The 70,667-nt window shown below is 44.7% G+C and overlaps 5 protein-coding genes across 6 annotated transcripts in view; 2 read left to right on the top strand and 3 right to left on the bottom strand.

The window, feature by feature from the left end:
- cttnbp2 (cortactin binding protein 2) overlaps positions 1 to 7,336 on the bottom strand; it is a 44,728-nt gene extending 37,392 nt beyond the window's left edge. The window contains exons 1-2 of the mRNA XM_084477653.1: positions 7,092 to 7,336; positions 2,630 to 2,737 (exon numbers count right to left, since the gene is read on the bottom strand). Of these exons, the coding sequence (XP_084333779.1) occupies positions 2,630 to 2,737; positions 7,092 to 7,172 (189 nt within the window). The 5' untranslated portion in view covers positions 7,173 to 7,336. The remainder of the gene's footprint in view (positions 1 to 2,629; positions 2,738 to 7,091) is intronic.
- A 5,308-nt stretch (positions 7,337 to 12,644) lies between these two features.
- On the top strand, positions 12,645 to 16,471 carry LOC311357113 (apoptosis facilitator Bcl-2-like protein 14). 2 transcript variants are annotated; one of them, XM_084476996.1, is made up of 6 exons: positions 12,645 to 12,752; positions 12,978 to 13,164; positions 13,621 to 13,734; positions 14,821 to 14,879; positions 15,151 to 15,447; positions 15,863 to 16,462. In XM_084476996.1, exons 2-6 carry the CDS (start codon positions 12,981 to 12,983, stop codon positions 15,923 to 15,925), a joined length of 717 nt encoding a protein of 238 aa, XP_084333122.1. In that variant the 5' UTR covers positions 12,645 to 12,752; positions 12,978 to 12,980; the 3' UTR covers positions 15,926 to 16,462. The 2 variants fall into 2 exon arrangements, with proteins under 2 accessions (XP_084333122.1, XP_084333123.1); XM_084476997.1 differs by lacking the exon at positions 13,621 to 13,734 and having other exon boundaries at positions 15,863 to 16,471.
- Positions 16,472 to 16,569: 98 nt separating this feature from the next.
- tph2 (tryptophan hydroxylase 2 (tryptophan 5-monooxygenase)) lies at positions 16,570 to 22,933 on the bottom strand (the record flags this gene model as incomplete). The annotated part of the gene is made up of 11 exons (XM_084476995.1): positions 16,570 to 16,870; positions 17,429 to 17,562; positions 18,231 to 18,326; positions 18,502 to 18,628; positions 18,997 to 19,132; positions 19,553 to 19,749; positions 19,961 to 20,028; positions 20,506 to 20,606; positions 21,094 to 21,277; positions 22,034 to 22,168; positions 22,763 to 22,933. The coding sequence occupies 11 exons, from the start codon at positions 22,931 to 22,933 to the stop codon at positions 16,696 to 16,698; spliced, it is 1,524 nt and encodes a 507-aa protein (XP_084333121.1). The 3' UTR covers positions 16,570 to 16,695.
- Positions 22,934 to 25,206: 2,273 nt separating this feature from the next.
- Positions 25,207 to 35,863, bottom strand: tbc1d15 (TBC1 domain family, member 15). Its single transcript, XM_084476923.1, has 17 exons — positions 35,802 to 35,863; positions 35,122 to 35,223; positions 34,825 to 34,899; positions 34,365 to 34,506; positions 33,416 to 33,623; positions 32,458 to 32,560; positions 31,982 to 32,176; positions 31,048 to 31,176; positions 29,947 to 30,050; positions 29,640 to 29,734; positions 29,246 to 29,362; positions 28,960 to 29,060; positions 28,381 to 28,480; positions 28,092 to 28,189; positions 27,691 to 27,807; positions 27,109 to 27,195; positions 25,207 to 26,539 (listed from the first exon to the last, which is right to left on the bottom strand). The coding sequence occupies exons 1-17, from the start codon at positions 35,823 to 35,825 to the stop codon at positions 26,333 to 26,335; spliced, it is 2,004 nt and encodes a 667-aa protein (XP_084333049.1). The 5' UTR covers positions 35,826 to 35,863; the 3' UTR covers positions 25,207 to 26,332.
- Positions 35,864 to 36,400: 537 nt separating this feature from the next.
- On the top strand, positions 36,401 to 56,232 carry zfc3h1 (zinc finger C3H1-type containing). The gene is made up of 36 exons (XM_084477590.1): positions 36,401 to 37,096; positions 37,480 to 37,971; positions 38,341 to 38,516; positions 38,729 to 38,875; positions 38,979 to 39,336; positions 39,647 to 39,855; positions 40,006 to 40,129; positions 40,221 to 40,315; positions 40,547 to 40,723; positions 40,972 to 41,136; positions 41,734 to 41,871; positions 42,068 to 42,183; positions 42,342 to 42,491; positions 42,733 to 42,907; positions 43,223 to 43,351; positions 43,514 to 44,257; positions 44,465 to 44,574; positions 44,702 to 44,833; positions 44,947 to 45,068; positions 45,263 to 45,367; positions 46,122 to 46,250; positions 46,692 to 46,869; positions 47,579 to 47,765; positions 47,928 to 48,119; positions 49,453 to 49,690; positions 50,444 to 50,549; positions 50,811 to 51,009; positions 51,161 to 51,255; positions 51,542 to 51,649; positions 51,811 to 51,915; positions 52,309 to 52,474; positions 52,865 to 52,965; positions 53,394 to 53,495; positions 53,835 to 53,874; positions 54,601 to 54,663; positions 54,969 to 56,232. Exons 1-36 carry the CDS (start codon positions 36,544 to 36,546, stop codon positions 55,104 to 55,106), a joined length of 6,564 nt encoding a protein of 2,187 aa, XP_084333716.1. The 5' UTR covers positions 36,401 to 36,543; the 3' UTR covers positions 55,107 to 56,232.
- Positions 56,233 to 70,667: the final 14,435 nt, after the last annotated feature.

The raw sequence follows: 70,667 nt of genomic DNA, 5'->3' as shown, positions 1-70,667 counted from the left end.
TTGCTCGTCCAATGCGGTACATTGGTCAGGACCAGAATATTGAATATTGACATGTTCTCCGTAGGCCACCAACAGATTAACCACTGAGCTGAGAAATAATTTTCCAGGTTTCAATGGGTTATTTGCACTACTGAATAGGTAGTGATGGCTGACAAAACAGTGATCGTCGCCCAGGGTTATTGTACTGAAGGCCAGAGTTAAGAAACCATTTCAGAGCAAGATACTGAACCTAAGTGACAAAGAGTAGTGTACGGCTCGGTTCCCAATACAGCTGACCACATGATCTGTTGTGTTTCTACAACCTGCCGTTCTGTGAAAACCGATACGGTAGCTTAGCCAGCTTTAGCCACAACGCTAATTAATCAACGCCGATACCAAAGCCTCTTATTAATGCCCCAAAGGCCTCGCACAATCGTGGCACGCCAGGAGAGGCTGAGGCTTGGCGAAGCCATTGTGGGAGCAGTGAAACGGCACCAGGATTAAGCCTGGCGGCGGTATTGGCAGGGATCAGGCCTTGCCTTCAAAATGAGTTACAATTGATTTCCGTTTCTTTTACTACTGTTTTGACTAATATGTATCTCTTAATAGGTAAAGCCCTACTACTGCCATGGTAAGGGCATTCGCAGGTCAATAGGCCAAACACTAATAATGTGACTACGTGCATGTGTGCTTTGTGTTTGGTAAAGCCATTGAAGTCAAATTCTGAATTTGGCCCACAACTGTTAGCTGACAAAACGTTTCAGGTGAGGGAGTCCCACTGGCGTATTGCTAGAGAAGTGACGCAAGCGTGGTTTCCCCGCCATGTATATGCAGTCCCATTGAAGGTCTATAAGCAAGTTATCATCCTTCCCCCAGGATTCAGGGCTTGAAAAAGAAAATGTACAAGCGGGGTATAATAGGAGTAGCACAAGGCCTCGATGCTGAGTTAATAGAGGACATTGAATATGCATGCAGCTGGTGTCCACGTGAAGTCTCTTTTATCAGAGATTTTTTGAAAAAGAAAGATTGTTGGGGTTAATCCCTTCTCGTGCGCCATTCTTTGTCCAAAAGATTACCACCTCGCCCTCTCTCCATCTGGTTTTCGGTGGCTTTGTCTTTTTCGGTTTTCCTTCATATATCATCCATCTTTGCGCTTATTATTCTTTTTTTTAAACACATCATTTGTCTGAAAATATCGTCTGTTGAGCCTTATGTCTGACCAATAAAAAAAGGGCTATTGCATGTTTGCATGGAGTTGACGGCAGGTAGGAAGTCCACAAGAGAGAGGGGTGCGGAGAGGAGAGGGAGCACCAGACCCATCGCAGAGGAAATTGACTGAGACAGGGCAGAAGAGGATAAGAGACGGGTAGAAACTTGGCCAGGCACCGGAGTAGAACAGAGAGAGAGTGAGAGAGTAGTGGCCGGGGCAAGGACAAACATTGCCCTTGCGGAAAGGGGATTGCTAATTTCACCACAGGCAGTTGAAACAAGGTGAATTATTAATACAAAGGAAGGCACTGTGGTGCTCCAAAAGGACACCTGGTCCCAGCCCCGATGACATCACTGAGTCAACGCTCCGGTGCCCGCCTCAGTGGCCCCTGAAGAACAGCCCAGGAGATGGCATAAACGAAGGTTTAGAAGGGCAGCATCGAAATGGGAGCAGTGGCAAAATACGCTGTTAATCATGACCTGAATACAGCCCTGCCCCAGAGAGAGAGAGAGAGAGCGAGAGACGGAGAGATTGTATAAGAGCATGTTCAGAAATAGCACGTCATCCTTGCCCCTGTGGAGGACAAGCAACATCTGAAGCAAGTAAGCCAGAAGGAAAAGAGTAAGAGAGGCATGGGATGGACAGACGCACTTACATTTTGAACCTCCAGTTTGTATCGGTTAGAGTTGGGAAGGGAAGCAAATAAGCCGAGTGAAGATGAGCACACCTCAAACAATACCATTTCAGCGTCTCGTTGACTGGTACGTCACACCATTCTACAACAGCTTTGTCTGTTTGCCATGGTTTGTTTAATCAGTGACATGGAGAACATAATGGCAACCATGTGCAAAAGTGATCTAGTACAGTAGTAGTAAATATTGATATAGGCAACAAAAAGTGGATTTCCACCACAGGACCTTAAAGCCACTACGGAGGCCGGCTATTTTCTCAGTGGCTTGTCACTCTGTCGCCCAGCTGTGATTTAACAAAGGTAATCCGAGAGGCTGCTTATCTGAGGGGAAACTCAGGGTTCAGACACCGAGTGTTATCCCTCACATCCACCACTTAGCACCATTCTCCGTTTGGACAAAAACCCCATCTGTTCTCCGTCACCATGCTATACTTCATTTAAAACCAGGTCAAGATCCCCCTTTCTGGTACACACTACATTCTTAGTGGCCAGTCTACCTTTCACATATGCACAAAGGCTTTCTGCTTCGTATAGCCAGCACTATGGGGGAAAACATCCATGGATGAGTTGGCAAGAATTAGCGGGGAACACTGTGACACTTTCCATTTCAAATGGTTGTGTGCTTCTCCATTTTATACCAAGTATGTTTGCTGTATTTGTGAGACCACTAGATGAGTGCATGACAGAGCGAGATACAACGAGAGAGAGAGAGACACACACAGAGACAGAGACAGAGATGTCGGACTCACCCTTAGGGTCTCAATGACGAGGTCCCGCGCTTCCAGCTCTCCCTCCATGATGCTCAGCAAAGTCAGGAGCTCTGGTTTGCTCAGACTATCCATGTTGAACTCACATTTCTGAAAGAACACAAGACACGTTATAGCCGAGATAACATGATGGTATACGGGGGTGGTAAATAACGCACAACATCATTGTAAACAAAATGGCGGGTTACATTGTGGTAGACGACATTGAGGTAAACGGAAAAGGTCAACAGCAAGTCTGCAAAAGGAGGGGCCTACAGTATGGGATATAACAGTTCAGTTACTAAATCTAAAAACCTGTGATTTGCCACCATGTTAAGTCTGAATCTCAGTGTCCTTGGACATCTCAGCATTGCTCTAGCAAAATGGATCTAGTTGTAGTTGAGTATTCAACAAGACCCATCAAGAAAAGCAAATGTTCACCAAGCTTGGGTTAAGCACTAAATGATGCTTAACCCACACTGGATGGCTATACATGCAAATTGACTTTTGACTCAAATGTTTAATGCTCCTTTAACCCAAAGGTGAGACATAAGGAACATCTAAACCAAATGTGTGTAAACAATCCTCAGTTTCAAACAGAGGAAAAACTGGTCCCATTAAGTCCAACAATCAAAAACCATGCGGCAACGGGTCTCATTCTACCTTGAGGCTTATTTTCTCCAATTAGTCCACATTTAGCCAGGTCATTAGGCTCAGTTTTGGCTAGCAGAAGCTGCAGGGCAAGCCACTGCAGATGAGTAATTGGGATTGACCAGACCACTTTCCACAGCGCCATTTGTAAATTAAACGTTTTTTGCATCTGAGAAAAAAAATCTGTATCTCTTTCTCTAGTTTGCATTGTACATTGCAGGAAAGGCCAACTTCCATCAACACCATCTGATTTATAAATTAGGATCTATATTGCTAAACAAAACATAAAGGGTGCAGCTCGTTTTCAGGATTCCATCTTGCATCCTTTCTGTCACATTCCCAGACATTGCGACTGAAGCTAGTTGGTCGGCATTCCGAGAGCCAGTGTCGGAATGTCGTGTTCATAAACAGTAAACGCCATTGTGTTCGTTCAACGCATAGAGACGAGGAATATGGTGAAATTCTTACATGGACTGTTGAAAAAAGTTAAATGGGAGTGGGAGAAGGGACTGGAGGTTCACAGCATGTCCCAAAACCCCACACTAGTCAGATGTTAACAGTAGAGCTTGGTGACACATTCGTTTCTTGAGGCCATTCCTCAATACCATCTGCTGCAATAACTTGGAGACAGCCATCCTTATTCTTCTTGTGTAATATCTGGGACTGGGACGCCTGTCGGATAGATTGTTCAGTAAAACCTAGAAAGCAGCAATTCAACAAAAGGGAGAGGAGAGAAAATCTCTCTCTCTCTCTCTCTCTCTCTCTCTCTCTCTCTCTCTCTCTCTCTCTCTCTCTCTCTCTCTCTCTCTCTCTCTCTCTCTCTCTCTCTCTCTCTCTCTCTCTCTCTCTCTCTCTCTCTCTCTCTCTCTCTCTCTCTCTCTCTCTCTCTCTCTCTCTCTCTCTCTCATATATACGTCAACCTTCAACTGCAGATGATCAGTTGCCTGTACAGATGGACTTCTGATTTATGAACCCATAGGCTGATCCATCTTGAAGACTTCCATCTTTAAGGACCTCGCTGGAGCAACCCTGAGCCAAATGTGTCTTGTGGAGAGTGATCCATCGTAAGACCAGGAGAGAGTGGTTAATACAGTCCTGGGAGATGGGCTCCCTTAAATGGAGAGAGACTTCATGAAGATTAATTGTGGTTTTGTGATGTTTTTGTATGAATAGTGTGAAATTGAATAGGATCACATGTAAAAATGACTGACGATAAATCAAGCTACCCCCATGGGAAGATTTTTCAAGTAAAAATGTGAGTTAAGAATGCTTCATTTACAGTCCAATATCATTGAGATAAAACTCAAAATCAACGTACGTCAAATCTGAGAAACGAGTTTCAAGGACAGATTCATAGACTCAAGGCCGACCAATCGATTTTCACAGCCTGTTCCCAGAAACCATTTCACCGTATAGGCCTTACAGAGAAGCACAGCGGAGAATCTAGATTCTCAGTACCCAATCCCTTCTGTCCGGTCATGTGAACATGGCGTCAATGTGTGATAACGACACACAAGCCATACCAGACACACATAAACAGACGCTCAAAATATGGCAAAGCGATGAAGTTACAAAGTTACAAAAAAAAGGTAGGAAAAGGCTAGTCTCTATTCTCCTATGGGCTCCATTAGCCCCATATACACCACTTGGCAGAGTGTCCCACAACCCCAAATTAAATCACAAGGGCCAGGGCACCGCCTGCAGTCCTCCAACGCCCCTCCAGGTCAAAAGTGTTTTGACTGTATTTACTAGAAGGTATACAGCGAGTTGCTATATTTCTGTTAATAAAGACTGATTTACATTCAAGTGATGCTATTTTCAGACCAAAATTAACAGTTTGATATAAAACCAAAAAATCCACTGAATGACTTGTCATATTGCAATTTATCTTTTCAATATAATAATGAATTATACTTGAATGGTCACCAAATGACCTCCCCAGTACTGTTTAAATCCCAGGCTGTCTGGTTTGTGAAGGAGAGCCATGGAGAACTGAGCTACGCAGTGGGTATTGACCTTTAACCCATTGACCCCTCTAAGGGCGGACTAAGTTGAGAGGTCACCCAGTTATTTGGGCAAGAGATCGCCCTCCTCTCGACTCGCACATGTTCCCGTAGGAATCAATAGGAGGTGTTGCAAAGAGCAAAGAGCTTCATTAAGCAGTGACTGGCAAGGCATGGCTGGTGAAATGAGGAGCAGAAGGCCAAGAAGTAGCTTGTAGCTCGGTGGCTGCACAGCACCTGTTAGCATTAAAGCAAATCGCTAAACACAAACTCTGCCTGGCAGGGAAAGAGCACCGAGCGTGCTCAGTAGGACACTGAGCTGTCACAGTACTCCCCGCAATGCCCGCTGAGTCACTGAAATTAAGACCAATTTAGAAAGGTGTCCGGTGAAAAGACCACCCCCTCCGTTTTACCCTACTGCTCACACTACCCTCATCCAACCATACCCTGGCTCTGACTGCCCCTACCCCCACCCCATCAATCAATCAATATTGTCTCCCAACACAAACACACACACACCCTCTCCATAGGCTGGCCCATTGAATGTCTCAATCTATCGCGGCCCACCTCAAACCATCTCTGGAACTAAAATGTTACCCTGGTCTTTTCAGCTGAGCATACCTCGCCTGAACACCATATGTAGCCTGGTCTACTTTTCTAGATTTGGAAAACTTGACCAAATTAATGTTAATATGAGGCCTGCATTACGGGAATCAAGACACCGTGTGGTTCACTATGGTTAAGAGGCTAGCAGGGTGTTGCCAGTTTTGCACGGATAATTAAACTAGGCCCATTGCAATGGACATGGAAGGATTTGGCCTGTTCAAACCCCCCTACACCCCACTCCCGGCGGCGGGGCAACAGATTGATTAATTTGCCCAGAGGGGTGGCAAGCTGGTGTCCTCCTGGCACATATGTTGCAACCTGCAGAAATGTCTAGCATAACTAACTGTGTGTGAACAGAACAATCTCAATCCCGATTAGTGTTCACATAGTCCGCGTTTGCTGGATTCGATTGTGATCTACATGTCTGCTGGGCACAAAAAAACGAAGACGTTCTAATGGTAGCCTAACCATATTACACATTACAACCCGTTACACAGGACACATAACGAGGGTCATTGCAAAATACGGGACATAAACAGCCAGTCCATATTTCAGACTATTCTAGAGCCATATAATAGTAATGGGGCAAATATTCTATAATTTGATATTGTGAGGAAAACATACTCAATCCATACTCAATCCTAACCATCTTTGGTGATGGATTAGTCTTCCTATGTCTCTCTGAAGCAGATGGACACATCGAAACAAAAAGTAAATATATACACGTTTTATGATTAAAATATAAGCAGGTCGTCCGACGGCGGCCACCGCGGCGGTCCCGGGCTAACGCTTGTATTGATACGGGGGGCTACGCTTCGGCGGTCCGCCGACACACACAGCACAAGAACACATCCGATCTGAGAGATATCAGAGAACGGATTTAACAATAGGACCCCTAAAACAACCACCGGGTTACAGAAGCACCGCATGTCATCTTGGCTGGTTGTAAACCTCTGTTTCCCACATTTCCATATCGCCACACATTGTTCCTCCAGGATTATGTCGGCGGCTGCTCGTCGCCTCGCAAGCCGACGCGCTTCTGGGAAACAGATGCGCGCTATTAGCTCCTGTTCTCCTGGCGTATCTCTACATCAGGGTGATCTACAGCCCTGACAAGCGATTGTATTTTATTATCTCTCTCACGCATGCACAGTAGGCCTACACACACACACACACACGCACGGACACACACGACAATGTCTCACCGCGTCCACACTTCCCATCGCCGTGGTCGCCAGCGTTTGTATTGAAGGAGGTTGCTCCCCGCTTGCTCCCTCCGACGCCATCTTCGTACTGTCGCGGTCTGCTTGAGTGAGGACACCACACACGCAACATAGAACCGCGCATTCGGTGATGGTTAACTATTGCGCTGCTGAGAGCGAGTCACCCACGGCCGCGGTCGCCCATTACAAAGAGAAGGAGCTGATTGTAGACTACATGGAAGCCAGTAGAGCGGGCCTCACAGGTTGTTCTGGCTAAGAGATGTTGTTGGTGAGTAGGCGGGGTCCGAGGCGTATCCAGAGGCGTATCCAGAGGCGATCCCCCCACCTCCCACACACACACACACACACACACACACACACACACCCCCACCCCCAGTGCTCTCTCCCTAACCCAAAGGAGGTGTACAGCAACTGAGTGACAACGGCATTTGTCGAGACGAGCTGCCAGGGCCATAGCTCCATCCTATTTTTGTCTGTTACTCAGCCCACCTTTTAACCATCCCCCTGAAAACGAGCCTATTTATCGTGGCATTTACAAGCGGACATCTTCATACATGAATAGGCCTACATGTCTATAGTCAACAACTTTAAATCATATCCAGAAGGAAATAGTCCATTGTGATTACATATAACAACTAAGATAGCCTTCTATTTGCTTAATTTGTTTAGTGGAGTACTACAGAGAACCCAGCTCGCTCTCTCCCATGATGTATGTCATTAAGGATTAGTGGATACCAGGGCAATGGATATATTTAGTTGCTATTTGGGTTAACCATTGCTAGGACATAATCCACTATTGGCGATGACAGCAAAGCTATGTTTCCATATACGATTGAAACACATTCAACCCGGTCTGTGGTTTGAAACAGTGGTTAGCTTATTATGATGTTACCACTTTCAGAACAACACATGTTTATGGAGAAGACAGTCAGCAATTCTTCATTTTGATGGAAAAGGATCTACTACACACATAGGCCTGTCCTAACACAACCTAACGTTAGAGATGCTTTCGAATTGACACAGATTGGCCCAGAGATAGTCGGTTACAGATTCAAACTTGTTCCCCTGCAGCCCCCTGTGTTGTCATACAGGCTGACTCATTCTAATAATTATAAAGTGCCTGCATCAGTCATCGTTTTATAAATGTCGAGGTGCCGGCCCTTTTCGATTTTCAAATGACCTTAGGTGGAGATTTTCTACGAAGTAGGATCTACTATAAAGAAAATGAGTCCTACATTTTGTCAAGTAAAGAAAAACCCCTTGTGACATGAGAAGACTATTGTTTCACTGGGAAGGAGTGGTGTGCGTTTATACAGTGACCACTGGTTCAGAAAGCTACATGATCTAACTGAGCAGGGTTTAAGTGCATGTATCCGTGTAACGGTGTGATAATGCAAGAGCTTTAAACATTTTAAAACTCTGGTTGTTCATAAATACACTTACAAATAATCTGTAAAAATCTGGAAATTGCTTTGATTGCTTCGTTGGTGCTAAGCAAAGAGGCTCCATATAAACGATTGCAGCGGGGCTAATGACCGCCAGGGTTATAGCCAATAATCAATGTGACTATGAGTGTCTGCACAGAACCTGCTGAGAAGCAGTATACCACTGTTCTGGCCCACTCATCCAGATGAAATACAGTGCATCTGCCAAACTGAGCTAATCATGTCTGGTGTAATTGGACTGATCACTCAAAGAGGGAGGCCAAAGACTTAACAAAGAGGTCCTAGTCAGCAAGGATCTTGTAATCAGCCAGTGAAATGACATTAGGCCACTTGGTAGCAGTATGATGCATCACACCACATGGCGCATGTGAATGCTAAAAGCCTGGAGGCTCACATGATCTATCCTCAACTGCCTAACAGCTGAGCCATCTTATTAAGCGGATGTAAATCTGTTAACATCTTTTTTTTTTCTCGACTGGCGACTAAATCAACCGTCACAAGCCGGTCCTTCTCAGGGGGATTCCTGCCAGCTGATCTGCAGAATTTTTATTTTGCGGTGCTGAAACATCAGTGCAACCTCATTGTAATGATGTTTCAGCAACCGCTGGTGTGGCAAGGTTGCTAATGTAAATACTGGGTTCATGGCCAGTTCAAGATATAGTAGCTAACAGCACACAATGATGGTACTATTGGCCAGCTATAAAGGGGACTGCAGTTAAACCAGTCATCTCCCAGACATGGATAACCGAAGAGCGGGGGAGAAAGGTTTGTTCGTCCAGGATCTTACATGCAATCAATCCTTCGGCAGGCTCACATTGGCTCCCATTGACTTCGGCATTTTCTTTGGGTTGTGAAGAAAATGGAGGAGGAGGAGGAGGAGGGGTGGGGGGGGGGGGGGGTGGGGGGCAGCATTTCTCTTCCTGTCAGAGGAAGGGTCCAAGTCCGGCATCACTGGGTCCAGTGTTGTGGCCGGTGAAGCAGACTCGTTCAAGAAGAGAGAGAGAGAGAACATTACAAAGACACACCCGGGTGTCAGATCTCAGATTCTGGACCCAGCTTCAAGAGAAAGAACGCCTCAGGGCCGGGTAGACAGCGATTCTGGGAGAGGGAGAGGGAGAGAGAGTCTGAAACTGCCACACATTGCAGTCGGATAAGCCCCAAGGGGTTAGATATAGCTATCTATCTCTCTATGTATGTATCTATCTGTCTATCTATATCTATATCTATATAGATATAGATCTATATCTATCTATATCTATATAGATATAGATATATATATACCAGTATATAGATATACAGTATATATATACATATGTATTTATTTATCTATCTATCTATCTATCTGTTTATCTGTCTATCTGTCTGCCTGTATGTCTGTCTAGCTATCCATCGGTCTGTCTATGTTGATTTAGCTAAAGGCTGACAGTATTAAGTACCAATGTGCAGGTAGCATGTACTGTAGCTATACGATCACTCTTCATTATAATGTATAAGTGCAGCCCCAATTTCAACCATGGTTAAAGACAGACCCTTCTGCCTTCAGCAGCTGCTGTTGAAAAGCATCCAAGGTATTGTGTTTTCCCAATCTAAAGGACATCTCTCGAACGTTGCTCTATGTACTATGCATGCCTGCATTTTGCTTGTGTGTGTGTATGCAGGCATGTATGAGTTCATATGATTGTATGTGTGTGTGCATGTGCATGCGTGTGTGAGCGTGTGCATGCTTGCATTCCTACGTGCATGTGTGCCTGGGTAGTGGTGTGTGTGTGTTTATCACTCATTAACTTGGTAAATGGACTGCATTTGTATAGCGCATTTTTTGTAACCAGTGGCCACCCAAAGCGCTTTACAATATTGCCTGACATTCACCCATTCATACACACATTCACACACCGACGGCGGCGTCAGCCATGCAAGGCGACAGCCAGCTCGTCAGGAGCAGTTAGGGTTAAGTGCCTTGCTCAGGGACACCTCGACACTCAGCTAGGAGGAGCCGGGGATCGAACCAGCAACCTTGCGGTTACCAGCCAACCCGCTCTACCCCCTGAGCTAATGCCGCCCTTCACCAACTTCTCCCCTGTGTATTTCCCCTCGTCCCTGTCTGCGCCGGCCAGGAGAACCTTGAGTCTGGGATGACCCTGGTGCACAGAAAAGGAGAGAGGGAGGGAGAGAGAACAGCGCTCTCGTTCGGAAGCTGCATCTCCAACCTCCGCTTTCACAACATGAGTCATCCAGGAACTCGATGACTGAGCCGTTGTGCGGAGCTGCTTTCTCTTTCCAGCACATTCTGTCAGGAGCCATAGTACTACCCGTACTAGTAACACTTGAGTGGGCCACTCCACCACCGGTACATCGGATAGAGAAGTGGGCAAAATGACAATGCTAGAACCCAGTACCAGAGCATCAGCCATCACTATGACCACTGGAGTCTCCAGTGGTCCAGGAATATATACACGGTTCATATATAAATATAGTAATATGAAACGAAAAGAATGAACATGATGTAAGGTCAAAGGGCACATGGGTTCTTTACTAGGTACACATGTAAATAAAGTAATAAAAAACACAAAGAATGGAATACAATAGAATATCTACGGGAACATACAGACTTTACTTTCCCCAAGGGCACAACATTTTTGTCTGTTGCTGACGGTACAGGAAAGGAAAAAAAGCTAATATCTATAGCAAATGTCACACAAACTGGTGAGTAGTCTGAGACATTTCCATTCATTCTGTGTGAAGAGGATGTCACCTCTGAAGTGTTGACTCGTCCCAGGGATGACAGCGGGAGCCCGGCTAACAGTTCAGGCCGGTAGTCCAGTCCCCAGGTTGAAAGATGTGAATCGGATGACAGGGAGTTTTCTCGACATGCCTCTGTCAGAGAGGCTTGGCTGCCTCGGCGGGAACAATATGAAGAAAAGATATGGCTGTGTTTACAGCTGTAGTTACACTGGATGTGGTGTTCCTGAGGCGGACATCACTGCTTCCGCACACTCACTCAGCTGATCCAATGTGAATGCACAGTGGAATTGTAATGGATTCTCCATTCTAGGTCACAGTGCATGGCATTGTCCTGTGAAGGTGTGCGAAGGTGTTTTCCTTTAAGGTGACTGTAAACGATAATAATAATCTAATGATAATAATAATCCTCGGGGACAGACAGAGAGATATATGGAACAAAATGGGGACTCGGGGGGACTCTGGAGCACATCCGTCGGTTTTCTCCAGTTTGGTGTCTTTCTGCAAACTAAATCAAGTCACAATGGATTGCTTGTCTGGGTGCACAAGGAGTCCACAGCCAGAGAACACACACACACACACACACACACACACACACACGCACACACGCACACACGCACACACACACACACACACACACACACACACACACACACACACACACACAACACACACACACACACACACACACACACATTTCTATCTTTCTATCTAATATATTATCTATCTATTTGTAAGTCTATAATATATAATGCTTGCAAACAGATAGATCAACAGACAGACAAACAGACAGACAGACGGATGGATACATACATACCTACATACATTGATAGATAGATGGATAAATAGGTGGATAGTTAGGTAGGTAGGTAGAGAAAGAGAAAGAGTAATATTGCATTGTAATATTCATCGTGTCATTCTACTTGGATTTTCTAATACACGGGTGCCCTCTAGGGGAAAGGAAACGATACAACTATGAATACAACAATAATAGACTAAAATGAGTAAAGAAATAAAAATATAACGATATAAAGATTAAAATACAAATTAATTTTTTTTTAATGAATGAGTGATATGCCTACTGCAATAATTTATCAACTAATTAATTATGTTTGCATAACATCATTCTCAATAGGCGCATACATTCCCGTTTCCATCTGTATCTCTAATCTATGGTTTGGACAATAAATAAATTAAAATAAAACCACAACAGTCCAGTAGGTTTGAAAAGCTTCATGCAAGCAGAAATGCGCCCACTGGTAGGCCGACTGGCCCGGATATAGCTGTTGTTTGGCCCACGTGTCCGCGGCCGCGACACCAAACACACCGTACCACAATCGAAAGAGAAAGTTCAAGTCAAGTGAGTCAAAACAGTGAAGCGATCCAACACAACCGTTCACATGGATCCGCAGCATTTCCGCACTGCAGACATCAGGGACTAGTAGGCCTACAACTAAAAGTGAGTCGTTTGAAGAACATATTTTCTGCATAATGATTGCTATTATAGTTTTGCTATCTTTAATGACTTAAATAAGTAAATAGGCCTACCAATAAGTCTACTTTAACTGAGTGTGTTCCGTAAGCAATGATATAACAAAAGTAGGTAGCCTACAAATGTTAAAGGAAACATACTTTTCTATTCTCTTCTATTCAACTATTTCCGTTATAACCTTGCAATATGAAGATTATGGATACAAGCAGAGATGCCATGGAGGAAGAGGAGAAGAGTGACGAGTTTCTGCTGCTTGAAAAATACTGCACTCGGCGGGGGAAGCGCTATCGGTCTGGCGTTCCCTTACCTTTCACTCAAGGCCTAGGACCTAGCCGGCATTCAAAAGGCACGGGCTTTAAACAATCATCAATTGAATCAGGTAGGCCTTAAACTTTTGTGTGTGTGTGTGTGTGTGTGTGTGTGTGTGTGTGTGTGTGTGTGTGTGTGTGTGTGTGTGTGTGTGTGAGTGAGAGAATGAATTTGCAGATAGACGCACTGGATAAGTACGAAGGCCAAGGGAAATCCCCCCTTTATATTGCGTCGGCAAAATCCATGTTTTTCATTGCAGACGTTGAAGGCTTCTGTTCAAATGTGATTTTTTCTCCTTTTGATAATTGCCACAATTTGTTTTACTATACCGTTGATGCCTGTCAACCAGCATGGTTGTTTTTGAACCTCTGTTCTGGAAAACATGAATAAACCTGCTCATCCCAGTCCTGTTTGATACAATTGTAAATCATTGTAAAATCGATATATATTGAAGAGATGCATGAAAATAGTAGTTGCTAGCAGGAAATCCTGATGTGCTGAATTTTTTTGATGTGTTTGTCTTCAGGGTTTTCTTTAATGAATGTGGTGGGAAGTCTGGCTGATATTGCTGACTCAGTGGTGCCAATTGAAGAAGGTGATCTGAAGATTGAAGCAGACTCTAGTTCAGAGAACCAACAAGGTGTGTGTGTGTGTGTGTGTGTGTGTGTGTGTGTGTGTGTGTGTGTGTGTGTGTGTGTGTGTGTGTGTGTGTGTGTGTGTCTTAATGATGTCTCACACAGTTAAAGGAAAACTTCTGGATTTTTCAACCTGGAGCCTATTTTCCAATTTTTCAGATTGGTCCAATATTCAAATAGAGTCAACGCATGTCCCCTCCAAGTGCTTGCTTTTGTCACTATGACTGGCTCAGATTATGTAGTATCATTATGGAAAGGATCCCGACAGATAGTTAGGTATTCACAGTGTATCTGTGGATAACTATCTGTGAGCCCTTTAACCGGCTCTACAGGTCTGTTGTGGTGCGAAGTGGGAGAACTCGGCCATATGCATGTTCTTTGGTGCCAATAATCAATGTCCAATACCTCCAATGTCTTTGAGTGCTGTGATCCATTTATTGATGTTGTCGGTGCATGATCACCGTAGTACATATTCAAGTTGGTTTGATGTCCATTTCAGGTAACTTAATTCATTTTCAATAGGTTTCCGTACAGAGCAAACAAATGTCGCTGACACCTTGCTTTCCCCATATTACACACACCTGGCCATGCCAGGTGACCACCCAGTGCACAAACACAAAACTGCATGTCACCAAATAAATAAAAAACAAAAGTAGCATAATGGCTCCAACACTATTTAGGATTCTTATTATTGTTTATCCAGATTTATAACACCTATAGTTCAGCCCCTGATTGCACAAAAGCAGGTCTCCAAAAAGTTTGGTGTCGATATCTCATTGCATGGAGTAATTCCTCATAAGCGCAATGCACCAATTTGTGTAATTTGTGTGAGGGCCCAAATTCACACATAACGGCATCTTCAATCAAACCTCCAATCTGACTCCTCTGGCTGCTCTGCTGGAGGTCGCAGAGGTCACAAAGTGTCGGAGAAATGATATGGACCTGAAGTGAACGGACAGCTGTCTGCTGAAACATTGCTTTCTCCTCCATGTTCGTTTCAATCTGGACTTATTATTTGTTATTATTTGTTACTTATTACTGTATTTATTATCAAGCTATATATCATAACAACATTTCTTTGTCTCTTGCAGATTTGGTGGAGAAACTCGTGGTGTTGCTGAAAAAAGAAGGAGATGACATAAATGAGAAGGTGAGTGTGTTTTTTATATGTATATCTTTGTGCTAAATTGTCTGTTCTCACATGCAAGGTAGGGTTACCTTTATAATCCCAGAGGGGCTATTTGTTGCACAGCCAGCAGTAATACAAACATCATCAAGAATCGACACACAAACAACTTACACAAACAAAATGCCGTGATGTTATTCAAAAGACCAATAGCAGCACCCCTTCTCTCTTCTCCTCAACTCCTCGCCTCTCCTTCTCTTCTCACCGCTCCTCTGCTCTCTCTGTCCTGCTGCAGATCAAGGAGAACAAAGTGCTGCAGCAGCAGCTCCAGGGAGCCCTCAGCTACTCCCTGTTTGAGAGGTTGATGGCCGCACTGCAGGGGGGCCGCCCGGTGGGCTCGGCTGCACCGGGCGCCTCCTCTGCCCCCTCGGCCTCTGAAACGAGGCTGCGGAAGGAGCAGATCGCCTGGGTCTTTGAGGTGACGCACAGGCTGTCGGCCATCGACCAGATCCCTAAGAGGCGAGCGCTGAACTTCGGCAGTCACTTCCTCCGCCAGCACCACTCTGAATGGGTGCAGCAACACGGAGGCTGGGTGAGTTGGAGGGATGGGAGTGGTGATTGGGGAGAGAGGGAGTATTTGCAGGATCAATACAATTTCAGGGTTTGTATGATAAGTACTTGATACATTCTGACCGGCTAGGATTCTAACTAGCAGGTTAAAGTGATAGACATTTACAGAGGGGTATATCCGCTACTCACCTACCGAATATCTTGTCAGGGAAATGTCAAAAATGGCCTAGCTTGGCCAAGTGGGTGTATGGTAATAATGGTCACCAGCCAGGAGGAAAAACAGACTCCTCCCATTAAATTGGCTTGAAGGAATGAACATCATTCTTCGATGTTAATGCTCACCATGATAACCCTTAAGAACATAATTAGGAGTCAATCTATCTAAGATTACATACAGGTGAACCGGTTGTCATCGTCTCCCTTTCTCTCCTGTTTAGGAAAAAGTGTTTACGGTTAAAGGAGCATGTGGCCCCAACTGGACATCAACAGACCTGTCCTGAGAGCAACAATGTTCTCTGTTCCTACTCAATCTTTATAACAACATGACCTTTTGTAATTGTAGAGGGCACTCTTTTAGACTAGTTTTAGACTTTTTAGTCTAAACAAGAATCTTTTAGTTTATTCGTTTTTAGAAAAATTGTACCCACATTGTTTTGCATCAATGTTGTGCATTGTATTAATTTACATTTTGTATTACAAATAATAAACATCAGTACTTTCTAGCGATTTATCAATTAATATGCTCTTTTGAATGTAATAGGCCTTCATCACAGAAGTGTGATGGGCAGGGTGAAAAAAAGGGGCAGCTCATTACATTCCCTATTACAGTGCCCATAATAAACATCATGAGATACATCTATTATCACACCTCTAGTAAAAGTATTTTGGGCCTCGTTCCAGCCCCAAAGTAACTGTCATTGTGTAGTCAATTTGTGATATTGCATGAAAAAGTACCAAGCATGGAACATAGATTTGGTTTATTATTGAACTTAAATAGAAATGACAGATAGCAAGCAACAGCAACAAGTCCAAGCTACAGAATTGTGGTATTATACTGTCTACTGATGAATGTGATTATTACGATTACCCATTACACATTTCTTAACATGTATGCAGTTTACTACTGTGTATCCTGGTCATGTCTTAACATAGAATAGATTAAAGCTCAAGCTAAACCTTTTTCTGGAGATTTGTTTCAGGAGAAGCAGTGTGTGGGGTCAATACATACAAAGCTAGACAGGGGGCAGCAGAGAGCCGAACACCTACGAGCTCAAATGCCCAAGTAGGTGTTCATTTTGCCCAGAGCATCACACACGGTGGTGAGGTCACTGCGGAGGTCCTGGACCACGTCCTCAATGCTCCGGGTGTCTTTGAGCAGGTCGATGCTCTGGGTGTAAGGGTTGTAGTACACCGAGAAAGGCCTTTTAATAGTCTTGGCAAATTCCCTGTGGAAGCCGAGAATATATGAGCAATCCCAGAGGAACGCAAGTACGTGTATATATATATATTTAAAAAATCGTAACCAAAAGAACCTCAGAAGGGTATAACACTATGGGCTAGTCAATAATTTAGGAGATCATGAGATCCAAATGAGATCCAAATGAGATGTAGAAAATAACTAAACAACCAACTTCATACAATTATAAAGAGCTCAGAAAATATAAATGATATTGAAACTAACAGAGAGCTAGGGCCTACAAACAGAAGTATTTTATTTGTACCTCTATTGGCAAAAACAGAAATCTTATAATCTTTAGAATATTCTATAAAATGTCCATACAATTCGCTACACTATTACACTATTATTTATTATTTGTTTAAGGGAGTTAGAATGGAGTTTGCTGGCGAATCAGCCCCTTTATCCTACAGCATTATTCGTATCCGTTGCCTACTTACCGTCATAAGTGACGTTAAATGTTATAACATCAGCAATCAAGGCGTAGCTGATGTAATGTCCCTGGATATCATAACCCTAACAAAGATATACCAAGCGGCTTGGTTACCTCATCTTCTCCTTGGCCTCCTCAAAGCTCTCGGAGACAAAGTAGACCTCCTGGAAGGTGGTGATCAGGCACTCCTGGTTGCAGGTGGTACGCGGGTCAAACATCTTCACACGGGCCTGGTCAGACAGAGCATGCTGCCGGAAACAAGATGGACCCCACATAGTGTTAGTTCCTCATCTGAAATAGCTCTTTTTATAGTTGTGGTGTACTTGTAGTGTAGTATTCTAATCATGGTGTGAAGTACACTGTATCTTATTTTTATTTAATCAAATTAGAATCTGAGAAAACTCCAAATATCATGGCAACTTGCTTCAATACATTTTTGTGACAAAATGTATCAAAAAGATTAGTTTACCCAGCTTCTTAGCGTAGTCTCAAGTTACAAAAAGGCCTGCTAACATTTAGCAGGCATTTTATCACTCAGTTGACCCAGTTTCGTAGTATCAAGTCTCAATTCACATATTTCACTGCACATATTTCACGGCGGGACAGTGTGGACCTAAGACACACATTCACATATATGCATGTCTTGCACTGTTCTGTAGCCTTCCTCCATATTATGACCAAGTATGATGACCCAAGAGATTAGGACTGAAGCTTATAAGACATACAACATAAAAGTGTATTATTAACTTCCCCATTGTTATGCTCATGTTAATTCCCACGAAAGCTTTCAGTTAAATAAATTGTAACAAAGACAATGTGTTTGTGATTGTTTGTTTATCATTGTGATTGACTATGAAGTTACATTGAACAGAGTCGACTGTACTTCCTGTGTGTCCGCAAGCGTACTGGTGCTCACCCTCAGTTCTCCTATAGAAGAGAGTAACCCGGCGCCATATGCTCTCAGCTGTCCATCCTGCTTGCACAGGCCAAACTCAATGGTGAAGAAATAACACTGTGGAGGCAAACCCATCACACCATGTCAGCCCTTTGCATCGGTATGTTTTTTTTTTAATGTATTGTCCAGTTTAAAACAAAGGCTTTGGAACAACCTCCCTAAGAGCGTTACTTTACAGTAAAGACAAGTACTAGTGTTTGGTTAGTCTTGGGTCATTGGGTGTCAGACTCACCGTGGCCAGTTTCTGTACATCCTCATCAGAGGCTCCGAGGGACGCCAGTCCGATCTCCTGAGAGAACTGGGCGAACTTCGGATCGGCCAGGAGTGGCACGTGGCCCAGAAGCTCGTGACACGTGTCCCTGTTAACCGCACAGGGGATTGGTTCTAACGAGACACTCGACATGACACAAGAAGCCTTCATAGGAATGACGAAAAGGTTGCATAAACCATGTTTACATTCAATTCAATTTTGACCTTTTCAAATCAACATTTCCATCGTCAATTGAGTTTGACGTATTTCAACACTTGGTGGATCAGTTCACTTTTTAGCCATGCCCTGTTCTACAGCACCACACCAATTCACTGCATTTCTTTTGGCAAGCCAGTGTTTAAACACATAGTCATATTTCTGGTTGATCCCATGCAGGGATGGCTCCCAGAGGCCAATAGTAAGTGCGACACAGGCCTAAGAGTGATAATAGAAACATGGTGGTAGTGGAGCACCTACGGTTCAGGTGTGTAGAGAGGATCCACACTGTGGCGGACATACTGGGTGCAGTTAAACACTCGATAGGCCAGACCTGCCAAGAAATCTCTGGGCGAGAGGTAGCCAGCTACGGGACGCACAGTGAAGCCAGACCTCTCTGTAACACATAGAGCAACACAAATCATCCATTGGCATACACACAGCATTCGCTGTCTGTATGTCTCTCTACTTGATCCACACAGGGACATACACTAATCAGCCAATGTGTTTCATTGTTTTTTAAATCAGTGGTGTGTCAAACTCATTTAGAAGTAAGGGCCGGGGAGTGGCATAAAATAACATGGAGGGGCCCCAGACCAAAACAACCACTCACCACCTTTGCAGAGCAATATGCAGAACGTATCATTCGCAAAATGTGCTTATTCTGTGCAAAATATTGACAGTCTCACATCTAGATTTGATGGATCAACTTCCAGATGTGGCCCATTGACTGTTGAATTGCCCATGGCCCTGCACCCAACACTCAGACAGACATCCTAGACAGTCTAGGATCCCTTCATGTTAATGTAGACCATACCTCTCAGAAAAACAGAAACGTCTTCCAACTGCGGTATATTGTCCTCTCTGTAACCACAGAACTTGGTGAGGAGGGGGAGGTTTTTGAGGTATTCCCGACAGGCATGGGTGGGGTATAGTTTGCCGAGTTCCCTGAAGACGACGCCCCAAGTTTTGATCTCTTCTTGGGTGTATTCGACGCGAGGGATAGGCTGTCCGCTAGGGGGAGCCAAAGAAGTACATTATTAACAACATACTAATTAAAAGGACACCGATACTACAACTAGGCCTACAGATATTTTGGTAATCATCAATATAATCATCTATGAAAAACAATGCCTTGATTAAGCCAAGATTATTTTTATAGAAATATACATGTGACGAAAACAAAATGGATCTATGAGACAGCATATGCAGTTAAAAATCTTACGATTTATAATCCATCGCCACCTCCACAAAGTATTTTCTCCGCTGGCGATACACATTGTCCTTGAAGCCCTTGAGAGTAGACAGAAAAACTGTAAAGGAGTGGGGATGCAATAGGCTACAAGATATGAGCTATTGTACATATTTTCACTGATTAATTGACTGATGAGGTTTTCAGCTGCGCTGATCTACGGGGAGTGACTGTTTTTCGTAGGCGGAATCCGGAAGAAGTCCGGCCTCAAGCGCTAGGATTGGACAGGCAGCCTGTCAGGCAAACTAGCACGCTGACTCTTAACCCTAACCCTAACTGTAATCCTACCCCTACCCCTAACCCTAACCATAACCCTATCAGAGAAATGCGTTTGACTAACGTTAGTTTAATATACATTATAATTTAAGTTACCAACCTGCGGTCACGTCACGGATTTTAGACTTTTTGGATTGGATCAGGGATTTAAACCAACGTGATTGGATAATCTCTGGCTATCCCCTCATTAATATTCATGATTCTTCCGGATTCCGCCTACGACTAAAACCTTGTTTTCTTACTGGATGATCGGCATCCAGTTCGGACCCGTACATCAGCACTCTCTTCGAGCATTGATCCAGGTCGCAGATCTTCATTGGAAACCATGGAACATCCTCGTCGTCTAGAAGTAGAGGTGGGGCGGGAAATATGGTAATGTGACCAGCAGCCAAATGCAAACAGGTAGGCCTATAATTTATTTTTAATTCATAAGTAGAAATATAATTCCCGTTATTTAACGAATTTAGTATCTCTTAGGCAAATATACAGAGGCATTATCACACAGGTGTCGCTCATAATAACACTAATCATGGGTCTGCTCCTTTGATGTAGCAGGGCACATAGTCCATAGTCAACGTGTGTTATCTCCACTCCTTTAGTCTACTACCCCAGAGCCCTGGTACATAAAAGGAGCAGACCCATAATTAGCCTTGCCCTACGACGGGGCCTCTGTTTAAAGGGTATTTTGCAGGGCTTCTCAACCCTTGCTAGCCATTGAGGCCTTCCTATGTCCAAAGGAGTTATCCTTCCCATCCCACCCGCTGTCAAGAACCACTTCCCCCCCATCGTGTAAGCCAGGCACCCGGCAGTGTATCTGGATAGGGGCCTACCCGCCTCGGTGGACCAGAGGTGGGCGGGTGTGTTGTAGGAGAGGATGTTGACGTGGTCCTTGAGGTGCTGCAGGAGGTCGTTGAACTCCTTCTTACTGCAGCTGCAGTCGGCATAGATCTCCACCTCGTGGGCCAGGCGCTTGGACTTACGGGACTCAATGTGGTTCAGATTGACATGCTTCTCCTGTGCAGGGGGAGGGAGGGGAGAGGAGGGAGGAGGAGATGGGAGGAGGGCCCCGGGTAGGAGGAGGAGATGGGAGTACACAAGGACGGGGAGAGAGAGAGGGGGGAGATGGATGGGGGGCCGGGGGAGGAGGAGATGGGAGTACAGAGGGATGGAGAGAGAGAGAGGAGAGAGGGGGAGATAGGAGGGGGACCGGGGGAGGAGGAGATAGGAGTACAGAGGGATGGAGAGAGAGAGGAGAGAGGGGGAGATAGGAGGGGGACCGGGGGAGGAGGAGGAGATTGGAGCACGCAAGGATGGGGAGAGAGAGGAGAGAGGAGAGAGAGAGGAGAAAGTAGACCGTGGGAGGGGAGAGAAGGGGAGGGGGTGCAGGGGTAAGATACAAGGTGGAGAAAAGGATGCGCGGAGGAGAAAGCATTGGAGGAGAGGTGGGGAGATGAGAGGAATATAATGGGAGCAGGAGGAGGAGGAGAGATAAGATAAGAAAAGAAGATAACACAAGAAAGGAAATTAAAAAACAGGCGATGACATGACACAAGTAGAACAACAACAGGTAAAACAAAGGGAAAAAAAAAAAAAGGTTGTGAATGCATAGTGAGGAACCAGGAAATGAGAGGAAAAGTCAACAACAGAGAACAGGTTTGCCCCAGATGAGAACGAACACCCAGGGAGAATGTGGTGCTCACGGAGAAATCCAATATGGATCTGTGAGCAGCTCTGTGCCCAGTGGGGAGTCTCTCGCACACACACACCTACCTGGAAGATGCGCAGAGCTTTGACCAGGCAGCCCACCTCGTCCTTCAGGGAGAACACCACGGCCGTCTTGCCAGACTCTTCTGCGTTCTCCTTCTCTGGGTGCTCATTGATGGGGCAGAAGGAGGACCGCCGGGACTAGACACAGTACAACATTCCCACTGTCAGCTGGAAGCCATCCCAATCCTGCCCAGTATTTTAAGTCAACTTAATTAAGCTGGAGGAGCACAATCAACGAAGATCAACCCTTTGGACTTCCTGACATTGCTGATATTGTCCATTTCTGTGAGTGTGTGGAGTAAAACCAAGACAGGTGTCCATTTAAAACAAATTAAATTGAATAGTACATTAGATTGTATTTTCATAATATATTATCATCTATTATGATCAATTCATAATAAATAATACATCTATAAAAAAAAAAAACACAATTTAGTTAAAATGATCATTGCTCGCAATCAAAAATATACCAAACAAATTCTGCATTCAAAACAATGAGGTTCAGGTAATGAGTCAGGTAATGTAGCCGATGCAGTCAGGTAATGTACCCAATGCTTACCCTCCTCAGGACCAGTTCACACTACATTAGGATTAAGCAGCCTCTCTCCACGAGAGACCGGTCTGAAATGTCATGCAACAAAAAGCAACCACAAAAGTCCCATGAACCCCCAAACCAAATGGGCTCGCCCTGTGCTGTCCTGTGCAGGAGGAAGAAGAGGGTACGTCTCTCACCATCTGGCCGCCTGTGTGGCGTTGCGGCAGGCCCTGGCCGTGCTGGTCAAACATGGCAGAGTCCAGCGACATCCCCCGGCGGGACCAGTACTTGCTGGAGAACATCATCATGGCCGGCTGCATCTTGGGTACTGGCTCCAGGACGTCCCTCTTCACATGGGACGAGGCCATGGGGTACCAGTGGGTGTACGAGTACCAGGGCTCCAGCCTCACTGTCACCGTGGCCTCAAAATGACCACTGGGGGGGTACAGGGCTCTGGTTGTGTGTGTGTGTGTGTGTGTGTGTGTGTGTGTGTGTGTGTGTACACTCTCTGTTAAGATAACCAACCGCTCAGCCGCCCCAGGTCTGCTTATATAGTGTGACGGGAGGATGGGAGGGACTTCATGGTGTGTGTGTGTGTGTGTGTGTGTGTGTGGCATATCGGATTGTTTTTAATGCAGCTCTTTCTTGTTTGTTGATGTGGAATCCCGACTGGCATAGACAGGAGGCTAACTTCATCGGTAGTCTACTCACACACTACACTGACGTCTTCCTACAACATCAACAACAACATGTGCTTGAAAATACAACAAAAAATAATCTCAAGCAAGTGGGATTTGAGACCAATTGGAGCAGAACTGACTTTTTCCTTTTCACCGGTTGCATAGATTGCTCAGATACATTAATTATACTGCCAATTTGATTTATTTATCTCCGGTATTGTTTTTGCCTTCTCTTTTTTCTGTTGTACCACAGCGTTGATGGCGTTGGACAATATTTAAACACGCCTCATTCAGAACCTTTTACAAGGTTTGACACACAGAGCTGAATGAACGAGCCAGCACTCATCCGTCATACAAAACAGGTCCTACTTTAATTAAAACACACACACACACACACACACACACACACACACACACACACACACACACACACACACACACACACACACAGAGATAGTACTGCACATTATGCTATCGAGCGTACGCTGAGGCAATTTCCTGCCGAACAGGAAATGAAAGGGTAAGGAGATGGAAGAGCAGTGTGCGGCCTGCTTTGTTCCAATGGAGGCTTTATGAGCAGATCGGAGGTAGATACCTGGTCCGTTAGCCAGCCCCCTGTTCCCCCTGTTTATACGCAAGAGGCGTCTCCGAATGTCTTCCATCAAAGGACACGGGCAGCACTGCAGAGTGTCAGCATAGACCTGCACTGACGCACACGGCTGCTGTCCGTCAGCCGAGGTTGAAAGTGGAGGCAAAATGCCACGTACAATCTGGCACAACCTGCATCTGAAAGGGGAAACGCAGAGTTAATCTTCAATCGCCAGAGAAAATCTGGTAAAAAGTAAGGAAAATAAATTATGGACACACCCTCATAGTCTCAACAAGGTCCTCGTGACATTTTGTTGGAATTATAAATACATTCATGCAGCTTGTTGTAGAAAAAAACTGAAATCCTTCCTTCATTTAGTAAAATATTGGTGAATTGTGTACACTCACTGTGTGTTAATGCATTAAAGTATTGAGGATTGATGAGGAAGTTTGAAAAAAAGAAAGCAAACTGTTTCATCTGGTTGTTTAATAATCTGCTGTAACCATATACTGCCCTGTTTTAATGTGCTTATAATGGGGTTTATATGTTTGTTTTTCTGTTGGGTGGTAAATGAATTTCCCCCTGGGGGATCAATAAAGTTGATCCGTCCATCCATCCACGATTACTGTCCTTGTAACTCTTTGAACAATGTTGTCAATGTGTCTCACAATAGGCCCCTCCCTCTGCTTCTTATTAAAAGCAGACATGGATTATATTTGAATGATTCTATTCTGAAATGTACTGAAAGGTGCCACCAAGAGGGGATGTCATCATACTTGGGAAACTAATATCACATAGTTGCCGTAGAGATTTGTTTTATTAGTTGAGATTATAAGGCTGTAAAGAAAATGTATGCTCCATGTGGATTGCTTGTCACTCACCTTAACCTCTGTTCAATGGCAAGTCAGAGCCCAAGCCTACAGGAACTTTAAAGAACTCAACCACCATGTTTTCCTTAGAACAACCCACCAAACAGAACCATTTGTTACAGGCAGGTGCATCCCATGTCTCTAGCCATCCTTGGCCAAGGCCACTTCAGTAGTGATTGTTGGCATTTATGTTTCACTTTTGTAGAAACGGCAATTTCAAGTTCACTGCATTTTTGTTGTTTGAGGTTATAAGTGGTGCCATTCACCTGTCCTTTAAATGTAGGCCTGCACTGCAGTCCTTTGAAACCATCACCCTGATGAAGAGCAACAGCAATAAACCTGACCAGTGTGTGCAGTGTAAGGACATTAATACACTTTTGATTGAAAGTTAAGGATTTTGTTGTGCTTCCATTGCCAAATAATAAGCATGAGAGTAATACGTCATGTTCTGCAGGATCACAAATGATTCACAAGGAGTAAAATACCATACCCTGAAGTAGTTGTTTGTTTGTTTATTGCCCCATAGTGTCATGTCCAGGCCATGAGATTTAAAGACACATCATTTTCAAAGCTGGTCAACCAGACTCACTCCATCCTGCTGGCAAAGCAAAGTGAAATCAATTTAAAATCAATCAGTTGTCAAGTTGTCAATCATCAAACTGATCATCCTTCCAAAACCATCTATGCATGTTACATTTATAGAAAAATCAATATCTAATAATATTTTTCAAATTTTGAAAGCAAGTTCTAGAGAAATTGGCTAATTGCAAAATAAGTCCATAAAAGAGGTGTTAGTTTAATGTAGTAGATATTGAGGCGCACGACTTCCGATATATCAAGCAGCAGATTTCTCAGGGTACAAATGGGCGATTCAGAGTTAGAATAAAAAATAAACCCTAAATAAAGAACTGGCATTCAAACTTTGGAGGCAGAGAGGACCACTGCTGGTCCAGAGTAATGTAAAGGCTGATAGTGGGGGTCACGGGCAGGGGTCATTCAATTTAAACATACGGTAACACTACATACAGCAGGAGAAACTCCGAGGAAACTTGACCGTTCCTCGTTAATACTGAATCCAACTGTTATACAAGCTGTCTAATACATTGGGTGAATATCTTGATACACTGTACGTCACAGTTTCAAACAGAAGATGGGCTCAATTCAAAAATAAAAAAACAGCAATACACCAGCTGCCAAATTGGATGCCAAAAAAGAATACCAAAAATCCTACACTCAGCGTTTAGATTATTGATGTAAAAAAATGATTAGTTCATTGTTTAATCACCGAAGCATGATTGAGCGTGGGGAAGTAATACATTTTAGCAGCACAACTCTAAGTCACCAAAGAATCTCAGCCGACCTTTAGAAAACGTAGTTACCATCAGGAATGACTACTTCAATGAAAAGACAATATGGTACAAGAAATTACAAAAATAAGGTTCTTAATAATCTTAAATCCTTTTTTGTTTGTTTTTTTACATTCCATCCATCTCTCATCATCATCAAGGCTCCTGATCCCAAGGCGACGGCTGGAGTGGCGTTCCTATTCCGGGACAGCCAGCTTGACCCTGTCGGGAAGGTTTCCCCAGTGGACGGCCCCAGTCTCTGAGGTTCAGGTCTCTCCGTTCACTATGACACAAAGGACACTTTGCAGCCATTCTGAGAGCTCTCTCTCAAGTGTCCGTGGCCGTTGGAGAAGGCTTGCCCCCGGTGGGTGGGGCTTGGCGAGGGGGAGTGGCTCCTCTCTGCCGGCTCCGTGCCCTCTGACCTGGGGGCGTTTGTGGCGTCTTCGTCCGTGTTGCATCCCATGATGTCGCTGACTGAATGGGGCAGATCCTGTGGAGGATGTACGACAAGAAAAACAACATCAAATATGAGGTGTAGTGTGTGATTCAATGAGTTCAACCGAGTAATGACCTCCATCACTGCACAACACATAATAATCCCTTCCATAGGTGGTCATAGGGAAATTAAGTACAATAAGAATTCCAATTCGGTTTACAGCATTAGCATTAGGGATCGACCGATATGGATTTTGCAGGGCCGATGCCGATACCAATTTTTTTTCATCAGCTTTAGCCGATGACTGATACGGGCTGCCGATTTTCTGGAGCCCATATTTGGACACAATACTGCTTTTGCTCCCTCAATTTCATAAAAATCATAAAAATGACACAATGATGATAACAAATGTTACAAGTCTCAATTTAAAAAAGGAACATTTACTGTTCACTGTGTTTGTAAATCATGCCGGGGGGGGAAAAATAAAAAATAAAAGAAATACGGTGAACGTGTATCGGCACAAAAATATCAGCCCGATATTTCAGCCAGCTGATATATCGGTCGATCACTAATTAGCATTATTTGATTTGCAGCATGGTTTGTGTACTACAAAGTGAACTCACCTTACAGCCCTTGATCTGCAAGCAGATGGCCTCTGCTTTACGGAGGATCTCCTCTATGTCCAGCTTCATGGAGAGTTCATTAACATGCTGTTCGAGAGGCAGGGAGATCGACAAGTTCAGGGAAACCTTCATCATAATAACCATGACTCCAACATCATGGTGGTACTCAGTCTCAAGAATGCCTTGCTTCCTAGGGCTAAAACAATTAGTCGTTTTATCGTTTAGGTGATCTGCAAAAATGTAATCAAATCTAGATTTGAAAATTGATTAATCGTTTAAGTCATTTATCAAGTACAAATAAAAAAATGTGCTGCTTAATGTTGCAGTTCAATTTAAATATTTGGTTCATGGATCGTTATAAAATACATTCCTGTTTTTCTCTGAGGATTTTTTGTTACTGATGGCTGTTGGCTTTTTTTCTCTTTTGTTCCTAGTTATGAATTTAATTTTCTATTGTTCTTTTTCTGCATTTGTTTTCAAATAACTAACATTTGAACAAATGTCATCTAACATAATTTAGATCTATTTAGATACATACTAAAACTAAAAACAGAGACACAATGCAACACAATGTTTTTTCACCTTGAGGATTTCATTGAAGCCATAGTTCTCCTCCATGATCTTCTGTTTCTCTGAGTCTAGGATGGCACAGCAGACCAGCAGGTGGAGGTTCTGGCAGGGCAGGCCCGTCCACATGACCTGGGGAAAGAGGTGGGGCAGCTGATCACACTGAAACACATTGTGCATCACAAGAGCGGTCAGTGGCACAGCTTTGTGCGAATGGGCTAGTCTTCATAAACCCATCGTAAACCAATAACATATAAAAAAATAATAACTATATTTTAGACCCAAACCACCTCATCTGTGTTCAGCACCACCCCTAGAATTTGTCTCTTTAAAATCACAGTGACAATCTGTTAATGGCTCAGGGGTGTGGGGTTGAGGCCAGAAGAGGGGGCTCTGTCTGAGGATGACGAACGTACCTCCCAAAGTCGAAGGACGTCCGGGAAGCTCAGCTCCCGCTTAAAACGGATCAGTAACCAGCGGAAACAGAAATACAGGAATCCTGAGTCCTGGGACTCTGAAAATACAAAACAAAAGAGGACCGGTGAGAAACGAGACACATATCTTCTTGCTGCCAGTGGAGGCACGCTCAGAGCTGCACTGTTCTGAGAGAGCTCTGGGCTGCTAGCAATGTGCGTCACAACGCAGCCGTTTTGTGTGTACAGCAGGAGGTGAGGGGCTGTGTGTGCGTCGGGATGTTTGGTGTACCCAGGTAGTTCCAGAAGTTCAGATCCAGCAGTCTCAGCAGAGAACTGAGCTGGACCAGCTGGGTCTTCATGCCCTGCATCTGCTCCTCAAAGTTCTGGTGCTGCACACGCCAACACACACACACACACATAAAGTCATAATGAGATGTTAATAGTGACTTCAAACGTCATGTATCATCCAGTTCAACCATGTGATTAAAGGTGCTGTAGGTAAGATATTATTTGAATGTAATGAAATACATGGCACAGCCATCCTTCAGCTATTGGTGAGGGAAATGAGCTGTGAATATATCGAAAATATCCGTTTCGATGTTGACTGTATGAGCCGATTTTGACCACTCTGGCTAATTTCTGACCAATCAGAGAGAGCTCTTGCGTGATTGGTTCGGGGAATCCAGCCTTTCTGTTTATCACAGTTGTGTGAAATTCAACACTTCCCAATGGCAGGATATCACCGGGAGGGAGGGTATGATTATTTATTTATTTTTTGTTTCAAAATCATTCTCTATTCTTCTCCCTCTCTTTACAACTCTCAAATCGTACCTACAGCAGCTTTAAGCTAGATGAAGAGACCCTTTACCATCTGGTCCATGAAGGAAACAAAGCACCAGAAGGCCTCCACCTCGTTCTCCATCACAAAGAGGAGCGGAGAGAGAAGGTCGCTCATCCCCTGGACATAACCTGCGCAAACACACACACACACACAACAACTTAATCGGATGCTTCCTACACCATGGGACCTATGCTGACCTGGTGAGATATATTCTCTTATTCACTTTGAGTTTATTACTTTTAGCTGAGCATTGCAGTTTGTATAGTGTACATTTCAGTAGAATATACATCTTGTCGAGGTCTCATCCACTCACCCAGGTCAAAGTCGTACATGCAATAGGTCATGAGGATGTCATGGAGCAGGACGAGGCCTGGGTTATCGATGCCCTCATAGAACCGGTTGGTCCTATCCGTTCGGTTCACGTCCTTCTCTGAGAACAGAGGAAGAGTGGAATGGAACACTTATTTCCACACTATGATGCATTGCCATCAGTTTCATCTAACGGAGATGGTCGGGCACATATGGGTTCTTTACGCAAAAGAGCTGTAATGGCGAAACATCTACAATTACTGTAAATTGATGGCTTTACACCAAGTTGAAAACAGACAAAATCCCTCCTGCCATAATAAGTGTGACACACTACAAGGGGTGATGAGGTGTCTCTAACCTGGTGAAGGTTAAGCACACGCAGCAAGACTCAGACTTACCGACGAGACTCCTGTTGTCTCTGAGTTTCGAGTTTCTCCTCTCCTGCTCCTCGCTCACAGACTTCCACTGCAGCTTCATCCTAAAGTACTCATCCCTTTAAGACACAGGTGACAGAAGAGTTTATAAACACAGGAGCCGGGGCATAATACAATTGGAAGACTGGATTCATTCCCTGTAATGACATGGTTAAATGCAGGAGGGAAACAGTACTGCTTTAGCTTTGTAACAGTATGTTGGTAACCGAACAGCCAAACAGGGAGAGCTTATGCAACCCAGTCCAGAATGTGTAGAAAAGAAGAAGCATACGTCTTATCTCTCGTCACGGCTTTCCTCTCCTCCAGGGTGCTGTCCCAGGGAAAATATCCCAGCAGAAACTTCCAGACCTCCTTCCTCAACATGTGACACAGACCCTGTTCCATCACACAAAAACATTGGATTTAATGGGGCGGTTCTCGATACCGTCTCCTGTTCGGAAATACAACTAGCAACCCAGAAATCAATGTATTTGGCAATCATTGCAGTCAGTTCTGCATCGCAAAAACAGTTATGAGTTGTCTAGCATTGGAAGTTGAATTCCAAATGATCATCCAAAATACATCATTGTCTGTTAAGAGGTGATAACAATGAACGCTGTTCTTAAGTTTTATTTTAATAATAAATAAATAAATAAATTAAAGATGTTGCCATCGTTATATGTCTGCCCTCATATCAATTAAATTAACCTTTTAATTTATAGACAGTAACAGCCAAAGTTCTCAGTTATAAGAGCATCATAAAATTATTGTTCCAAGACAACCTCCATCAAATAAAAAAAAACAATCTAACTATCTTTTTACGTTTCGTTGCTATCTTAGTTATGTCCAAACGTTCATAGCTATAGAAGATTCCATTTAGCCTAGTGTGACAAAAGCAGCACTAGCCAGTTTTGGGGATATAATGTAGTCGCCATGGCAACATTGTGAAAATTAAACAACTTCCCAGACTTTAATTTCCTTGTTAAGTTCTAAAAAAAAAGGGTGACTGCTATAAATATTTTTTTTATGCTGGCATTTTAAGTCTATCTTAAATATAGCTTGTTTATACGATGCAAGATAAGCAGTAGTTTTAGTCGTTTACTCGTGATGACTGGGTCAGGAGAAATGTCCAGTTTCTGGGCAGGGGGTGAAGGTTGGAATCGCGAGACCACTCAGAAATATATATTCAAGATATATTTCTTGCCATGGCAATTGCAATTGATTTCCACATATGGACACAGCCTCACATTATGAAAATAACTAAAGTAGATAGTAATAAGTAAGGTAATAAGTAGATTACCGACCACAGAATGTGAATTTGCGAGATCCGGATGATCTCAAGAGGCTCTGTGATTGTAATAAAATAATAATAATGGTAATATACTCAACATGCCCCTTTGAAGATGACTTGCTTGAGATGAGGGATGTTTATTATCCTTCCCTCTGCGTCCTGGTGCTCCGCCCACTGCTCTGCAGACAGTGGCTCCCCCCGCTGGACTTCTGGCCTCACTCCAAGGTCAATCTGAACCAGCCAAACAGAGGTACAGGTTCGATTTCTTAAACATGACATTGTGTGGAAGAAACTGAGTCACAACATAACATCAATTAAATATCTTCGAATAAATAAACATCGGTGGGAGCAGTAAATAGGGAAGTAATGACTGAATGTTGAGGGGCTGTAAATGCGTACTCTAGTCAATGTGTACTAATAAAGGATATACAACAAGTGAAAAGGAAATCCTTTGGCGTTGCATGCATTGTTCTTGAGAGACTGTATAAAATAACTTGTTCACCAACATTACTGGCTGGCCAGGGGAGGATTTTCCAAGGCGTTCATTGGGTTTTGTAATAATGCAAGTCTCCACTTCAAAACTGAAAGTGAAAGGAGGTTGGTTGTTTATTAAAATAAGTGTGAAAGTCTGTTGTTTTTAGAAAGATAGAAAGATATTACAGTGGTCTGATGTGGGGAACTAAAAACACGCTCACTGGCATTAGACCCAGTGTGTCTAGCGGTGTATACCCACCCAGGAGACCATAACTTGATACTTCTCATGTTGGACATTTAATCGCACATAGACTGTATGAAATAGTTAAATATTGACTTTCTATATTGGCACACCATGGGGAACAGAAAGGTTTTATAGGTCTTAAATGCCTGCAGTCAAATGCTGCTTTTGTATTACTTCGGTGCAATTGATAGTGAGGTCAAACGTTCAATTTGTACCAATTGGAAACTCAAATCTTTGATCGTCCAACTCTGTGTGGGCTCTGTGTGGCTGTTGCAAGAGCAGCAACAGAAGGTAGAGTCACCAGAGACCCAGACTCACCCTGGTGATGACCTCGAAGCCGGGCTCCTCCTGGTGGTTGATCTCCAGCCCTGGGATGACCTCCCCTAGGAGGTCAGCCACCTCCTCGGGGGGCCGCCGCTGCTGCTCCTCGGCGCCGCGGAAGGCGTCATACAGGTAGTTGGTGACCTTGGAGAAGCCGCCCAGCGTCGTCACATACGGGTCCTTCTTCAGCTTCTAACAAATGGTAAAGGGACACGGTCACGTTGATAGTGACCTCAAATGAACCCACGGGTCAGTGTCAGAATCGAACGGCAGCAGTCAGGGCACTGCCTGAATAAGTTTTATACTTTGAGATGAAGGGAAAAAGGGAATTAAAGAAATAGTGAAACTATAGTTAATTTTTTTCTTAACCCTTCTTAACACATTAAGCTGTAACTAAATTGAGACACGTCAAAAAGAACAACATGAGATTATTATAATGTATGCTATTTGTCTTTTGTCAATATTCTGTTTACATGGACAAGGCCAAAGTTGTTGTCATCCAGAAGGTTCTCGAAGGACTGGGACAGGGTTTTGTTGACAGTGCTGACCAGCAGACAGCTCTCATCTTCTGGAGACCTTCGAACACACATAAAAAAGGACTCACGTCACACCCTTTCAGACCTGATACAGCCCCAGTCAAGAGATGCAGGGAAGTCGACTGTTTTCTTCAGTGTAGTGTGATAGGGTTTGCAACATTGTAGGGCTGTCAGGAGGATGACTGCCCCAAAAAAATCTGCCCTTAATTCAATGGTGAGTAGCGCCATGTGATAACACGTTGTTATTCTGCGGAAAACTCCTAACAAGAAAGTTATCGGAAAATATTTATATAGTATTTAAAGGATTTGAAAGCCACTAATTAAGTACATATTACTTTGGACACACACACAAACACTGTCGGGGTTAAAAACGTTCATGAAAGGGCAAACAAGGCGGGAAGAGGTAACAGCGTGACGTGACATCACAACCTGCCTGGAAACTGCTCCTGAGGATGCCTGTCACTCAAAACAGACGACTATTATGAACGGGCTTTGATAAGAACTTTAATAAAAACCCACTATCTGGGCCAAGATAGGGAAGCACATTGCCTGGGCTGACCAGGATGTTATCTAACCTGATGTTTTGTTCATGGTAGGATGAGTGGTTACCAGGCCACACATCAGAAGGCAGGACACATAACTGAACACCAATTGCCCCAAAGGACTTGTGCATAAGAATGTATAATGGGATTATTTTTGTACTTTTTTTTTACTGTACAATTTCAAATCATTACACGTAAATAATGTAACCAGGGTTGATAACGCCACTTGAAAATTAACTGAGAGGTTCCAGAGTATTACGCATTTTTGAATCCGTCTGACAATGTCTGGCTACTGCCAACTCTCTACTTGCAGTGACAAGCTGTGATTTATGGTTCTGCAACGTTCTACTCACTCGCTTAGCATGGCACATCTGCGGAGGCTGTCCAGGAACTCGGTGATGCCGCCTTGGTGGAAGTAGAGAATAGGCAGGGAGACGGAGGCCTCCTTTAGCTTGAAGAAAAGGGAGGACCAGTTGTCCACTTTGACTGTGATGGTACGCAGGTCACTGATGCTGAAGGTGAAGGCCCAACGGTTCCTCTCGTGGCTGTGGTTCAGGGCACCTGAGGGTGATGTAGGCCAGAGGAGGATTGGACTCATGACATTCTCAGAACATTCTAGAAGACTGTTGGAACACCTCTGATGGTGGAAGAAACTATCTGCACAATGAATATTATCCGTATTAATGTTATTTAATGTTATTTACATTCTTGAACAATGAATGCGAGCCTGTTTGGGCTCTGTTGGGAAACATTCTTGATAATATCAATTCAGAGGACCTACAACTGTATTTACAAGGGCTGCATGATTAAGACAAAAATAATTATTGCGATAATTCTGCCCAATATTGAGATTGTCATACTTCATTGTGATGAACAGATTATCAATTAAATTTGCTAACCTGTCAACTTCACACTGTTTCGTGTCATATATTAAGTGGTAGTGATTACAAAAAACTTGCATGGACACAGAAGATTCTATCACCCTTAATTGCAATTCCTGTGATCCGTTAGAGCACTTATTGCTGAGTTATAATGGTTTACAAATTGATTTTAATCGGACAGGCGTACAAAATCTGATTCTGATCTGATCTGATCTTTTTTAATAATTGCAATGGCCAAAAATGTAGTAATTATGCAGCACTACCTATATATCATAGCTTATAAAGGATTTGAAAATTCAGCTAGTTTCAAGTAATTATCATTCATTCCTGATTTGAAAAACAAACATACTAACTAACAAGCAACTGCCTGCCGGAGGGAGACAGGAGTTAAAAAGGATAGCCACATGGATGAAATACCCACCATCTCCATTGGAGAAGGTCTTCTTCTTAAAGGAGATAGCGTTCACCATATCCCACTCTGTCTCATAGCTATGCTGAGTCTCCAGCCCTTGGTGGGGCCTCTCCTCTGCACTCTGGCCCCATTCCATGACAGAACTGGAATCCTGGAATGCAAATGTATGGGTTTGTCATGTGGTTTACTATGCTCCCACTATATTAGCTGGCAGAGGTGAATGTATCTGGTAATTGTTGTGGTAAATGTTGATTCAGGTTAAAAATACATTATTTTACAGGCTTGTAATTTTACATCCAATCATATCTCCCTTTGTGCATCTCTGTTAAATTAGCAAAACAAATACATATTTTGGATTTGGACTACTTACATTGTGAATAACTGTAGAGGCAATGGAACGTTTAGAATAATAGTGTAAACTAATATTTAATTCTCAATGATTGTAATGGAGTATGTCAAGAGAGCAAACCTTGCCAGCACATAGCATGTTTGATGGGTCGACAGAGTCCTCCAAAGGTCTGTATTCAACAAGGACCTCCCCATCCTGGATAACACGGGAGAGGATTTTTAACAGATGGAAAACAGCTTCACAACATTCCTGGAAACTGTGGCACACGAGCTAGCAGAGGTCAACTATTTTAAATAAAAATGACACTGGAAAATGTCAAGTATTTAAATGATCGTATCACAGTTATCGTTGGCAATGTTTACCACCAGCACCTTGAGTCGATATTTGTGCTCGGTTACAGGATTTGGAAAACAATACCTTGTCAACGACTCGAATGGACCCAGAAACGAGCAGATCTTGTTCAATGCAGTCATCATTACTGTTTGAATGTATGAAAACTCCATCCTGTTCAAATAAAACCTGATACAAAGTAAAAAAAATAGTGTTAGCAACCGTTGGATAATCTAAGAATGCAATATGGTTTTAATACCACATGTCATAGTGGAAAGGTAAAAACCAACACTAGTAATATATATATATATGTAAAATAAAATTTCTAAAAGTCATCGCTCAGTTGTAAGCACTTGGCTTTCCTGTTGCTTTTATTTTCGGTTAGCTGTTGCTAAAGTTAGCTAAAGACAAATTATACTGTCTATGCATTTTACATGTATGGAAAAAGTCGTTGTACGTTGGGATCATAACCCCATCCCTTCACACCCATCACGCTGGAGACGCGGGCACGCCACGGACCCCGATCACCACAACACTGTGTGCTATCGTGGCGTTCAGCAGGACGGAATGCTGTAACGCTAGCAGCCGACGTTGCTGCTCGCTATTGGCTAACCTCCGCTATTACAGCGTATGAGGCTAATGTGGACGTATAGACAAGTACGACGGAGCTGATTTTGAACACGAACTCGCAATTTGCGAAGTTACAACTTGGCCACGGGCATTATACGGAATGCCAGTCGATTTAACCGTTTAACATTGTTCACTACCTTCTGGGAAGTATCCGCCGCCATGTCGCCTACCGTCGATGACGACAACCACTCACGTGCCTGTCAACTACCAAAACAACAGTGACACCTCAGCTTCCGTGTTGGGGAACGCGCAGGCCCAGTGAATGATGACGTGTGTGCCACAAGGTGAATCTTATTTTTATTTTTATTTTTTTGTCATTTAGTCTGGGTGTTTGATTTATTTATTTTTTTGATTTATTCCAAAATATGTCTGTTAATATACTGACAGTAAAGAGAAATACCCAAAACCTCAAAACAGGGCCTCTTTCAACTTCCTGATTAAGGAACATATTTTATATACAATAAAAACCAAACATATATAATATAATATATAAATATGTTATATTTTCGTTATAGCAGTTTGTTCTAATAATTATATTCACCTCTAAAAAAGTGACGTATATACTGAAATAATATACATTTAAATTAAATTTATATGAGAAACAACTCGTCTTTAGAAAGAATGTGTGCGCATTTAGACTTGTATAACGTATACAGTGACGTGCCCTTACTTTCAGTATTGAGCAACTATCGCGATGCTAGAACGAGGTAAGCCCAGAGGGAGAACGAGGGGGGTAGCTAAAGCAAGCTAGCGTTCCGTCACAAGTGGTATAGTTGACTAGATTTGCGTTCATTTGATTCCGATAAGCCCCATATCATAATAACGACCAGGCTCGCCGATGACAGGACATATCTAGGAACAGTTGTATTTCGTTAGAAAATGGCTTCAAGCAATCGTTCTCCGAGGGAAGAAGGGGAGCTCGAAGACGGAGAGATCTGTGATGATGACACCGAGGAAAATATGCCTGCTGAGCTGGGCGGCGGTAGGCCAAGCGTTGATTCTTCTAGGAGGCAAAACCACCAACATTCACATAATTTGTTGCCTCTAATGGGCCTGGCACACCCGCCACACCCGCCACCAGAGTTTCGACATTTAATGCCATTCGACTTCGGACCTCATTTGCTCGGGCCCTTCCCCCCGAGCCACCGACAGCAATGTGGGCCTAGTGGGCCTGATCGACCTCCCCCACCGGGGCTTGGTCCACCGCACATTGACGTGAACCAACGATCAGGCTTCTGGGAACGAAGTCACAACGCCTTGGGGAGGTATAAGCACAGGGCTGTTCCGCCTGGGGGACGCGACGACTGGAGCAGAGGAATCTGGGGAGAAGGCGGTGGAGCAGGTCGCGGTACGGCTAATCTGAGACCCCCATCTGAACGTTACGGACCTGGAGAGCTCCACCTCAACAAGAACGAATCTCCTCCTAGAAAACGTATCCTTTTCATAACATATGTGTGAAGGGGACTCTGCATTTTGAACTTAAAATGCCTTGTCTTACTACTTGAGATAATCTATAAAGGGCATTAATGGTTGGTTAGCTACTAGGGTGAAAGTCTGGTGGTCCCATCAATGGTTGGTTAGCTACTAGGGTGAAAGTAGGTCTGGTGGTCCCAGCACGAGCAGGGTTTTAGACAGGGTCAAGGTATCCCGATCAAGGTTTTATTTATATGTAACCTATTTTTACTTTCTCCAACTTTAAAAACGTTAGACCAACATTTTTAGAAATGTATTTAGAAATGTTAAACGCAAGATATGTATATTATATAAACACAAACTCAAGAGTCTTCATGTTCCTTGACGACTTTGTTGACACAGTAAAGCCGCCTGGGCGGATTCAGGTGAGAAAACCAGGGCACAGTGTTGCGAAATCCGAAAACGTGATGGACGAGAGCTTTGAGGATCTGCTATCAAAGTATAAGCAGATCCAGCTGGAGCTAGAATGCATCCGGAAGCAGGAATCCAAGGCCCTAGAACCCAGCGACTCACCCTCCAGAGACCAGCCGCCACCAGAGACTCTTGCCAATGTTACAGTACAAAGAACCGAAGCAGAACCCGCCAGTATTCAGAGTCACAGTGCCACCGAGGAGGCGTCCGACCCACAGAGGACTGAGAAGAAAGTATTCCAGGCTTTCAATCTCAAGCCCTTGCGCCAAAAGCTGCTCACTCCTCTCGAATTGGACGCACTGAAGAAGAAGCTAGAAGAGGAAAACGGTGTTGGACAGGAGGTGGAACAGGGGCAAGCTCAGCAGACAGTTGTGAAGGACGGCCAGGAGGGCGACGTGGTTCCAGTCCCTGCTTGTCTCAGAGGTTTGTTACCATCTCACCACACAGGTGTCCTGTTGTCTGTTGATCACAGTAGCTGTTTATCTGAACATGTTGACCTTGACTGGCTGACGACTTGCCACAGAAAATGTATATATAGGTTCTTCTCGAAAGATTCATTGGGCTCTAGTTAAATTAGACTTTGAAATAGCAGGATACGATTAGTCTTTTATCTCCAAATTGGGAAATCATGGAGCCATTGTGATGCCTTTACCCCGGTAGGCCTAACATCTCTGCAAATGCTTTTATACAAGATGTCTTTAAAGTTAAGAGATTTAGCAGCTACTAGATAAAGCCGAACGACTGAGTGATTAATCAACAGGTAAGGTCATTGAATTTGATTTGTCCTCGTAGGAAATGGAGAAGGCCCCAATCATGCAGAAGCAATGCTTCCTGGAGAAGACCTTATTGTGCTGGATGAATGTTTCGGCTGTGCAGAGGAAGAGGAGCACGGAGACCCGGAAAATAATCCAAACTTCAGCAGAGAGTTATCCACGTCCAGTGAAGACTCAGTAACTTCACCTGATAAGGTACATGGTGTTATAACTTATATATTAATATTAAACATATATAAATGCAGCTTACAGATGCAAAGATAAGTAATCATGTCTCTAATTGTATAATGTTCAATAGTTTTGAGTCATTTGATGTTGAAAATCAAAGAATGTTAATGTTAATGAATATGTAATAAAGTCGACTCGTCCAATTGTAACTAACGACCGCTGCCGATTGTGTCCCACAGCCCGGTCTTCCCAGGAGGGTGGAGGAGGAGGAGCTGTCTGAAATGCAGCTCAGGCTCCTGGCGTTGCAGTCGGCCAGTAAGAAATGGCACCAGAAAGAGCAGCAGGTCATGAAGGAGAGCAAGGAGCGCATCACAAAGGCATCTCAGGTAGCGATGATGATGGGATAATAATTGGGATTGTAATAGTCATTACATACTCCCAGCAGCCATAATAGTAATTAACGTTATTTGGTGACATTTCCACTTGCAGGACAAGAATTTAGGCGTGATCCCGGGGAATGCCACCCTTGGAAGGCCCAGAGTCACTACTAGGTCTGCCTCCACCGCAGCAGCAGCGGAGAGGGCCAGGACGAGGGTCATGCCCCTGGAAAGGGCCAGGGAGAGGGCCCGGTCTGTAGCAAGGACCGCTGCCACCAGGCCTGCAGTTAGGACCCCTGGCAGGCCTGCTGCCAAGCCCGGGCTCAGGCCTCCTGCTAGACTCATGGACAGGGACCGGGGCAGAGCGAATCTCGCAGAGAGAGAGCGAGCCAAGCCTGTCTCCAAGTTGGCCGCAGAGAGAAGCAGAACCCCAGGCAAGGCTCCCTTGGCCAAGAAGATGATCAGCCCAGGTGGGTCCTGACCTCTCCTTACCTCCTGTAAAAAAACAAAAACAAAAAATCAAAAATCACAAAAAACAAAAATCGCCCTTCTATCACCGTCATATTACAGTCAAGATTATTATTTTTTTTTATTGTATTAGTAATATATTGGAATAGATTATGCAGATTTGTATAAATTCTGCCTATTCATTTGAATGGATTCTGTCCAAGTCAGACTTTCCATCTATCGGACTTCCCTTCCCATTCCATTAATTTTGTGATTTCCGACATTGGGTCCGACCGCACATAACCACAGCTGACCACCATGCCTCTCTCCCAGGTTCGTCGGCCAAGCAGGCGGCCCGCAAGCAGCAGCTGCGCACGTGGAAGCTGCAGCAGCAGAGCGAGGAGGAGAAGCGGCGGCTGGAGGACGAGGAGCGCAGCAAGCGCGAGGAGGAGATCCGCAAGATCCGCGACCTGTCCAACCAGGACGAGCAGTACAACCGCTTCATGAAGCTGGTCGGGGGCAAGGCCCAGGACCGCAGTAAAGTAAGACCGACTGATGACTTACCACCATATACAGTAATGTAAACTGTATGAAGGGCCGCTACAATGACGGCCTCTGTATGCCGTTGTAGTAAAGTGTGAAAAATGGCATGCAACCCTGTACTAAGATGGAGCTCTGCCTTGTTTGTTCAGTCGAAAGACAGGGAACACAGGAAGTCGATGAGCAAGCAAGGCCTGGATTCCTCGGGTAACCTCTACCAGTACGACAACTATGACGAGGTGGCCATGGATACAGACAGCGAGACTGGATCGCCAGGTGAGTTATTTTGAAGTCCCAAGTGTATGGTCCAATTCTGACGTAGTGTCCGGGTGCAGTCCTATAATGTTTTCTACATGTCTCTCGACAGCCTCTTCGCCGGCGCACAATCACCTGTCCACGGAGTATCTCACTTCCCTGTCTTACTTGCCCTGCTACCCCGCAGACTCGGCCCACTTCGGAATGGTACGACCCCAATGCTCATAATGGTTCAGTCTGCTTTTGTCAGGGCCTTCCATCTCCAAAAGGACTGTGATAATGTTTATTTCCATTTATTCTAAGGCCTTCTCATGGAACTAACTGATTATAGTACATCAAATGGAAGCTACCGAACAGTCTCCAAACCACTAGGTGGAGTGTGAACCAGTTGTGATGCTACTGGCTCTTCATGCTTTTCCTTTCTCCGATTCTATGTAGAACTTGGTGCAGCAGTTCCTCCCCCACATGCTTCCCGGTGTTCCTCCCCCGCCTCCCCCTCCGGAGGAGTCGCTGCCGCCCAAACCTCCGTTTGCGGATGAGGAGGAAGAGGAGGAGATGCTGCTCCGGGAGACGTGTTTGATGTCCATGGCCAACAAGAGGGTCCCTGCGCCGGGGGTATGACGCTCTCTCTGTCTCTGTTAGATATGTGAGGTTGTCTGTGTTTGCTTTCCCCCTCACACCCTCAACTCTGCAAGGCAGCAGCTCTCTTACCAGCTTTAGTTATAGGTGACTTGATCAAAGACGCTGCATATGCCATTGGAACCAAATCAGCCATTTTGAAGTATTTTACCCCTAGATCACACCTCCAAATGTCTAATGTCTCCCTGTACTATTTCTCTCTCTCTCTCTCTCGCTCTATACAGGAGGAGAGCCCCGAAAGCGACCCTCCTTCTCCTAAAGCTCCGGTCCCTGTTGGACTCCAGCTACCATCCAGGGGCAACCTGAGCATGGTCAACCAGAATACTGTGCCCCAAGCACGGGCGCCCAAGTTCAGCAGAGGCCACCACGTCCCCAGGCCCCCTCTTGTGGTATGACATTCTGATGGAATTATGAAAAATGAAAACCAAATTAATTCAAACAAAACTGGTTTTATTTTGTATCGAGACAAATTAATAGTGTTATTTGTAGGATCAATCAGCCGATCAATCGATTAGTATAGACAGAAATAAATTGTTTGATATCGATTAATATTGTAAGTCATTAATCAAGTACAAGTAACAAAGATTTGCTGCTTATTGTTTCAGTTTATTTCCAATATTTGCTTCATTGGTTATTACAAAAGTAATACGTCAGATAAAGCCATCCCATTTAAGACATCACTTTAGACTCGCATTTGTGTGAACTAGATATTATTCATGACATTTGAAAGACAAACTGAGCAATCAAGGAATCTGAAAAAGTATTGTTTGATTAATCAACAACTAAAATAAGTTGCTGCCCTTGTTATTTGTAATATTTTATTATTTTATACATTCAGAAGGGGAGAGCAGAATAAAAACACTGGGAAAAAAACTGACACTACATGGCAAGAGTCAAAGCCCTGTGTTCCTCTAGTGTGACGGGTAACCAGTGCGTTTGCTTCTGTCATGTCTGCTCACTGGTGCGTACTTGTCCCCTCTCTTCAGCTCCCCAGACACAGGCCGGTGGTGGTGCAGCTCCACGACTCAGACGACAGCGAATCTGAACCGGAAGCCTGCAGCTCCACGCTGTCCTCCTTTGGGTGCCTGGACCTGATGATCAAGGAGGCCAGGAGGACTGTTGAGGTGGGTGGCATTGTCCATCATCAATTTCAACCTATGTGGAGAATCACAGTGTAGGGTCAGGGTGGTTGAGTTTTTGATTTGATTGGCAAATTAGTATTTCTAAAGGTTTTGTTTTTGAATGGAAAGTGCCCGCCCGCTCCACTCTAAGTTGAGCTTCAGTCATAGTGATTTGTGGACGTCCTCTGTCATCTTCTAGGCGGCGAAGCCAAAAGCGGCGACCTCAGAGAAGGAGAACAACCCACTCAAAACTCCTGAGGCCCTGCCAGAGGCAAAGAAGACGGAGTACCGGAAGCTGAGGGAGGAGATTGCAAGGTATGGTGTTCTCATCTAGTACTGCAGTAGGCACTCCCACTCTTCCCCCTGGCAGAGCGTGAGTGTTGGTGTATGAAGCTGACGTGTGTGTGTGTGTGTGTGTGTGTGTGTGTGTGTGTGTGTGTGTGTGTGTGTGTGTGTGTGGTTCTGGTCCCCAGCCGGGAGAAGCAGCGGCTGCTCAAGGAACCGAGCCACAGCCCCATCGGATCAGCGTCCCCGGCGGCCTCTGACACCGAGATGGACACGTCCTCCAGGGCTTCGGCTGAGCTGCACCTCTCAGCCGCAGAGAAGAAGCTAACCAAACACAGGTGCGGCCCTGTGCTCCTGATTTCTGCGAGTGTTAAATCTTCAGAATAAATGGAAAATGCAGCAATTTTGCAGCAAGAACATATGGAGGTTATTCCTGTGGCAAAATAGTATTTCTCCCTACCCGTGTTCAGGGGAGAGAAAAAAAAAGAGCATAAAATTAAAAAAAAATTATAAATGACCAAACAAAAATCTCCTTGCTCCAGTTAGAAAAACAGGCATGATTTGTGTCGTCCCTCCCAGAGCCATCATGCAGAAAGACGAGGCCATCTTGAGACAGTTGCTCCAACAGGAGCTGAAGAAACGGGAGTCTCTGGCTGCTGCCGAGGGCAAAGTGGCCAAGCTGAGGGAACAGCTGCTCGCCTCGGAGAAGATTGTCAGCGCCAACCTCACTCTGCTCAAGAAGCTCCAGGAACAGGTGGGGGAAGCCTCTCAATGCACAACACAAAAATAAGTGTTTGCACAGCCAAAAGTGCAACCTTGGTTTGGTGCATGGATACGATCCTCTGTCCCATGTCCCTCGGTGGTTCCACGCTATAACTTCAAGCACTGCATTACATTCCTCCGTCATCTTTTTATAATGAACCCAGAACGAGATCCCAATAAAACGGCATGCTCTAGCTTTTCCCCCGTACCTATCCACTATGCTCTGCCTTTCCTCACGGCTGTGCTACCGTCCTTCACCGTGGTGATGTTGCATTTGCTCAACGCGTGACCTTTCCGACCTCTGTAGGTGCAGCGTGTGGAACACCGCGTGGCCATAAAGAAAGACCAGGCGGGGAAACTGGAGAAAGAGTTGTCTCAAGCCCAGATGGCTGCCGGGAGAGGGATTAAGAGGAGGCTGGAACCCAACCACTCAACGGTAAACCTCACCCACTTGTTATACAATCGTGACAGGGTGGTCTTACAATGTCTGCATTGGTTTGGAGATTGAGTACATGTGTGATCACAGGATGTGATTGGACTGTTTTGTATTTCTAGTGAACATTCAAGTAAAACTTCTCATGTCATTCGTGCTCCTCAGTCCGGGAAGCTGTCCCGTCTGGACGGCACCCCGCACGGCGCCGGCCGCCATTTCGCCGAGCTCATCGCCCAGAAGCAGCGGCTGCAGCAGCTGGAGTCGGAGTACGCCCAGAAGATCCAGAAGCTGAAGGAGACCCAGGCCCTACACAACCGGGCCAGCCTGGCTGAAGCCACGCGGGCCCCCACCCCTCCGCAGCCCCAGAGCCAGCCTCTACCGCCGTCGATACCACAGCCACAGCCTCAACCCCAGCCGCTGCCACAGCCACAGCCCACACCACCGCAGCCGCCGCCGCCGCCCTCCAGCCCCTTCGCCCTGCCCCAGCCCTCCCTGCTGGACCTCTCCCAGGACAAGCTGACCCTGGGCAACGAGGAGCTGCCCGATGAGGGTGAGGGGGAGCCGGCCCCCGCCGCCGGCCGAGGTGCCCGCCGCCTCTCCCTGCGCCAGTCCAGCACCTTCACCAAACCCAAGCTGGAGCAGCCGGGGTCCTCCACGCCTATTGCCAAGAACGCACCCACCGCCAATTTCACGCCCACCGGCAAGGACACGCCCACGGCCAAGGACACGCCCACCACCAAGCCGGCGGCCGCTGCCCCCGCGGGCTCCACGGGGCCCGCGCCGGTGTTCCAGGGGCTGGACGCTGAGGCCCTGAAGGCCCAGTATGAGCTGCAGGTGGAGCTGGGGGAGCTCCTGCAGAGAGAGCTGCGTAAGGCGTGGGAGGACGCGGAGAGCCCACCCGCTGGAAAGGTAATGTCTAAACTCTCCAGAGTTTCACCTTTTTAAAGGCCATTTTTTAATGACCTTGGATATTCTTCTGTTTACTATTGGTGAAATTGTAATCGGTGGTCATACTGTTTGGGCAACTACTTTATGAGCTTGTCTCTGGTCATTTCCTAACAACAAACTAGCTCTTCCACCGTACTTACTGTTGCGTGATGGTGTCTTGCTGTACAGGTTATGGTTGTGGACTTGGAGACGGTGACAAGCACATCAGCGTTGCCAGAACTGAAGCCAGTACCATTTGCACCATATCACAGCCCTCTCCTGGTGTTCAAGGCCTACAGGTACAGTAGTCTTTCTGTTGTTTTCATTGTTGTTTCGTGATGACAGAGCTTAGCAATTAGTCAAGGTTTCAGAGCTGTATTTCAATACCAGTAAATACTAATTATATTCATTGTGTTCATCTCTCAGGTTCAGCCCGTATTACAGGACCAAGGAGAAGTTGTCTCTGAGCTCAGTGACATACAGCAACACTGTGGATGCCAAAACCAGCTTCTGTCGTTTCGACCTCACAGGCACATGCAACGACGATGACTGCCAATGGTGAGTGTTCTTGTAAATGCAAAACGTATAAATATGTCAAAAAACATTGTTTTTATAAATAAATTGTTAGACCACAATTTGCATCACCTTTGTGCTGGGTTTTCCCCGTCCAGGCAACACATGAGGAACTGTATGCTGAGTGGAAACCAGCTGTTTCAGGATATCCTGTCCTACAACCTGCCTCTGATTGGCTGTTCAGAGGGCAGCTCAGACGATGATGTCAGAGTTTCTACAGGTTTGCCAAAGCTCTTTAAATTTGTTCCAAAGCATGTGCCTTCGAAAAAACATTAATCCCATAATACGGAAAATATCTTAAACTCTTCACTTTAGGAAATTATTTAGGAAGATATTTAAAGTAGCTATGAAACACTTGAAAGTATCTGTTGTCTTTAAATCTCTATCCAAAAATATCTACATTCTTGTTTGTAGAAAAGTATATCAAGAAGCTGTTTGGAGCCCCTACCAAGGACCGCATGGTAATCGACCAGAAAGCCGTGCTCCTGGTGAGCAAGGTCAACGAGAGCAAACGACATGGTGGGTCATCTAACCACACACATGAGGGCTGGCCCCAATACGTTATTTCAAGCTTTGAATAATTATAAGGTTGTCCGAACAAATATTTGAATATTCGGAGGAAAGCAAATTTGTGGTGCGTATCTTTCCCTGACTGAATTAGAGCCAACAGAGAACACTGCTGTTGAATCCTGTTTTTTCACAGACAGATCATTAAAAAAAAAAAAAAAATTCTACAGTGTTTTTTTGACAACATGAAATGGCAAAAACAGATTTATAACATATTGCTTTGTAGACACCAGTGGTATTCAGATTCACTCATCCGGTTTCGGTTACAGCTGAAATTGAGTGCAGCCTAAAAGTTTCAGAAGACTTTCGAAATAGGAAATTTTAAAATTGTGCAATGTTTTGATAAAACTGCATGCTAGGCCAAGCTCTACTCAATAGTAATCACACAATCGCTATTGTGGGTGACGGATTTGCATAGAACACATAGCTTCCTTTCATGTATATTAAAGAGCTATTTGGTATCTTTTGGCCTTGTTTAAACTTTGAAATGGTGCTAAATAAGGTAATTATTAAAACCCTTATAAAACTACAGAATACGCTTTTATTAAACAAACTAAAGCATTGATATAGTATTAATTGAATATAGAATTAATTGAATATAATTCTATTGACTATAGAATTGAGGCACGGCACACCTCATTTTAGAGACTGAATGTTTTATTTGGATAGAAATAGTTACATCCCTCTCTGTTTCTCTTCCTCCTAGTCCCTCCATTCACCACCTGTAAGGACGTAAGGAGGTGGAGGCCCAAGCAAGCAGGACAGAGGAGCTCTGCTCCTTCTGAGGACAGTGAGGAGGAGAGCCCAGGAGACGGTCCGGCTGCAGGGAAACATGGTGAGCACTAAACATTACAACTCTGCACTAAGCGCCCGGGTAGGAAGGTAGAGGTAGCAATCCTAATTTCTTCGTCATTTATTTTGTGCTGAGTGAAATGATTGGACAGGCTTATAACTTATAAGACCGGTGACAGCCAAAGATACCAGATTTGTCCAGAGACATTTTTTTGTTTATTGGTTGCTGTCGGGATGTTAAGAGAATTCCACCAAATATGAAGGAAATGCTTCTAAAACAAATTGCCTGCCCTTGCTGTATGTTATATATCGGAGTTCACTGTAGGTCGCTTCGGATAATAGCATCTGCTAAATTGACTAAATGGGAAACGGGAAAGAAACCAGTTTCTTTGTTCTTTCCTTCTTTTCATCATTAGACCTATCCCTCCCTGAGAGCTTTGCCTGGAGAACCAATCTTTTGTTTTATTTCCCCCCCCCCCCCCAGACGAGCGAGCCAAGAGCAGACTGTCGTCCCTGGACGTGTGCGTGGCACCGGAGGACAAGCGTTACTTCATCAGCGAGACGGACGACATCGCCAACCTGGAGAGCAGCGTGGCGGAGAGCCCCCGGGACGCCCAGCTCTGGATCAAGCTGGCCTTCAGATACCTCAGTCAGAACGACACGTGAGTTCAGCCGCCTGAGCCTCGATATCACTGCTTGTAACAGAAGGGGTCTGTTGATTTGGGAAATGTCTACGAATGATGTGCAGTAGATGTATCTATGTATTAGGGGCGTAACGCTTCCCGCAAGAAATAACCTACAGATGGGATGACACCCACGGTTCAGGCAGATTGAAATGCGGTACGACAGAGTTAAAATAAGCAGTGATATTGGTTAGAAACACAAAGATCGATAAAAATAAGATCTGGTCAGTAGAGAACTTACAGGTAGAGAATGTAGCGCAGAGTGCGAGAAGTTGTTGGATAAATCAGCCACCAACCTCAACGCACATTACTTATACTAGCATGTCAAACACGTTGAGCCATTTATAGCGACACCATCCAAATGCAGAGTGGGTCAGCGCCGCATCGCGTAGACTACTATGAATTTGAAACCATGAGTTCCAATGGGAGCATTAACACCGGCTGCATCGCGAACTACCAGCTCTGCTCAAAACCATGGCGTGCCACACAGCGCCATCCATTCGCATCCACATTAAGCACAGAACAAGACCTAATATGATGTGCGACTGGCTTTAACGCACGAGTGGAGCGAAGCAGGCTCGGATAAGCAATGCTTAGCGACAAAACCCCTTGGCATGTAAACGTAATTCAAACTGGTTGCGTTTATCCCCTATTCACAACAACCTCTCTCGCTGTATGTGCCCACCAGCCCTGCGTCAGAGAGCCTGGAGGCCGCTCTGAACACGCTGTCCCGCGCCCTGGAGGACAACAGCAACAACGCTGAGATCTGGTGCCACTACCTGTCCCTGTTCTCCCGGCGGGGCAGCTGGCAGGAGGTCCAGGAGATGTGTGAGATGGCCGTGGAGAACGCCCCCGACCCCCAAGTCTGGTGGAGAGTGAGTGCCCCTAATAGCCAATAATAACATATATTACAGGGCTATAATATAAGTGACAAAATAAACTAAATCAGACTCTACACAAAATCCATGTTAAGTGCAAAAGTCAGATTTAAATTGGTTGGTCGTTGGTTGGTCATCATCTCCCCTCTCTCCCTCCAGTATTTGAACCTGGAGAGCTCCTTCGAGGGCAAGGACTACGTGTGCGACCGCCTGCTGCGCTTCCTCGTTGCCACGGTGACATCGGCCGGCGTCACAGAGAAGCTGTCCTTCCAGTTGCTGGAGGCACTGCTCTACCGGGTGGACCTGAACATCTTCACCGGCCGCATCGGTGGTGCCCTGGCCATCCTACAGGTGACTGACCTGACCACAGACTCTCCTATTGTCCTACTGGAAGTCGTGGGACATCTTCATAGTCATCATCCACCCTTCACCTACCCATTGCAGACTTGGAGCCTGATTGCCTTTACCAGGGTGGTTAAGTACTAGACTTTCATGATTAAGAGGGCCACAATTTTTCATCATCACCATCAGAGGGCCACATGAACACGCTCTTCACCTAATCGGATATGAGAGAAGCTACAAAATAATTCAAAATAAGAACAAATTATGTGTTGATATGTCTGTATCAGTGGTGGCTGGTGATGTTGATGTGGGGTAGTCCTGGTAAATTGGTAAAAAATCCTTGGTAGATGTGTTTTCCTGTCTTCTGGTGCATTTTGGGGATGGGCACTACCTAAAAAAACATGTAGATTCATAGCCTATGTATGTTAATTGAACCAACATTCATTTCATATTTTCCATGCTCAAATGCCATTTTTAACATGTCTATAATCTTGTTAAATGACAAACACAACAAGTTTGTTTTAAAAGCCACATGAGTGATTCTTATTTTTTTCAGTGCAAAGGGTTCACATACATCATTATTCAATGATGGCACAAAACTGAAAAACAGTGGCCCAAAATGAAGTGCAACAACTAGCATTATATTCAGTGCAGTTGTAGTAGTGGCGACTTGATTTAAATCTTTCATGACTGATATTGTTTCTAAGCAAACTAGACACATCGGTTTGCCTTTGAATTCTATGAAAAGATACTCTGCTTCTTATCTTGACTGAAAGGTACGGTTTTTGTTGATCGAGTTTTCTGTTTTCAGTTTTTTTTATTTTATTTATCTTAAATTATCTGCGGGTCTCACAGAGACCCGCAGATCGCCAGGGTCGCCAGTTGCCCATCTCTGTACTAGACCATAACTAGTTCCTGAAGAGAAGATGGGTCATATCTTAGTCATGTTCTGCTACTGAATGACACTTATGTCCTAAGTTCATATGGTTCAGTATAAGCCTTGGATTTGATCGGTACTCTGTACGCTCTGCAACTAACCGTTTCACTTTCTTTGCAATGTTCAAAAGCCGCTTCGTCCCATTGCAAATTTTTGCAACGGGACAATTTTGCAACTTTGCTCTGTACTGCGCTTAATGCTTTAGCTTTAGTGCTTACTGCAAATGTCAGACATACCAAGTCTTTGTTGTTTTATATTGTGCCCATTTTGTGCCTTACTCTAGTGGTCTAGTTGGGCTCGGGAACACTGTTAAAAAGAGCAGAGAATAATCCCATGCTCCAAGTATAAACCTGTCTTCCTCCAAAGGCATAGGCATGTAATCTCTGTTTTGTTTGTTACAAACAGAATTCCTTGAAATCGGCCAGCGAGCGGTGCATCGCGGCACACCTCACGGCGAGCGACCGCACACTGCTCTGGCTCTCCTACATCCACCTGACGGAGTTCGACTGCCTGCCGTCCAGCCTGTACGACCCGGCCGCCTCGGGCCCCGGCCGGCTGGTCAGCAGGGAGCCCTTCCAGCTGCCCTGGAGGTCTGCTCAGGACATCAGCACGCCGCCCGAGATCCTGGTGGCTCTGTTCCAAGGTAACCGGCTCAGAGACATACCGGGAATGGGTTGGGTTGGTCATGGGGGTGGGAGTTGGGTTGACTAGGAGTTAGTGTGGCACATTATGTGCTGATAGTATGACTCCTGGCTGGCAAGCCAAATGAAGAATCAAGGGTGTAGGCTCATTCAAATCAAGGGTGTAGATTCCAAGGCCTGCCATTAGTTACCTGATCTAGGTTATACGATACAAAAAGGTGCAACCCCTGTATTTGCTCGGGCCAGGTTACCGTCATTACCGTCTAAGTTGATTAACCGGTTGGATGTGATACCTGGGTTGGGTTGGATTGGCAAACACCCAAACAATTGGTCTGCAGAGGATCTTCTTAGTTTGAATGACACATGAAAGAAGGGCCATTTAATGCTAATCCCAATCCCCGAATTGCTTCCCTGATCAATGCTTCAAGAACATTGGGGGGTTAGAGACAGAGGTCTGGCAGGGAGTACAGGATGAAGGGGAAACCATATTAACTCTGACAGAAATCAGTACATTCTTCTTCACAACCAAAAAAGTCGCCCTCTGCTCGTCTCCGGCATTAGGAAGTGTCGCACTTCACGCACCTGGATGGACTGAGATGGATTCCCTGAACCAATCAGTGAAGAGATGCCCGGAATGGTGTTAAATATGAATTGACTCATTCAGAGGCAATTCCATTGAGATAATCGCACTTGTATTCAGCTAGAGCCCGTTGTAAGTGGAGCATTAAATGAACGTTGTTTCTCCCCCTGACCAGATGCCATCCTTCAGTGCACGGACGACAAGTTGCCGGCTGCGGCGAGGGTGACGGCCTGCCTTCCTCTTCACACCAACCTCCTCTTCCTCAACAAGTTCCTTGGAAGGTCAGTCTTCCTTGGCTGCCATGCTAGGTTTCCAAGCCAGCGATGTTATTTCCTTCTTTGGCTCAGATCTAAATCGATTAAAAGTCCAATATCTAAATAAGTCACCAGATAAAAGAACGTCTTCAGATTGAATGTGTGGCGCTATTTATCATTTCATATATCAACCTATATCTTATATGTTCTCAAAGTCGGGTGGTCCTTTCTTTGTCCTATCCACCATGCGCTTGCGACTGATCTGTGTTTGTATTCTCTCGTTCCCAGGCTGGAGGAGGGGGTGCGGCTGTGTGAGCCCCTGCTGGAGGCGTGTCCCGTGTCGTGTGAGCTGCGCGACGCCCTGGCGGACCTCCACCACCGCCAGGGCAACGGGGAGCAGGCGGTCACCGTCTGGCTCCACGCGCTGGCCGAGTGTCCCAACAACGCACAGATCTTCTACCACACCTGCCGCTTCCTCATGGCCCAGGTGAGCGCCGCCTCCACCGCCGGTAACCCCCGGCAACCCATGCCATTTGAGGTTCACGTCCCACCGGAAGAAACCAGCGCCCTGTTATTATTTAAGTGGGAGCTTGAATGCAGACTATTCTTAAACTGTGTGTGTGTGTGCGTGTGTGTAGGACAAGCCCAGTGCCATCCCTCCCCTGTTCGGGGCGTTCTTCCTCTCCCTCTGTGAGGACGAGCAGAACCAGTTGGAGCCCCTGGACATCCTGCGGTGAGGGCTCTCCTACACATCTTTTTATAGTTCACCTTTAGCCCTCCGAAACCATGGCGACCATTTTTAAAGTCTTTATTTGTAAATATATTGTTTAGTTAGTTAATCATCTGTCTAACAACAAGGTTGCAGGTATTGACGGTGTGAAATGTAAAAATTACCCATCGCCAGTTCGAACCGGAAAGAGCATGTGCAGCTGTCTACCGACAGCGGTCATAGTGCCGGAAATGAAGTAGGCTGATCCCAAAGCGCGTGTATTGAACGTTTTTGTAATTATATTTTCCAGTCATATCCTTGGCCTCCCGACTTCAGTTATATTGAAGGGATCCATCATCAAGAAGCACCTGGAGGAGAAGCTCCTCCCACAGATGCCCTACCTTCACCTGATCCACTGGTGGGTCACTCGTCTCTCAGTCTTTCTTTCGTTTGTTCTCTCTTTAAGTCCTCCTACATTTCCTCCATATATTTTTCTCTCTCTCCTTCCTGTCCCCCATCGCCATTGTAACCTAACAACGTACCGTTCTGTGGTAACACGTCTGCTGTCTGCTCCTCCAGCCGCTGGCACTGGCTGCAGGGTTCCACAGAGGAGACCGCCAGCGCCTTTGAGCGTGCGCTGGGGTCGGCCATGCCTCTGGACCTTCTTCATAAGCTCTGGATGGAGTAAGTCCCCCCCCCCCCCAGCCCAACAACCACCCAGCTGGTTTAAAAAACACCTACACACTAGACTGATTGTGAACTGACCAACTACTAATCGGTACCCTAAAGGTGAGCTCTCTTTGTCGCTATGTACCAACATCTGTCCACAAAGAAGTCTTTAAACAATAGAAAAAAACGATAGTTTTTTACTCTTTCTGGAAAGAAAATATGATTTGAACAAGCCAATGCATTTGGTTTGCGACGTGGGGGCAACAAAAGGACTGGAGAAGGGTTTGGCCTCCTGGTGTGACTCCCGGTGTGACTCCCAGTATCACCCCTGCTTTGACTCCCGGTGTGACTCCTAGTGTGACTCCCCTTCTGACTCCCTGTCTGACTCCTGGTGCGTTCTCCTTGCAGCTACCTGCTGTTCAGCAGCTGCCGGCAGAACGGCGACCAGGCCCCCAAGCGGCACTCCAAGGTGCTGTGGGAGCTGGTGCACCGCTGCCTGGGCACCGTCCCGTCTCGGCTGGAGGTCCCCTTCAGCCCCGCCCAGTACTGGAGCTGCTACCGCTTCCACAACAAGGCAAGTCCACACCCCCCCGCCCCTCAGTAGCCCGGAGCCTTTATATTAGGATCACCTCCATGCCGTGACGAGCCAGTACTAGTGGCAGCTGACCAGTACAACCACAGTATTCTGCTAACCATCTTTTTGCAAATAACTGTATTTGCACATAATTCGATTTTGATTTCTTTAGTGTGGATGCAAACCACACTATTGTTATTACCCTGTACTTTACTAATAGTATTCTATATTTATATATTTTTTCTGAGAATAAAAGACTTGAACTATTGAACATCTTTAAGGCTTTAAGAGTACATAAATCGTTCATGTACCACCCAGTTTCCTAGTGACTGCATCGGTGTTATACCAGAGCACCTTCCATTGTCTGTTGGTTTTGTTGTGGATGTCCAGGTGGTGAACCATTACCTGGGCTGTTTGCTGCCATCCCAGCATGCAATGGTCCTGGAGAAACTTCGCTATGCCATGCCCAACAACGCTGAACTGGGCCTCAGGTTCGTCCTAGAACCACCAACATGCTGCTTGAGAGAAGAACCCTGGTTACTTTGCAAAGGGGAAATGACAAATGGTCTCTATGTACCTGTTAGCTACTATAGTTAGGTGTGTGTGTGTGTGTGTGTGTGTGTGTGTGTGTGTGTGTGTGTGTGTGTGTGTGTGTGTGTGTGTGTGTGTGTGTGTGTGTGTGTGTGTGTGTGTGTGTGTGTGTGTGTGTGTGTGTGTGTGTGTGGTCGCTCGCTTCACAGTCGAGAGGTTGCTGACCCGCTACCTTATACAATTCATTGCCGGAAGGCAACCCTGGAAATAATCGTTTTTTGTTAGAAAATGTTATAAAAGTAGTACTCTCCCTGGGTGCTCCTCCAGTTCTGTCCAGAGTCATGTGTGCGTGTCTTGTTGTCCAGCTGTGGTTGTGCTCCCGCTCCAGGTTACTCTACCAGGAGTGGCGGGACGGCGGCATGGAACACCTCAAGTTCCAGGCCCGCCTGCTGACCACCAGCCATCCAAAGTGTTTGGCCATCTGGAAAATGTAAGTTTGACTTTTTTTAAATTTATTATTCTGTCCCTCCCTCCATCTCTGTCTGTCTCCTAACGGTCTTAAAGGGTGGACAGAAAAGCCAATGCGCCTGAAAATAATGGCTCAAATAAATGCCGGGTGATGTCATATTGCAGTAACTCTGCAGGTGTGCTTCCATTGGGCCGTCTATTACGTGTATAAAAAAAAAAGTGTAAGACTCTTTCATTCCAATATCCCTTTACAATTTTGAATGGGCGCTGACCGCATGTTTGGGTTAGCCCTAACCAACTCTAGGGTTAGGGTCATTTTGAATGGACGCTGACCGCATGTCTGCTCTGTGTCTCCTGGCAGAGCAATCGCTGTGGAGTGGGAGCTCAAGGAGCGAGCTGAGGTAAGTCCAAGTAGCACAGGGGACGGGGGGGGGGGGGCGACGGGGCGGTGGTGGTGGCGTGCATTTGATAGTGGAGAAGGCAGCACAACATGACTGCTAGCGGGGGAGGCTTTGACGGGAGGTTGAAGCACCTGCGCTGTCAAAAGGATGTGACCCCGACACACCCGACTCAAATAAGAGTGCACCCACACTTGTTTCTTACGGCAGTTGAATGTGCATATTGTTCTTGGTCCACCGTGAACGGCGTTCTGCGCCTTCCAGAGCGCCCCCTCGCCCCAACAGTCTAATCCTCCTCCTCGTCATCATGGTCTTCGTCGTCCTGATGGGGGGGCCCCCCTGATGAAGGCCTGGGTGTTCACTGTCGGTAACGGCCGAGATTACAGGGACGTCTCTGCGTTGTTGTGACCAAACTGACACGCTGCTCCCCGTGCTACGGCTTCTTTCCCTTTCTCCATCTCTTTCTACAACTTTACCCTTTCTCTTTCTTTCACTCTTTCTTTGTTGAATTATTTGTTTGTTTCTTTCTTTCCGTCTTTGTTTCCATCTTTCTTTCTATCTTTTTTTCTTTGTTGCTATCTTTCTTTCCGCCTTTCTTTCTTTCTATATTTTTTTGTTTGTTTGTTTCTTCATTTCTTTCTATGATTTATTTGTTTCTTTTTTCACATTTTTACTCTTCCTTCCTTCCATTTCTTCTTCCTTCCTCTTCTTCTCATGTTTTTATTGCAGGTGCGTCTCCTGTATCGGCAGGTCCTCCGCCATCTACCGCTGTGTGCAGCCCTGTGGAAAGATGTAAATCTCTCAACACACACACACGCACACACAAACACACATATATTCAAGCAGTCATCCAGATGTTACACATACTGCACCTGCCTTCAAAATTCAGCTGCCTCTCCTTTTTGTTTCAGGTTTGTCTGTTTTTAACCTGCTTATAGTGTTGCTCTCTGATTGTTTTTTACTCCTGTTTTAAAGCGTGATTCACCTGGCTCCTCCTCTTCTTCCGTGTCATTCTCTCTCTATCATTCCCTTTTCTTTCCCTCGATCTCTCTCTCTCTCATTCCCTCTCTTTCTGTCTCTCTCTCTCTGCTCTCCAGCGCCTGTTGTTCCATGCGGCGGAGGGAGGTAATTCTGATAAGCTGAGGAAACTGGGGGACAGGTGTCGAGAGCTGGGAGTGAGTCTAAATGAGCCACTAAGTTTAGGCCCCGCCCCAACTCAGGGAGACGATACATGAAGCAGGCTGAACCCCCCCATCCCACCACCTCCCTCTCCCTCCCCTCCCCCCACACCCCCCCCCCCCACCCCACCCATACCATTTATCTTTAGTATAAACAAAGCAATCTCCTGAGATCTTTAAGGTTAGACCGACCACTGCCAAGTAAGGTAAAGCAGAATCAGAGTGGAGGGGGGGGGGGGCGTGGTGGTGGCTGGGAGGGGGGGTGACTCCCCCTCTCCTCCCCCTCTCCTCCTCCTCCTCTCCCCCCACCCCTCCCCCCCCCCCCCCCCCCCCCCCTCCTGCAGCCCCGCAACTTGCGGGCCAATGAGGGGGGCACCGCTTCGGGCACGGAGGCCAATGAACTTCCTCGAATTGTCAGAACTATCTTGGGCCTGCTAGTATCAGCCTCCCATCACGTACGTAAGTATAGTCCCTGCTTGGTGACTCAGCTGCCTTGTTAGCCTGTTGTTTTTAATTTCTCTTGTGTCCCCCCCCCCCCCCAATCCCCACCCCCACCCCCCCACCTCCTTGTTGCGTTTTCTGTATTGTATTGTCACTTGTGGGTTTTTGCTTTCTATTATCCTTTCTGCCTGGGTGGGGGTGGGTGGCGTTCGGATGGACCGCCGGCACCTCACTGTGGGTTGATTTCAAATACCGTGTGTGTTTTTTTAAAGGAGCTATCACCGCCCCCCCCCCCCAGCCCCTCCCCTCTCTGGTAGTGATGCTGCTGCCACTCTTTTTTTTTTTTTTTTTTCGTGCCGTGTCCATGGAATAACAATTGACAATTTGTCCAGCGTTTTTTAAGTAACCAAACAAGGGCGGGTGGGGGTGGGGGGTTGAAAATTGGCCGCTGCTAGTATTCTGTCATGGTATTTGTGAGACTGACGCCAAGACTGCACAATGCTGTGACTGTCGTCTACCAGCCGACCAATGGGGGAGGTCCTTTTAGACGAGCGGCACTAGTGGCCGGGCGGAAGAGCCGTTCATGAGCTCGTGCAATCCTTTTTTTTGTTTTTTGTTTTTTATTGTTTTGGTTGAAATTATATTATTAACGATGAAAAAAGTATTAGTCGGGAACGGAGGGCTCACTTCCTTCCAATGTTCTTTTTTTGTATGTTTGAAAATGTTTATTAAATTATTTTCTAATGAAAGTTTCGTCTAGTGTATTTATTTCATTTTGTTGCGCAAACCACATGCCGCAGAGTGGAGGATTATCAGGAAGACAGGTTTTATTACAGGTCATGTTAAAGGTTACATTCACCTTGGTACATTTGATGGCATCATTTCAGTTATTGCAGTCTTTTAATAGTCTCATCTCTCATTTATTTATTATATCTCAACACTGGCCTGGGAACGCCTCTGGATCCCCCCGTCAGAGCTGGTCAATGTGGCCCGGGAAAGGGAAGTCTGGGGCCCCCTGCTTGAGCTGCTGCCCCCGCGACCCGACCCCGGATAAGTGGATGAGGATGAGGATGAGGATCTCTCATTTAAGGCTGGTTTCATGTTCTGATGAGACCGCTGACCGCTGAACCTGTTAAACAATGTAACAATAGCCTTGATAAAATCTTAACTTTTAACAAGATCTTGGGAGTTTGGCTTGACAAGGGTTTTAATGAAACCCTTCATTCAAACGCTAGAGGAACTGCACAATGAAAAAATATATACATATACATATATATATACATATTTCTCATTCGTATTCATGGTCCCGTTAACATTTTAGTATGATCTTCTATCTGACCTAATGATGATGGTAGAGTCTACCGACTTATCTTTGCTAGGTATTTTAATGGTTAAACAAGGTCTATGAAAACCTTTTGTAGTTTCATGTTTTCATATCCCTTGAATTGTACCAACTCAAAATGAATATTTATTAAAAGTTAATGACAAGTTATGACCTTTTCCTAAATGATTAGTGGGTTGAGTCCATTCTGCCAAGACGACCCAAACTTTTAATAAAAACATCTTGAACATCAATTGCATCTCAAGGCCCATTGCAATGACTTCACAAGAATGGATTATCCTCTCTGTCATCTTGTCATGACAAAGTTAAACCAAGCGGACAAAAACACTTCTACCAGGAATTTTAAATTAAAAAAACCTTTTATCGTCCGCAATGAAACCCTTGGTTAATAAAGTCAGACAGTAACACATGAAAGTAATTTATATGAACCATGGAAGAGACGTGGACTGACTGGACACAAATTGCGAGGAAAGTTTATTAAAATGCAGTGACTGGAAACCTTGTGTACATTTCCCTTTGCTTTGGTTGTATGTGTGTGATCACAATGTGTACGTAGTTCAAGTCGAAACATTCCTTGAGGGAAAACATTTGGCTTTTATCACTCAAGATATTCTATTTGAACATGTCCCACACACATACACACATACACACACACACACACACACACACACAGCACCTAGAGCATAAAGTTGAGATTGACCTAGAAACGATTCGTTCTGAGGATAAGAACGCATTTGTGAGCAAGTCTGTGTACCAGGGAGGGGGCGGCGTCAGTGTTTCCCATCTCCAGGTCGGGCGACGTGTTGGTCTACCCCCTGCAGGTGGAGGAGCGTGTAGAGCAGAGGGTCCAGCACGGCAGGCAAGGCTGAGAGGAGGAGAGACGGGGACCCTCCTGGCGGCTGCAGGACGGGGCCGGTGGAAGCCACGACGGAGGAGGAGCCCTCGGCCAACCAGAGCAGAGCTTCGGCCGCGGAGAGCAGCGCGTTGGCCAGCAGCACGCAGGTGAGCGCGTGTGCGTGGGTCGTGACGAGCGCCGGCCGGGGATGCTGGGCAGCCGTGTTCCTGTATCCCCGGCGGCCGCGGAAGACTAACCCGTGGATGGCCGTCAGCAGCAGGTACCCGCCGCAGTTGAGGGCGACACGGGCCGCGGCGTCGGGTTCCCAACAGCGCGTCCGCCCTGTGCGGACGGAGCTGCTCTCGTCCCGGACGACCCGCATGGACGCCGTCAGAACCAGCATGGCGCTGCAGCACAGGACGACCACCACCAGGACGGAAGAGGCAGCCCCTAGCAGCCGCTGCCGCACCCCTGGAGTCGCCGGCTCCCTGGAGGCCCGGAGGTTCCTGTGCTCCCACGCCACGGCCGTCATCAGGAGCACCACGCAGGCCTGGGAGGAGAGCAGGAACACCAGCTCCCCCATGGTGAGACGCCGCCACCGCCCCCCCCAGCACGGGGTCTGCAGACCGGGGAGATCCGTGGCACTCTGGAGGTCCTCTGCCAGGGCCAGGCCGGCTCCACAGAGCCCCGTGAGCAGGCGCAGGGAGAACAGGGCGGCCAGGAGGAGACGCTGGGCTGCGGTGGTTCTACACACAGCTCCGGGTAGGAGGACCAGGCTCAGAGCCAGGCAGTTGAGGGCGACGGAGGGGGTGAAGATGGCCCAGACACAGAAGTGAGCGATCCAGGGAGGAGACGAGCCCAGCGGGATCTGGAGAAGAAGCCCTGGAGAAAAACAGAGGGAGGGAATCTTGCTGTCGCTGAATAACATCAACAACATAACATCAACAGCTGAAATGTGCAATCGATTTTCTTATTTGTAGATTCTCCTAATCTACAAATGAATTGTATCAATTTAAAGCAGTTTAGTGCTTTGTTTATGAGATTCGATTTTGTCTACATTTGACTGCGTTTACACAGCCAACAACCCTCGGATGCTGTGGTTTCTGCGTGGTGCCTTTGTTCTAGTGTTCAGTGTTTTAACATGAGCCTGGAGGGACGGGGTGATGAGCAGGCTTGAGTTCTGCTCTCCATACCGTGATACTGCGCTGGCCGCATCTCCGGGTCGGTGAGCTCTCTCAGAACACCGTTTCCTTGTCAGGTCATCGAAAAACATAGAAAGAATCATAGATTATTCTCTTAAAGCCGAGGCAGGCAATGTATTTTAGCAGCATTTCTGTCATATTCGTTGGAATTCACTAAACATCCGGACAGCAATCAATCTTTTTGCTTGGAAAAAAGAAAATACACTATCTGTGGCTGTCGTAGGCCTGTAAGAAGATTACCAGTCTGTCTGTCAACAGCAGGGTTGCGTTGTTATGTCATTGTCATTGTAAAGAGAGAAAGCGGAAGAACGCAGGTTTGTGAAAATAAATACGCAAGAAAAGTTGCTCCGCAATTGAGAGGACGAGTCAAATCGAAAACAGATATTCTCACTCCATAAAGGCTGAAGAATAGCTATGCCATCTTCCTTGCCGCACCCTTAAATGAGAGGTGAGATTTATGGAGTTTTTAATGGGATTAAGTGGATGCTTGTCTTTGTGTGTGTTTTTGTGTCTCATACCGTTCTCTCTCCTGCAGGGGCCCATGGGATAGGGCTTCCCAGGCCTGCCACAGGGCCGCACACAGCACTGGAGGCCCACTGGCATCTCTGCTATTCTGGGAACCAAAACAATATCCAGGTAAGTTTAACACCAAACACCCCTGGCGCGCACACAAACGGACTGGGATGGTGTAGGGACAGTAATATGACCTGTGTCCAAGCCCTCCATACGGTAGCCACCACATGCTCTTCACCTGCTTTATTAGTTATAGTCCAAACGTAGATTTAATATATTAGATCTAATCTTTTATGTGTGTCCACAAAGTTTCACGTTTCTGCGTCGACCATGAGCCCAACAGTTCCCCCCCTGTGTGGCCTCACTCAAGAGATCTCGGTCTCCCAGCCAGCAGTACCTGAGGAGGTGGGGTGGCAGGGGGCCCCTTCGCTCCTGGTTCCCGGCCAAAAGACGGGTGAGGCCTGATAGCTCCTCCCCCCGGGGGAGGTGGGAGAGCCGGTTGAAGGAGAGGTCACTAAGGGGGGAGAGGGTCGTAAACACAGAGAGAAAAGGGTTGGGGTGCTAGGTCAGCTTAAAAAGGCCAAGATCATTGTGATTTTGATGTCTTGCATGTAAAAACATAAAACACAACCTTCATAAAAATAAAACGAGGGGTCAGAAGTCTATGGAATAAATAAACAACATTTATTTTATTTTTCTCACAAAAATCTATTAATTTGGCAAATAGGGGAAAACTATTTCACATGAGAAAATTTGTACTAACAAATTTGTACAATCGGAAATCTATTTTATTTGTGCAAACTGTGTGTGCGTGTGTGTGTAGAGCTCGTCACTCACAGCGTGGAGAGTGCACTCATCTTCCGGAATGTTCCAGTCCGTATTACATGGATGGAGTTATACCGCAGATCACTGTTGAACAATACAATTGTGTATTGTACAAACACAACAAACATACAAAGCAACAACATAGCACTAGTACTTTAACTATTATAACTACTACAACAATTAGAATTCTAATGAGGTGGCTATCCACAAAACAACAAACTAAAAAATATTACTCCTACTATTCCAACAAAAACGTATAAACGATAACAATTTGGCTATAAATATCACTATGACTATAATTAACCACTGCTTATTCGCAAAAATAATAATATTGACGGCTTACATTTTCTGTATATTCCTACAGTCAGTGAAGCAGGGTAAGGACAGGATGCGGTTGTGTGACAGATCCCTGCAGACAGACGGACATCACAGGACACACACCGCACGTCATTTAAAGGAGACAACACACACTAAGTAATGTGAATTGTTCACATTGATGGTTTCCTGTCTCTGTTAATCCATCATCTTCAAACGACCCGGTACATTAGAGAAGGAGGCGGAGTCAGACTTACAGCTGCCTGAGGAGGGGCAGGTCTTCACACAGGCTGCTGGGAAGTTCTGATATGTGTGTTCCAGAGATGGAGCTAAACGAAGCATCAGATCATTAAGACCATACATATATATATATATATATGCATATAATACCAAGAAAATGTAATAAATACATATACGTATATATATATATATAGCAGTTATGTAATTTATATATATAGCAGTTATGTAATTTATATATATATATATATACATAAGTAGTACATAACTGCTATTTCTACATTTCTACACACAAAACATTTGTCTCATTGTATATCATATTTCTAACAGCCATGTGCCTATCTGATATTTATACTTTGTTTAATATAGTGTCTGTTTCGTTTTGAGACGTGTGTTTATACGTAGGGTTTTGACCTCTGGTTGGGCGCAGATGTAGTTATGCTTACAGGGATTTCATACTGCTGGTACCAGTGAGGTCGGGGAACCTTGTGATCAAAGAGGTTCCGCTCAAAGATCTAAGGAAAAAAAATAGGCTGTAACATGTTGTTGTTGTAGTACATTCAACCTTATTTTATTAAAACCAACATTGAAAAATTTATTGAGACATAAAATGCTTTCCAATGTAACTACTGTATAACATGCAGCTCATGTGTCAGTCAGGCAGACGGACAGACGGGCAGACAGAATGATTGTGACCTACAGTGTGAGAAGCTGAGGAAGTTTCTGGAAGCTGGTTTTTCCTATCGCCTGAACTGGGTTGTGATGGAGGTTTCTGGAGGTTCAAAGAAAAACAGAAAATGACAAAATATTGCAGTTGTAGCATAAAAGTCATTTTATTTATTTATTTAAGTTATTCATGGTACGCAATTTTTCTGAAATTCAAACCAACTCGATCTGAACATCAGCACACTGAGCACACACTCAGGACTTGGGAACCTTGGTACAGGATTTTTTTTTTGTACTTTTTCCTATTACTGAAAAATAAATATAAAATCCCTTACATTTGCTCTGCTGTGCCTTTCAGTGTAGTTTTGTGATGTTTAGTGTAATGTTTTTAAGATTGGAGAATGCAAAAATAGAATAGTAGAATATAATAATATCTATAATATATTATAATAAATGTATATATTTAAAATAAGGATAAAAAAACGTTTATGTAAAAATACATTTCAACTAACGCTTCCTTCATGCCTGAGCCACCACCTTTTTACCCATTGCAACATCATACATATTTCAACATATACCGTTTGTTCATGATTAAAATGTTTTTATTTTATCAGCATTATTTTATTTAGATATAGGAATATACACCTGAGGGACCACAGGTGAGGAGCTAAAGAGCCAGATGCAGCTCCAGAGCCCAGGGAGCCTGGTTACTCACATTGTCTCCAGGGAAGGGTTTCCAATGAAGGCATGTTCTGGGATGGTTTTAATATGGTTGTTATGGAGATTTCTGTGAAAGAAACACAGGCTTATATGGAGTCTGGATTTGTCACGTGACTATATACAGTACATATCTATTTACCATCATAATGTAATGTTCATCTCATATGTGATTTGTGTGTGTGTGTTTGTTTACATATACTTCTGTGTGTGTATTTATCTATGTGTACATGTGTGTGTGCATGGGTGAATGGGTGTGCGCACTTTGTTAAATCCATGCGTGTGTGTGTGTATGTCTGTGTGTACATGTGTGTGTGTGGATTGGTGTGCGCACATGGTTGTGTGTATGTGTGTGTGTGTGTACATAGCAGACTCACAGATCACGAAGGCTGGGCAGAGCCCTGATGACAGTAGGAAAGCTGTCCAGTGTATTGGCGCTCATGTCACTGCAGAGACACACAAACTCATGCTACTATCAATACCGCCATTAGCACTATACTACCTGTACTTTTACTTACAATAATTGATACTGCTATTATAACTGCTATATGACAATAATAGGCTATGAGTTATGTCTTATACTGAAGTGAATTATTCAGTAACACTTTATTTGAAGGTGTCTACATAAGAGTGTCATGACGCTGTCATAACTATGACATATGACAACTATGTCATATGTCAACGTGTCAACTTGTCATGACCAAGACAAGTTCTGGTAATGTCACTTTGATTAATGTCAACTTGTCATAATCAAGACAACCCAAACAATGTCAACTTATCATAACAACCAAATGACACTTAATGACCAAAGTCATAAACGTTTATAACATGTTCATAACGTTTATGACAAGTTCATGACAGTGTCATGACACTCTTATGTAGACACCTTAAAATAAAGTGTTACCAATTATTCAACCAAAAGAATCCATAACATTTCTCTTTTTTGAATCAGACCATACATGTCATTTCCAATTAAGTCAATTCAGGTTTATTTGTTCAGCCCTTTATCCCAGTCACAATGGGGCATCACAAGACCTCCTGTGAAGGTCTCCATCACATGGCCTGAGCCCTACACCACATCCTTCGCACAGCACTCTCTTACCAAAACACACACACACACACACACACACACACACACACACACACACACACACACACACACACACACAAACACACTTATCAGGATGATTCACATATGACTCCCTGTTCCAACAAAGTGTCTTATTGGCCCTAAAAGGTACAACTGTGGTTTATGACTTCCTCTCTATTTTCCCCCTTTCGACTTGAGTTGATTGTACAGTATAGTGGGGGTTAGAGCATAGTGGTGTTTCTATCTGGCCTTATAAACAAGTAGGGGACAAGGATGTCTAATGAAATAAAGGTGCCAAGATTTTCCATTGTTCAGTTTGCGAAAGAAAACACAATTTTGTGATACATTATTTAATTACTTTGAGTGTATGCCTGTACTTATTTTTTGTTTTTTATGTTCGGGTTGTCGTGTCGGGAAAAGTGTGCGTGCGTAAAACAGCGGGTCATTCCATTTGGGGGATGGGGTGCTAAATGGGGGAAAGAAAACCCTATGAATCATGGCGTTGGACTGATTTCGAAGTGATCGCAGTCAAACGAAATCAGTCCAACGCCTCTAGTCTCTTTATCGATGCAGGTTTTTATCATGATCAGAACTGAATACGGTGCGTCATTAGACTGAACGGAACTCTCCGTCTCCACAGAGATCGGTTGGATTTCATAAATTTATTATATTAATTTCAATTTATTAAAATAGCCTACATTGTAGTATAGTGGGCTAATAGTATTATTTGTTAATTGGAATGCAGATGCGGACATGAATGAACGCGCACATAGTCGTCATATTGTAAAAAGTATTTTTTCTTTAAAGGCAGATGGTCATTAAGCGTAGGCGCTGAGTCTGGCCTAACGGACAACTGTGTGAAACCCTGATAATACATATATGCATATATCCTATTACTACATATCTGATACATGATTCGACGATCAGTCAACGATGGGTCTCGCCTGACAAATCAGATTCGACCATGCAAAAACTTTGTCGATGTCACCAATAGTGTGGAAAGTAGTTTGGTGCCTCTGGGGGCACTGATGAGTAAAATATGATGGTACAAACATAGTTCTGTACATCGGCTTCAGTGTGTGGACTGGTAGACACAGAAGGCAGGGATATTCTCATTCTCTCAGGGATCTAAATTGAAACCTGGAAACAATAATGGAGTATATAGAGAATACTAGAATGTCTGTTCCCTTTTCCGTGTACTGAAACACAAAGAGACCGCAGACTGATCTATCTAACGTAAATGTACCTAGTAATAGGCCAATCTAGATAAATACCAGCCAGATGATGCTGTAAAGCTCAGTCTAAACACACAGTACAGTCTCTCTCTCGCTCTCAAACACACACACACACACACACACACACACACACACACACACACACACACACACACACACACACACACACACACACACACTCAGTTCATCATCATCATCCAAGATGTTCTGCTGCAGGTTTGATTCTTTCATTAACAACTTGGTGACACCCAACAATCAGTAGTCACATCTTTCCTCCGAGATTGGCCTCATCTCCTTTAATCATGAGCAGAACAACAGGCGTGTTCTGTGCTGAGCCGATGGTGCTGGATGTCTGCCGCGCTTGTTTGGGTCCTGTACTCAAGCAGCCGGGGCAACATGTGTATGGTAAATTGAGGGTAATTGTCAGAGGTCTGTGTTTTTGACCACACACAGCGATGCACCAGATGAGCTCTGCCTGGGGGTTGTTTGAACTGCACTGGTGGCTCGCAGCGGTCCTACCCAGAGTGCTTTGCTGTAAAAAAGACACTTCAGAGCGTGACTGACTGGGGGCGAGACGTCACACCTTAACTGTTTCCCAGATCCTTCCACTTTCTTTTCCTGTCAGTAACTTTGAGAAAAACAAATACTTGCGTAATTCAAATAACTTCAGGGTGGTTTCCAAGGCTCCACAATGTGGTATTTGTGAAACAAAAGGGAGAAATATGGGGCGAAGATGTCTCAGCTTGTTTTCTTGTGTATTTATCAATGTCAGTTGGCTTCAATCAAGTGTAAAATTTCACAATAAAACAACAATATGTATTTTTACCAATGTGACCGTTTTTCGCTGCTGAAATGAATCAAATCAGCTGCAAAGCTTTGATTCAATCGATAACTTTCGCTGAACCATAGAGACTATTTATCATTATTTGAATATAATTCATATGTTCCCCATCAGAGACATCAAACTCTCCTAACGTGACACAGAACAGAAGATAAAGTAAACGATCAATACATAAGCTCCACTCACAGGGTCTCCAGGTGGTGCAGGCCCTCGAAGCATCTCTCCCCTAACCCGACAATCTGGTTGTTGTGGAGATGGCTATGATCCAAGATAACAAGTGTAGTTAGTTAGTGGCAACAACATGAGGTTCTGACGGAAAACAACATCTCCATTGTTCTCCGTTGTGACTGAAGATGCTCTGCTCTGAGATGCACCTCAGAGTAACTTGTAACAATGACACTCGAGATCTCTGATCCCCTTAAAACAAGACAACACAAAGTCACAAACATGCTTTCCAGCACAAAAACGACTTTGTTATCAATCACAAGCCTCGTGTCTGAGGTGAGTAAACCATAACCCTCCGTCCACACATCCACACATTACATCGCCACTCACAGAACCAGCAGATGCCTCAGGGTGTGGAAGGCCCGGTCTGGGAGGTGGGAGATGTGGTTGAGGGCCAGGCTGAGTGCTTGGAGAGCTGGCAGGCTGGCCAGAGCAGCCACGGGCACCTGGGTGAGCCCGTTATCGTCCATCCACAGGTAACGCAGGGACCTTAGACCCTTGAAGCTCCCTCTGGGCACCGTGGACAGGGAGTTGGCGTCCAGATGCCTGGTGGAGGTCCAGAAAGGATATTGAAAGTACATGAATTGTAATGAATTACAATTCATTACAGAAGCTGTCAATTGAGAGGGTCGTCCAATCAAACCACATTGAAGAAGGATTCCTCACACCCTTTTTTTATGTGCCAGTGTCAGTTTATCTTATAGCAAAGCAAATATGGAACCACTTTTGGGGTTTGTATTATTATCCTCTGTTTTCTTGGTGTGAGCAGCGCTTATTGATGTAGAATATACCACAGCTCGCTACAGAATAAAAAGTCTCACAAAGAGCCATTCTACAACCAGGGAGGTCCATGAATTCCTCTGGTGCATGTTAGTCATTTCTGGTGGGGACACGGCTGTTTGACCAAGCGTCCTGGCAGCGCCACAAGCAGGCATCAAACATGGTTCCTCCCGCCCACCCCACACCCCCTGTCCCACCATAACCCCAGAGTCTATAGTGTGTGAATTTAAGATATAACCATCTAAACAGCACTGGGCCGTGTTTACACCAGGCCAAATCATCAGCAAACAACCAACTGATTCAAATGCAGTGAACAGCAGTTAAGGATTTGGGGCGCTGCAGGGCGCAATATGAGGACCAATCATTTTGCGGTGGAAAAGCTGTGTGTGTGCGTGCGTGTTTATTTCAGAGACTCTGAATAGAACCAGCCAGACAAGCAACTTCAACCAAAACATGTAGTCCATGGATGGTGATGCTCGACAGAGATAAGATAAGATGTTTCCGAGGAGTCCCAGAGGGATAAACATACAATGCTGCAAATGGTTGTAGACAATGGGTTTATTAACCTTTAATCAAATTGATCTTAATTGTATTTTGTCTTTGCCATACTCATGTCTTTAATTATCTTGGTTAGATGACGGTACCTTATAAGGCTGTGGAGTGATAATTACATTGAGGTAAACAGGGGAGCACTCACAGAGAACGTAGATTCCTGAGGTTCTTCAGAGACTCAGTAGGGACTTGGCTTAGATGGTTGTTCTGCAGCGTTCTGGTGGAGTGAGGTTTTAATAAAACAAAAAGCACTATTTAAAAGCTGGCAGTTGTTTAAAAAAACAGAGCACTTAAAAGACTATAGGCCTACTTATTCCGTGAGGTTGACGTCTTTTTTTTAATCACCAAATTCTTAAAACTGAACCTCTCATAGTAGCCTATAACTGTCAAACTGTGGGCCTTGGTGTTACATCATCCTTTTGAACTCTTGTAAAAAATGTTAGGCCTACTCTTAACTGGAGTCATACAGCTACTACAGCCAAATTCATGTAATAGCTGACATTAATACGCTTTGAACAGTTTCAACACCTCATAAAACTGTATGTAGGCTAAATGAGAAATATGATTTACATACAGTGCTTGCAGATGAACCAGTCCTGCGAACGATTGTTTGTGGAGGGTATTTAATTTGTTTCCTGCTAGCCGGCTGTGGAAAGGAGAAAAAAAAACAGGGCACACCATGGAAATATATAATAAAGGTTAAAGAAAAGTGCCGTGGAAACGAAAAAATAAAAGTCGTGTGCAGCAGCCGCGTGTAACCGCTAGTTCTGACCGTGTGGACACATCTGCTTAATATAATGTGAGTCGGCACCCACCGAAATCCTCGCTAGTAGGCTACTCAGAACAGACGCAATTTCTAATACTCATGCACTGCTTAGGAACCGAAAAACTTCCTCCTGTTGTCACCGAATTTACAATAGGCTATCCTAAATCCAAATTCCAGACGTGCACAAGAACGCGGGCTGGATGCTTTTGGACAATTTAACGAGTTTAATTGCGTCTGTCTCCTGTCCCCCGATTTTGTTCGTTCATACTTGACCGAATCATCATTCCCGCTGCGGTATATTTTCCTTATAGGCTACCCCCAAGAACTGTATTTAAAGACCGTAGGTATAAATTAACCGCACCCTTCCCGATGTCATTAGATGTTGCCAGGAACCTTGCGGCAGGAACCACTTACAAATGAACAGGTTACGGTTCAGGTAGGTCCTACCTTTTCTTCTTTAGTCAATTGATATAGCTAAATATGAAATGAAACACACCTTGATAAAATTCAACAATGAACAATAGGCCTATATCATACACTTTTACTGAATTACAAAAAAGGTTACAATACCACAATACAGATGCTCAAATTGGGCAATCACATTTTCCTAACCTCTTCAGAATTTAAATATTAATTCTCGAGTTTTAATAATTTAGGACCAGACAATCAGTGCCGCCGCTCCCCATATACGCAGAGTACGCAGAGCGCGTAGGGCCCCAAGTAGGGGCCCCCCGAGTAGCCTACCTGGGGGGGGGGGGGGGGGGCAAAATTAAGGTTGATAATCATTACATTACAATTTTCAAAATATATAAATGAATTACGAACAGTCCACTGTTGTTATTTCTCAATTGCGAATTACACTCAGATTTTCGCATCGGAGGCGGCGCAGTCATCCCCCCCCCCCCCCCCCCCCCCCCCCACAGTGATCTTACAGCTCTCGCAGGGCCTGGAACCTGGAGAAGCAGCCGATGGGCAGCGTGGTGAAGTCGTTCATGCTTAGATCTCTGAACAGAAGAACACAAGAACAAGTTGGTTTTTATCCACTAGCCTAAATAACATGACGCAATTTGTTGAAAACAAATTAAATTCTCTTTAAATGTAGATGTGACTGAGGCTATATCTGTTGTCCGTGCATGATGCAGTGGTCTGGTTTGGTCACACATCACAGTTTTCCCCTAGCAGCAGACCAGGACAAACGCAGTGGTTTCTGTTCTATTAAATATTGGTCTTTGTCAGGGTTTTAACATGGACACGAATGGGGAAGGAAGATATCCTTACATTTCTGGTACTTCTAAAAGGCTGTCTTGGGTCCTAAAGCATCATTACAAATAACAAGTTGAGTGTTACATTTAAAGCACTCTAAGGCATGGTCAAATTTGTGATATTAAATACATGACAATTTACATTCATTATTTCAGATCTTATGTTGTCAAATTAGACATAAAGTAATATTGTGTGTGACAACATGGGCAGATACTGAATGTTATGTAAATAATGTCATATAGGCCAGCTGAGGCTCCGAAGGACAGCCGAACAAACAAACTTATTTCAAAATGAGAAGACAGAATAATTATGTATAATTTGTATTCTATTGTTAATTAAGATTTGGACAGTGTGCATGTAGTGCAACCTTCTTAACCACACACACGCACGCACAAACACACACACACACACACACACACACACACACACACACACACACACACACACACACACACACACACACACACACACACACACATCCCGTATCCCTGAGTGGATTTGGTTGTGGTAATTAGGCTGATGAAGACGGATGAAGATGGATTAGACATCAGGGAGCTTCTCTTTGGCAACACAACGCTGTCCACCACATTACATCACACAGCCATACAATGCTGCTACTTACTGGCCCTCTCTGGCTGAACCCTGGGCCAGGTCCAACTGACCAGATCATGAGGGTGGAAAATTTACTTCACTTTCTTGTAGGCCTTCTTTATGGTACAATAAGGTAATTCATTGTTACCATGCTTACTGTAAGATAATCTGTGATTGTATACAATTGTATGCATATTACTGTAAATCTTGAGGATTGGTTACAGTGCGTTTTATTTATTTTCATAATTTATATAAACATCAATTTATCAATGTGTTTTGGTTGCTGTGTAGGCTAGGTCTATTTACATAACGGGAAACATATTTGTTTCGAGCACATAAGTGCGTTTTACCCAGAAATAATACAATTAACACTCCAAAAGTAAAGAAATTACAAAACATGAAAAGGAACAGGCTATTAAAAGGCACATTATAATAATTGCCTGTTGCTTCACATCAACAAAGTTGTGTAGAAAAAAATCATAGTCCGAAAATAATAAATAAAAAACACGCACCGACCCAAATATATAAATTAAAACTGTACAATCCCGTATTCATTTGCATATTTCTTTTTTTTTTTGAGGGAGTCCAATTTGTTTGAGCTATTGAAGCCGGAGAGAGCTGTGCAACAGACATGGACCCGGGGCCTTTTCGGTTGATAACCCGTCTCTTAGGTCTGAAATACCCCATGTCATAGTAGGCCTATAGCCCGATACGTTTTTATTTGTAGGCTATAGGATATGCATATATACATCGTTTTATTAAATATCTCATGATTATACTAGTGGTAGTGTCTGAGATATTATTTGAGTCGTTTGAATAATATTCATTCTAATAGGCGTAATGGTAATGGTGGCCTACCGCCTCTGGTGTTGGCTGGGCAGGAAGCCATAACGTGATTGTTTAACCATGCAATAGGCATCACTAGTGCCTCAAATTAAAGTCCAATTTAACCTTACAAGCGCAGATAATTTTGGCTAACAGATTTATAAGATGCAGCATTGTGAACTGCCACCCACATTTTCCATCCATGAATGGTCTTTTATCTACATCTAAATATAATATCTATTTTAATTTACATAATATATTCCTAAATGGATGGGACATAATATGGCATTATATATGCCATATACACAATATATACATTTATATTTTAAACCAAAAAATGAGTACATATAGTTGTGT

The sequence above is a fragment of the Micromesistius poutassou genome (assembly GCF_964030765.1).
Source record: "Micromesistius poutassou genome assembly, chromosome: 13".
In the NCBI taxonomy this organism is placed as follows: domain Eukaryota; kingdom Metazoa; phylum Chordata; class Actinopteri; order Gadiformes; family Gadidae; genus Micromesistius; species Micromesistius poutassou.
The sequence above is the reverse complement of the archived record's forward strand: the minus strand, read 5'-3'. Positions and strand labels throughout refer to the sequence as shown.

Bases quoted from the DNA above. Each gene is read 5' to 3' on its own strand.
- zfc3h1 (XM_084477590.1), top strand. From the start codon at position 36,544: ATGGCTTCAAGCAATCGTTCTCCGAGGGAAGAAGGGGAGCTCGAAGAC. The intron at 45,069-45,262 runs GTTTGCCAAAGC...TCTTGTTTGTAG, and splicing joins TGATGTCAGAGTTTCTACAG to AAAAGTATATCAAGAAGCTG. The intron at 51,916-52,308 runs GTAAGTCCCCCC...TTCTCCTTGCAG, and splicing joins CTTCATAAGCTCTGGATGGA to CTACCTGCTGTTCAGCAGCT.
- tbc1d15 (XM_084476923.1), bottom strand. From the start codon at position 35,825: ATGGCGGCGGATACTTCCCAGAAG. The intron at 27,196-27,690 runs GTGAAAAAACAT...CCTCTCGAACAG, and splicing joins GCTTCAATGAAATCCTCAAG to CATGTTAATGAACTCTCCAT. The intron at 26,540-27,108 runs GTGAGTTCACTT...CATCCTCCACAG, and splicing joins TGCAGATCAAGGGCTGTAAG to GATCTGCCCCATTCAGTCAG.
- LOC311357113 (XM_084476996.1), top strand. From the start codon at position 12,981: ATGGATACAAGCAGAGATGCCATGGAGGAAGAGGAGAAGAGTGACGAG. The intron at 13,165-13,620 runs GTAGGCCTTAAA...GTTTGTCTTCAG, and splicing joins ACAATCATCAATTGAATCAG to GGTTTTCTTTAATGAATGTG. The intron at 15,448-15,862 runs GTGAGTTGGAGG...TCTCCTGTTTAG, and splicing joins TGCAGCAACACGGAGGCTGG to GAAAAAGTGTTTACGGTTAA.